The following is a 72,089-nucleotide window of genomic DNA, read 5'->3' on the forward strand; positions in this document are numbered from 1 at the left end:
ACACACACACACACACACACACGTGCGTGCACTTGCATATACATATATAATGATATTTTTGTTTCTGAGAAAGGGAGATGTAAGATGTGTGTCCCCTTTTTTAAATTATTGGTGCCATTAATATGTTGGTCATGTAGTCTGGTTTTCTGTGTACTAAACAGCTTGAAAAATCAGAAGTGATGAGAGGGGTTCAGAAAAATGTGTGAAGCAGTGAATAAAGCCTGAAATTAGAACAAAAGCCCTGGGAAGGACCATCATTCTAATAGCCCCTCATTGGCCTTGTCAGATTTGGTTCCCCTTCCTTCAACTTCATCTGTTGGAAGAGCTGTGTATTCTCGACCCATTTCCAGATCTTCTGACGCATTTGTCAGGTGCTCTTCATCCCTCTCTTCAGTCCCTGAAATTGACAGCTTGGCTGCTCCAATTCCCAAACAAAGCCAGGTTCCATAACCTCTCAAATGAAATGCAGCGTATATTGATATCTTCTCATAAGTCCTCTACTAGGAAGCTATACCTTAGCAAATGGAGAAGATTTTCTATATGGGCTTTTCAAAATGACATTGATCCCTACCAAGCCCCTATCATTACATGAAGTGAAGTCAACCACCACTGAAGATCCTTTTTGCATGTGTTTGTGATTATTATGAGATGAGACATTGGGAGCTCTTGGTAAGACCATTGAGTGAATAACAGCCATTGCAGAATCTGCATGTGCATGCGACCCAATGGTATCACTAATATTGCAGCTGCCATCATGCCTAACAATTTTAGCACTTCTGATGCTGGAGCCTTGTCTTTGGATATGATGTTGTTGATCTGCTGATGAAGTAGTAAAACTCTTTCTGCTGGAAGTCTCAAAGTGGTGGTGGTGGTATCCAATTCTGCTCCGATAATAATGATATGTTACAATGGCGACAAAGCAGATTTTTCTGAATTTATTGTAATGCCCAGATGATTGCAAAGAATATTAGCTGATGCCTGGTGGTGGCAGTGAGGAGCCAATTGTCCAAGTACGGAAACACCTGGAATCCTAAATGCCTCAGGTGAGCTGTGACCACTGCCATACATTTGGTGAACACTCTGGGGGCTGTAGTGAGACCAAAGGGCAGGGCTCGAAGCTGGTAATGATTGGCTCCCAGCCGGAAGCGCAGATAATCCCTGGATGGTTCGGCCACTTTTATATGGTAGTACACATCATGTAAATATATCGAGCACATCCAATTGTCTTTCTCTAAAAAGGGAAGTATCAACTGAAGAGTGACCATCCAGAACTTCTCTTACTTGACAGATCTGTTTAGTCTGCTCAGGTCCAAAATAGGTCTCCAGTCCCCTGTCTTTTTTGGAACTAAAAGGGATCTTGAGTAAGTTCCGGATCCTGTCTGGTCTGCTGGGACTGGTTGGATGACTCTTTTTCTTAGCAACGTTTGGACCTCTAATGTTGCTTGTTCCCTGTAACTAGGTGGAACATCCGGGATTTTTGTTGTCAATGGAGGGGGAGTGGCAAAAGGAATGAAATATCCTCTGGAAACTATACTTTGTGCCCAGTTGTCGTTTGTTATTTTGAGCCCGTTGTCTGGATACAAAGATAAGCGACCCCCGACTGCCTCCAGAGTAGGACGATCAGGCCTCCTTTCAGGAGCACTGGTAGGGCTTCCCAAAGAACTGGTCTCTGTCCCCTTGGTTTTCCAGACCCCCTCTGCCATGAGGGTGGCGTCTTCCATTATTTCCACCTCATCTGCCCCTGGAGGGGGGTTCACCACATGTGTCCAGAAAGGCTCCTTGGGCTTTTCAGAACCACATCTTTCCTCCCTTTTGACCCTTGGGGTAGAGTCTGGTAGGGGTGGAAAAATGGACTCCGACGGCAGACAGAGTCTTTCCTTCCTGCTCACACCTGGTCAAAGTTTCCTTAACTTTGGGCCCAAAAAGGGAGGAGCCATCAAAAGGGGTGTTGACAAAGGATGACTTAAAGGGCTCTGCGAAGGAGCAAAAGTGCATCCAGGAATGTCTCCTGAGAGCAATTCCTGTACCCGCTGCCCTACTTGTTCCATCAGCTGCATATGAAATGAGACGCATGGACGAGTTCACTATGGAATTGAGGGTAGCAAGCTGGGAGGTGACTTTGTCTGAAGCTCCTGCAGCTACTGTACCCTGAAGAGTAGAAGAGTGTCTCCAAGCTCTTTTAGGAGATCTCTTTGTAGTCTCGTAAAATGAGTGAGCTCAGTGAATGCATGGCAAAAGACGCTGAAGCATATGTGCACTTGCTGTATCTATCCATGATCCTAGAATCTCTGTTAGGAGGATGGATAGAATGAAGAAGTTTCTGACATCTCCTTTTTGGTGGCTGCTGCCACCACTATGGCATCAACTGGCACTCCCTTGGTGAAATACTTTTCCTGGGGGGCAGAAATAAATTTATTGGGCCTCCTAGGGACAGGTTTCATGGTGTCCGGAGACTCCAACGCCCTTCATGAGACCAGCTACATGAGCTCATCGAAAGGGGGAGACACCCAAGAGGTGGAGGGTTGAGACCTGAAAGCCTTCAGGAGAACCGACTCATCTTCAGTAAGGTTGGTGGACTTCCAGCTACCCCTCTGCCTAAGGATTTCTAATATCTCAGCAAATGAGATATACTCAGAGGGGGACCCTTCTGATTCATCCAAGACCGTATCGGATGTGAGACTCCTGTGGGGAGTCTAAGTTCTTCCTCTTACAGATTCCCTTCCTGGGAACCTCATCAGTGGGAATTTCTGGTGAGGTCTCAGAAAAGCAGGGGCCACCCAATGGGGTTTCCTGAGACTCAGGGCCTCTATGCTTAGAAAGAATCTGTGAAGCAGTAGTGGACACAGGTGCTTTTGGGGAGGAGGTAGTTGGATCTGAAGTTGTAGATGTCTTGGGAGACATCAATCTTCTCATGGCTTTGAAGGCACCTCTGCTCCAATGAGAAGGGACCACTGGATCTGAAAAAAACACCGATCCCCTCGGCACCAGCACAGTGGGCTCCAAACCAGAAGTAGGAGCCAAACTCATCCGAGCCGGGGCCCCGAGAGGCAAAGTCAGAACCGACATGTTGGTCCAACTATCCTCCCTGGACCCGATAGGAGAGTGTCGGCTCCTAGACTCCTCAATAGGCACTGAGGAAGTCCGAGTAAATGGAACCAATGGCACTGGAACAGGTGTTGCCTACGAAGACTCAACAATCATCAGGTCTGAATCCTCCGGCTGCTGAAGTAGCAACTGACCTGGTAGAATGAGCTCTAATAAGATTACAGATAGTCTTTTCACTAGAACTATATATGAAAGATATACATTGTGATAGCCAATTGGATAGTGTTACCTTAGAAACTGGTTGGCCTTTCCTAATGTCTGAATATGAGATAAAGAGCTGATCTGACTTTCTGAATTGTGATGTCTTGTGCAAATAGAAACATAATTGTCTATGAACATCTAAAAGGTGGAAAGTGTACTCTCCTTTGTTTTGAAAGTTTGGAAAGAACACTGATAATTCAATAGACTGGTTGAGGTTAGTTTCTGAAATCACCTTAGGTAAAAAGGAAGGGTTCCTTCTCAGAGAGATTCTGTCTTTATGAAAAATTATGTACAGATGCTTAGAGGATAGGGCCTTTAACTATAAAACACTTATTGCTGAAGTTATAGCTACTAAAGGAAGCGCTTTCCATTACAAGTATTTCAAATCACGTGTAGCAGTAGGTTCAAAATATGGGTAGATGAGCTTTGACAATACAAAATTCAAGTTCCAAGGTGGAATAGGGTTTTTATGGTGGATGAATTAAGGAAGTTCATCTGAGAAATGCTTTACAAAGTCTGTTTGAAATTATAGTGATACCATTACCTCCTATGTGGAAATTAGAGATCGCTGCTAATTGAATCCTAATAATAGCTGCAGCAGCTCCCTCACTGAATAATTTGGCTAAAAATTCTAGAATAGAATGCAAAGATGCTGTGAATGGATTTATGTGATTAAGAATATACCAGGCCACAAATCTTTGCCATTTACTCTTGTACAGTTTCCAAGTAGAGTTCTTGTGGGAAGAAAGCAAAATGTGTTTTACTGGAGAAAAAAGCAGAGGAAAGCAGAACAGCCAAGCTGTCAGTTTGAGACTGTGTAGGTTGGGATGAAGTTCTCCTGACTGGGTCCAGGATCCATGGTCCCTTCTGTACATGAGACCAGATAAAGGGGAATCATATCTGTTGAGGCCAATAGGAGACAATTAGGATTACTGTGGTCTCCAGTAAGCTTGCTTTCTGCAGGAATTTGGGAATCAGAGGTATTGGTGGGAAAGCATAAAGAAGTCCGGGGGCCAGTTGTGAACAAGTACATCCCTTGGTGACTCCCCCACCAGGGGGATCAGGGCAAAGTAGTTGCTGCATTTGGCATTGATGGGTGACACAAAGAGATTGCAGCAAGGCTGGCCCCATTTTCAGAAGATCTCTTCTGCCACTTTCTGACTGAGGGACCACTGGCGTGGCCAAAGAATGGCTCTGCTCAGTTTGTATGCAATCGTGTTGGATTTCCCCAGAATGTGTATTGCTATGAAAAAGCAGTTAGAGGTCTCTGCTCAGTGCCAGACCCTCAGGGCTTCTCGCCATAAGGGGTAAGATCTGGTTCCCCCTTGTTTGTTTATATACTACACCACAGACATGTTGTTTGATTGAATTGCTATTGTACCTAGAGGGAGAGAGTTCTGAAATGCTTGCAACACTAGGAGCACTGCTCTCATCTCTAGAACATTTATGTGCAAATGTTCTTGCCAAGTGCCTTGGACTGTGTTCCCCAGATAATGCCCCCCCACGCTATCTGAGATGTGTCCATGGTCATTGTAGCTTGGGGCTGAGGTTTGAGAAAGGGATGTCCTTGAGAGATTCAGGGAGAGTTGAGCCACCACTGAAGGTCTCTTTTGCAAGAGTTGGTTTGTATAATCTTGTGTGACATTGGAAGATCCCGAAAAGACCATTGTGTTGAAAGTAGCCACTGGAGAATTCTCATATGTTGTCGAGCTAGTGGTATTAGCACAACTGAAGTAGCTATTTTGCCTAGTACCTGTAGGACTAGTTTGGCAGAAGCCTTTTTCTTGTTGGTCAGCATCCTTACATAATGCCGAAGATTGTGTACTCTTTCTTGGGGAAGCTTTGCTGACATGATTATTGTGTTTATTTGTGCATCTATGAAAACCAAGGATTGACATGACTCTAGAGCAGATTTTTCGTAAAATTTATGGTGCTTTCAAGGGATACAAAGTTGAAGGGCATTGGCTTTTTGAAGAAGATGCGTGGTTGGCACGGAGATGAACCAGTCGTCCAGATATGGAAACACATGATATTCTTTGCATCTTAGGTGAGCTGCTACTACTGCCATACATTTGGTGAACACTCTGGGGGCTGTAGTGAGACCAAAGGGTAGAGCTCAAAACTGGAAGTGACTGGCTTCTAGCCAGAAGCGTAAAAAACTTCTGGATTGCCTGCTCATTAGAATGTGGTAGTATATATCCTGAAGGTCTATGGAGCACATCCAACTGTCTTTTTCCAAGAGTGGAAGTATCGACTGTAGTGTTACCATCCAGAACTTGCTTTTTTTCACAGACCTGTTTAGAATGCTGAGATCCAAGATGGGTCTCTAGTTCCCTGTTTTCCTTGGAACTAAAAAGAATCTTGAGTAAGTTCCGGATCCTTTCTGGTCTGTGAGGACTTGTTGGATGACTCTTTTGTTTAGCAATTTTTGAATTTCTAAGGTTGCCTGTTCCTTTTGACTGGGTGGAACATCCAGAAATGATGTGCTTATAGTAGCAGGACAGGCAAAGGGAATGACATATCCGCTGGATATTATACTCTGCACCCATCTGTCATTTGTGATGCTTTGCCAGGTTTCTTGGTGCAGAGACAAATGACCAGTGACTGCCTCCAGAGGTGAGCAATTGGGCACTCCTTCAGGAGTGCTGATAGGGGCCTCCAAAGAAAGATTCTCTGGAGCTCTGATTATGCAGGCCCCCTCTGCCGCAAGGGAGGCAGCTACCATTATTGTTCCCCCCTCTGCCCCTGAGGGAACTTTCACACTGTGTGTCATGGAAAGACCTATGGGATTTTCTGAAACACATTTTTCCATTGCCCGTCGGACCCTTTGGAAAAGGTTTGGTGGGCACAGAAAAATGTACTACAGTGGTAGACAAGGTTTTTCCTTCTTGTTCACACCTGGTGAGCATTTCCTTCACTTTCGGGCCAAAAAGAGAGGAGCAGTCAAAAGGGATGTTAACAAAGATAGACTTGAAGGGCTCCATGAAGTCACAAAGGTGCATCCAGGCCTATCTCCAAAGAGCAATTCATGAACCCACAGCTGTACTCATTCCATGTGCTGTATACGATATGAGCCTCATGGAAGAGTTTATTACAGAACTGAGGGTGATGAGCTGAGCATTAACTTTATCAGCTACTGCATCAGCTACAACTCAGTGGAGGAGTCTGTGAGTTCCTTTAACAGGTCCCTCTGTAGTCTAGTGAAGTGGGTAAGGTAGTTCAGAGACTGAAGGGCAAAGGTCACTGATGAAAACACTCACTTCCCATATCTATGCATAGTCCTAGAGTCTTTATTAGGAGGATGGATAGAGGGGCTGATCTCGGATAGCTTATTTTTAGTGGCCGCCGCCACGTCCATGGCATCAAATGCAACTCCTTTAGTCAGAAACCCTTTATCCTTAGGGGCAGTAATGAACTTGTTTGGCCTTCTAGGAGTAGGCTCTATGGAATCTGGGTTCTCCCAGGCCTTTCTAGAGATTAAGTCCATAAGCTCGTCAGAAGAAGTCACCCAAGAGGAGGAAGGGCAAGACCCAAAGGCCTTCAGATAAACTGACTCCTCAGCTGAAAGGGGGGTGGACTGCCAGTCACCTCTCTGTTATAATAATTCAGGGATATGTCCAAAGGAGACATCTTCAGGAGGTGACCTTGAGAACCCTTCTGCCTCATTGAGGTCAGTGTCTGATGTGATAGACTCCTGTGGGGAGTCAAGTTGCTTCCTCTTGCAGGTCCTCTTTCAAGAAACCTCCTCAGTGGGATGCTCTGGAGATGTTTCAGAAGAGGGGGGAGTCTCCTGGTGGACAACCTGAGGCCTGGGGTCTGTGCAATCCTGTGGAAGGTTTACCTGAGAGGATGAAGATAACTAGCCCATAGAGGGAGGAAGATCCAATGAAGAATGTGCCATAGATTTAGTAAGAGTCAAAACCCACCTCATAACTTCGAAGACAGACTGCCCCCATCCTGAGGACTTCCCCACATCCGACAAAGAGGTTGTTGGAGCCAAAGGCATCCACGGAACCAGCAACAGAAGCTCTGAAGCTAAGGTAGGAGCAGAACTCATCCACGCTGAAGCCCTGAGAGGCAGAGGCAGATCCAGAGACATCTGAGCTGACTCTGAGGATCCAAGCAGAGAGTCAGCTCCTAGATGGAGGGAAACATGGAGTGCAAATGTCTGCTCTGAGGAAACTGGTGGTCCTGGAGCTGACACAGACACAATATGGAGATCAGAGTCTTCTGGCTCAGAATCTGAAGGACGAATCAAAAGAGCAGTTACTAGGGAGGTGGACTGCATCTGATCTGATTCCTTTGGGCTCGGATCCATCAGAAGTTTGACCAGGGCTAGAGTCTTCAGCAATCTTTGCACAAACCTATCCACATCTTCATCAGATAAGCTCTTGGCAGACTGATTAGAAAGAGATGGGTATCTAGATTTAGCCAGTAATGGTGATGTCACTGGTTCAAGTGAAGATGATCTCTGATGTGGAGTCCCTGTCTGTGCAGAAGACATCGGAGTGAAAGGCTATGTCATCCCTGAGGCAGTCTTGGATCCAGGAATGACCATCTGCTCCAAAGATACTGGTGAAGTAGAGAGTCAAGGGGGTTTTGGTCTCGGCTCTGATGAAGCTTTTAGAGCCAAAGATGCCCTTTTTGATGTATGGTTCGGAGATTTTGAGGACTCTGAAGAAATAGCCTTTGAAAAGGTTTTTTTTTTAAATAAACCTTTTAAAATCAACTTATTCTTAGGCTCCATAAGTGCTCTCTGATTGAAACCGTGACATATGGAGCAAGTTACTTGGAGATGAAGAGGCTCCAAGCAAGAAACACAGAATGTGAGAATCACTAAGGAACATCTTCTTCCCGCATTTTTCACACTTTTTGAAACCTAATGGTTTCCCTTCCAGCTTTTGAGACATAGTAGCTGAAAACACACGCACAGCCAAACACACTGAAGCAGAAATAGAAAAAGGGAAATACTAAGAGAAAAACATTTTTTTTTTTGAAAGTACACACAAAAAATCATCCTCTAACTTAAACAGACAATTAGAGGAGGGAAGGAAAGGGAGAGAAAATCGTTCTCTAACTAAAACAGATGATGGAGTTCACCCTCTAACTTAAATGGGTGGAAACTGGGTAGGGAAAACTCACACTAGCAAAATGAAGGTAGACTAATAAAAGATAAACAACTGAGAAAACAAAGGTCTAAGAGATAATAATAGATGATAATAATTAAACAATTAGCAATATTTAGCCCAGAGCTTAGCTAACAAGAACCTCTTCGCTGTGCAGCAAACGAGATCTGCGGTTATAGAGCAGTTGCATTATGCGTAGGGGAAAAATGCCCATGAGCTTGACCGAGGACCTCGAGCTTATGTAATGACCGAGATGGATCCGACAGATCGAATCCAACCCCATCAGTGAGTTTAAAGATGAGACTGACAACATCACATCATATGTTTTCATATTTATGTAAATATCTAAATAAACATGCACTTACAGAGGAATTTTTTGTTGTGTGGAAGCTTATGTCTGATTAATAAAATTGTACTAACAATATATGTCTAGGGTGTATAATTTTCAAGATATGATTTGTTTGTGAAAGTTTAGAAAAAAAAAAGTTATGTACTCACCATTATGTTCCACGTGTGTTGTTCATCTTGCCTTCATTCTTCACTGGTTGGGTTCGGAACTGATCCTCGGTTCCGACACGGCAGTATACAAAAACTCAAGGTCTTCCACTAGCTCATGGCTGAATCCCCTATCCCATCATGCTCTAGTAAGTCTCCTCAGATCTTGTTTGCTGATACAAAAAAGGGTAGCAAATAAACCTAGAGAATACCACATAGAGTACTGAAGAAGGTCAGACCGCCTTAATTACCACTTGTACCCTCTGGGTCCTACAGGAGCCGAAGGTTGGGAGCAGGAGGCTGGAATGTAAGAATGAAGGTGAGATGAACAACACACATGGAACGTTATGGTGAGTACATAACTTCTTTATGTGTTGTTGTCCTATCTCGCCTTCATTCTTCACTGGTTGGGACAGCATCCCTAGCACAATGTTTCTTAGGTGGCTCAAGGGAGAATATTCTTCAGAACAGTGGACCCAAAGGATGCCCTGTTCCTGGAGGCCAAATCCACTTTGTAATGAGCGATAAAGGTATGTGGCATTGCCCACATAGCTGAAGCACAAATAGTGTCAATTGGTAGTCTAGCTCGGAAGGCCGAAGAAGTTGCTATGGCTCATGTAGAATGACCTCTGACTCTAAAACACAAGCCTTTGTTATGAGATTTCTATGTAAAAATAATACAGTCTGATAGCCATTTTGAGAGTGTGACCTTTGATACAGGACCTTTTTTAGAGTCTGAAAATGAAACAAACAATAGGTCAGATTTTCTAAAGTCCTCTGTCCTATGTAAGTAGAATCGAAATTGCCTATGCACATCCAGCTGGTGCAGCATGTATTCTGCCTTGTTAACATAAGTAGGGAAAAAGACTGGTAATTCTATGGATTGATTCAAATTAGACTCCGAACAAACTTTTGGTAGGAAGGATGGGTTCGTTCGAAGGGATACTCTGTGGAAAATCATGTAGGGGGCTTTATCGATTTGCTCATGTATAGTTTCCTGGTTGAGGCCTTATGAGAAGAGATCAAAATATGTTTCGCTGATGGGAAAATGTCAGGTAACCTGGCTATGTGCGGAATTGGAGCAACCAAGCTGTCAACTTGAAGGTTTGAAGAGATGGATGAAGCATCCCTGACGAATGAGTCAGGAGGTCTGGAACTGGGTCCAGAATCCACGGCTCCTCCTGGAGATGAGGCCAAAGAAAGGGGAATCATATTTGAAGAGGTCAGTACGGGGTGACTAGTATTAAGCTCTTTCCCAATGAGTTGGCTTTCTGAAGGACTTTGGGTATCAACGGAAAAGGGAGGAAGGTGTAGAGAAGGCCCAGGGGCCAATCGTGTACAAGTGTATCCCTTGGTGACTCCCCCTGAGGGGGGATCAGGGCAAAGTAGCTGCTGCATTTGGCATTCATGGACATGGCAAAAAGGTCACAGCAAGGCTGGCCCTATTTGTGGAAAATCTGATCCACCACTTCCTGTTTTAGAGACCACTCATGAAACATCAGAATTGCTCTGCTCAGTCTGTCTGCTATGACGTTGGATTTCCCCGGGATATGCGTTGCTATCAGAAAATGTTGGGAAGAAGTTGCCCACTGACATACTCTCAGGGCCTCCTGACAGAGGGGGTAAGACTTAGTTCCTCCTTGATTGTTTATGTACTATACAACTGACATGTTGTCTGTTTGAATTGCAATAGTTCCTAGAGGAAGAGAGTCTTGGAATACTTGCAATGCCAGAAGCACCGCTCTCATTTATAGGACATTGATGTGCAAATTGGCCTTGTGGTTCTGCGAAGTACCCTGGACTGTCCTTCCCAGATAATGCCCCCCATCCTATCTGGGAAGCATCCGTGGACACTGGGAATAGCGGTTGTGGTAGAAAAAATGGTCGACCTAGAGTCACATGTGTGGAATGAAGCCACCAGCAAAGGTCTTTCTTGCAAGATTCTGTTATTATGATTTGATGAGACATGGATAGGTCCTGCATAGACCACTGAGTGAACAGCAGACACTGCAAAATTCTCATGTGAAGCTGCCCCAATGGTATCAAGGTTATTGCTGCTGCCATGGTACCCAAGACTTTCAAGATGATTCTCGCTTGAACTTTTTTCTTGGAAAGTAGACTTCTGACCTGTTGTCGAAGGACTTGAACCCTTTCGGGGGGAAGCTTTGCCATCATTTGTTTTGTATCTAGATCTGCTCCTATAAAAATGATACGCTGAGATGGCAACAAGGCAGATTTTTCGTAATTTATTGTGATCCCCAGGTGAAAACAAAGCTGTATGGTAGTGTCTCTCGCTTGTGTTAGTAGATGCTTGGTGGTGGCAGTTAGGAGCCAGTCGTCTAGATACAGAAACACTCAAAATCATAGATGTCTCAAGTGAGCCATGACTACTGCCATACACTTGATGAACACTCTGGGGGCTGCAGTGAAACCAAAGGGCAGAGCCTGAAATTGGTAGTGACTGGCTCCCAGCCAAAAGTGCAGATGACTCCTGGATGGCCTGTCTATTTTTATGTGGTAGTATGCATCCTGGAGGTCTATAGAGCACATACAGTTTTCTTATCCAAGAAACAGAAATATTGACTGCAGTGTCACCATCCGGAACTTTGTTTTTCTCACAGATCTGTTTAATCTGTTGAGATCCACTACGGGTCTCCAGTCCCCTGTTCTCTTTGACACTAAAAAGAATATTGAGTAAGTTCCAGATCTTATTGGGTCTGCAGGGACTGTTTGGATGACTCCTTTGTCTAGCAACTTTTGAATTTCCAGAGTTGCCTGTTCCCTTTGACTGGGTGGAACATCTGGGATGTTTTTTATGTTTGTGACGGGGAAGGAAAAGGGTATAGAGTAACCTCTGGATATGATGCTTTGTACCCATTTGTCCTTTGTTATCTTTAGCCAAGGTGTCTGGGTACAAAGACACGCAACCCCTGACTGCATCCAGAGAGGGACAGGTGGGCCTCCTTTCAGGAGCACTGAAAGGGCTTACAACAGAATGACTCCCTGTTGCCCTGATTCTGTGGACCCCCTCTGCCACATGGTTAGTATCTTCCATTACTGCTTCCCCCTCTGCCCCTGGGGGAAGAATCACCATGTGTGTCTTGAAAAATTCTCTGGGATTTTAAGAACCACATTTTTCCTCCCTTTTGACCTTTTGGGTAAGGTCTGGAAGGTAGAGAAAAATGAACCCCTACGGCGGAGAGAGTTTTTCCTTCTTGCTCACACCTGGTAAGTGTGTCCTTAACCTTTGGCCTGAACAAGAACGAGCCATCAAAGGGGTTATTAATAAAGGAAGATTTAAAGGGTTCCACAAAGTCACACAGGCACATCCAGGAATGTCACCTTAGGGAAATTCCTGAACCAGCTGCTCTGCTCACTCCATCTGCTGCATAAGAAATGAGCCTCATGGAGGATGGAGTTTAAGGTGGAGAGCTGAGAGGAAACATTATCTGATACTCCTGCAGCTACTGAACCTTGGAGCGTATCTCCTAGCTCCTTCAGGAGATCTCTTTGTAGCCTTGTAAAGAGTGTCAAATAATTCAGTGATCTGACTGCAAATGTCGCTGAAGAGAATGTGCACTTTCCATATCTCTCCATCGTGCGAGAATCCTTGTTCTGCATTTGAACAAATGAGAACATCTCCGAAAGTTTCTTTTTGGTGGCTGCTGCCACCAACATAGCATCCACTGGAATGCTCTTGGTGAGGAAATCCTTGCCTGATGGTGCTGTAATTAACTTGTTTGGCCTCCGAGGAACAGGTTGCACTGCATCCGGAGACTCCCACGCCTTTCGACTAACTAAATCCATATGTTTGTTGAAAGGCAGAGACACCCAAGTGGCAGAAGGGTGAGACCCAAAGGCTTTCAGGTACACAGACTCCTCCTCAGAAGGGTCGATGAGCTTCCAGCTGCCTCTCTGCCTAAGAATTTCCGGGATGTCTGCAAAGGAGACATCCTCAAGGGGCGACCATGGGAACCCTTCTGACTCATCAAAGTCTGTATCAGAAGTGACTGACTCCTCTGGGGAGTCTAAATGCTTCCTCTTGCAAAGTCTGTTAAGAGGGGACCTCTTCAGAAGGATATTCTGGAGAGGTTTTGGAAGAGAGGGGTTCACTCGATGGGGTATCCTGAGGCCTAGGTTCTCCATGTGTTTGTGGATGGTGTGTTGCTGAGACAGATGCCTGTACTTTACGGGGAAGAATGACAGGATCTGAGAGTGGAGCTGTCTGAGGAGACAGCACTCTCCTCATCACCTCAAAAGCCCCCTGTCCCTGATCTGAGGAAATCCCCGTCTCTGAAGAACTGGAAGGCATCTCCGGGACCATAAGGGTTGGGTCAGAAGCTGATGTAGGAGCCGTGCTCACCCACGCCGAAGCCCCAAGAGGCAAGTTTGGATCCAACAGCCATCTGATCCGACTACCCTCCCTGGATCCAACTGGAGAGTGTTGGCTCCTAGACTCCTCGAGTTCAGACAGGACCAAGGATGTCGGAGCAGACGTTGGGTCCGAAGATCCCAGGATATGTCTCGGCACCGATGGTTCCACTAGAATCTATTCCAGACATTCTGGCTTCGAGGTCCCAGGTCGTCTCAGAGGAGGAATCGATGTCGACAGGGAAGTCTTGGCCAGCTCCAAATCCCTCTGGGTTGCAGCCAAAAGGTGTTTGGCCAGCACCGGTGTCCTTAAAAGTCTATGCACCACCCGATCCACATCATCATCTGAAAGACTCCTGGAGGACCGGGAGGAGGGAGTAGGAGATCTAGTTACTTGCAGTATAGGGGACTTTAGAACAGGAGTAACCAATTCCAGTTCTGGGGACTAGCTCCATTGTTTAAACTCCATTGGCACCGACACAGCCGGTGCCGATGAAGGATATTTTGCAGGCCCAGTAGTCTTTGGAACCAGTGATACCACTTAGTTTTTTTGCTGGTTCCGATTGCCCCGAAGAGGGAGATGATCTTTTTTTCTGGATTTGTCAGATTTTGCAGATAGAGATTTCACTGATTTTGAAGTGCCTGGACCTTCTTCCAGTGCTTCTGTGAAGAAGGACTTCAGTAAACCTCTCACTATCAACTTATTTTTTTCTTTCAAGCAGTACTCTCGAGCTGAAAGAATGCCAGATTGAACATGACTCCTGTAGATGCACTGCTCCCAGGCAGTAGACACAAACAGTATGGGCATCTGTTAAAAATATCTTTTGGCTGCGTTTACCATATTTTTTGAAGAAGGCTTAGTTTCCTTATGCTCCTTGGACATATTCAAAAATTATAGTCAACCACACAAAACTGCAAAATAACAACAACAAACTTAGCAGACTAGCTAGTGAAAATACAGATATCACTGCAAAAGGTAAAATATATTTTATATATATATATATATATATATATATATATATATATATATATATATATATATATATATATATATATATATATATATATATATATATATATATATATATATATATATATATATATATATATATATATTATATTATATTATATATTTATATATTTTATATATATGTATATATATATATATATATATATATATATATATATACATATATATATATATATATATATATATATATATATATATATATATATTTTTTTTAAACAAGGGCAGTTCTCTAAGTTAAACAAAGCTGCCTATAGATAAGGGGAAGGGAAAGAAACTAGGCAGCCCTCTAATTCAAACAGGGAGCAGCACCCCTCTAACTTAAACAAGCTTTTTTTTAAAGGTAGGAGGATTAAACTACTTATAAACTTATAAAAACCAACAAGAAAACACAGCAGGAAGCCCTCTAACTAAAACAGGCTTGTGGAATAGAAATTTAAGCCGTAATAGGGAAGGGAACAAAGGCCTAGCAGTAAAATGACGGTCTGAAGCAAAAAACACAACAACAAACTTTCTAAAGCTAACCAGAATGGTATTAAACACTAATCACTAAATTTACAATAAGAGAAAAGAAGAAAATGTTAATAATGAATAAAAAGTTTTCTCACTTAGCCAGAGCCAATACTAGAGCATGATGGGATAGGGGATTCAGCCACGAGCTAGTGGAAGACCTCAAGCTTTTGTATAAGACTGAGTCAGAACCGAGGATCGGTTCCGAACCCAGCCAGTAAAGAATAAAGGTGAGATAGGACAACAACACATATATAATTATGGGTTTATGTACATTATAATATATTACAGTATTTATGGAAAAGACTATGAATGTACCGACTATTATCACTGTAAGGAATACTTATTGATAACATTGTTATTTGTGCAGTTTTAATATTTTTTATTGCTAGCTTTTATTGCTCACAAAATAATTAAATTTGTTTATTTTATGCTTCTTTTTAAGTTTATTTTTCAGAAAATGCTCTAGAATACAAGATGTGTCTAGGCTGCTAGAGTTGTGACATTCTACACCACACCACATATGTGTTAATAATTAAAGTAGGAGACCCACCATGAAGTAGCACCATCCCGAGTAGAGAAATGACTGGGCAGACACACATTTGAGATTTTTAAACAGAAGAGAACATTAAAACTGATACAACTTTAACCTCATCCATTACTATTATTAATTACAGTGAACTTTCCCTACCAATTTCCACTGGAGGGAGTAGGACAAAAGAGAGGAAGGAATCCATTATACCATACACAAAACAAATAAAACAAAAAAATCGCCTGTGCAGTACTAAGTCATCTAAATAAACTTCAGTCAGTCCAGCTTCGTCCATAGAAGACAATAGTCTTTACAGTCATTTGTCATTCCATCTTCAGACCACTTTGGCTGTTGAAACTTTTCTCGCTGCCCCTCGACTTCTTGTTGCTGTAACGTGCTGGAATCTGGAGTTCACTGTCTGGTAGATCAATCTGCTACCTTTGATGAGATGATATTTTTTTTTCTCTCTCATCTAGTTATTAAAAACTGACTGGTATTTCCTATTTACAGCCACAGCAAAACTGCAGCTAGTTCATCTGGCATCCTGTGCATATCCCAAAAGCGGCACCCACTCAACTCAAAGTTGAGGACAAAAAAGAAACAAAGAAAAAAACACTTTTCAAACTACAATAAGAACTTCAGTGTTTCAGACAAGCCATACATTCAGTATCTACATTCATTCATGAAGTACTGATATTCTTGCTGCTTCATAAAACTATGCTGGTACTACACTGCCACACTGTTGGCACCTGACAATTGTACCCTGTGACTGTTTGTGACCAGGGTAGCTGACCCCTTAACCCTGCCTTCATTATGGTTGTATCCCAAAGTTTTTCATGATGCAGTATTATTGCCTTAATTTGCTTTGTACATAGTAGCTTTATGAAATCTTAGGTTCATAGGTTCATAGGTTCATACTAGGCTATCTGCCCTGGGGCAATTATAAGCCTAGCCCGATTCTGTATGGCTTACGCCACCCCTTGATTTGAGTATACTGTGCCCTTTTTAAGGTTTAGTTTACTGTGCCTCTGTCTAATAGTGACGCGGGAGTAATCCCTGGGACAAACCTACGATCCCCCATCCACTTATCGAGATTCTTCTTGAAGAGATTCAGTGAGGTGCTCTGCCTCACATGAACTGGAATTCTATTCCAGAGCGAAGGGAGCCTCTGGGTTATGAACCTGTCCCTCCAGCAAGTTCTATTTATTTCTGTGCTGAGGTTCAAGTCCCTCGAGCGTGTGGCTCTAAGGGATTTAGATTTACTGAGGTGGAGCATGTCCATTAATTCTGGATTTGACATAGCTTTGTATGTCAGGCATAGATCGCCTCGAAGTAGGCGGTATGCAACTGAGTAGTGCTGGAGTTTTTTTAACCAAGCAGCATATGGCATCTGTTTGAGACCCTTGATCCTCTTGGTGAGATACTTTTGGGGTCTTTCTAATTGCTGCAGGTGTCGGGTAAGGTACATCCCAAAAGGGGCATTGTATTCTATGATGGGCCTGATGAGGGATGAATAAAGGGGCACAATTACCTCTCTTGATCTAGATGTGAAACCCTTCGTGATGAGGTGGGCTATGTAGTAGATCTTTCTAACCACTTTGGCAATGTGGTTTTCAAAGGAGAGATTGCTATCAACTTGGGTCCCCAGGTCCCTAATAACTTTCTCTGTACTTAATGGGTTTCCGCCTATGTGGTAATTTGTGGGCACATTGTTTTTGCCAAAGGGTATGACTATACATTTTTTGGCATTTAGCTTTAAACCATGGCGCTGGCACCAGTTATCTGTCTCTGAGACCTTTTTGAAGGATGTTTGTGTCAGCTGGAGAGTTGATTATGGCACCCAGTTTGCAGTCATCTGCGAACTTGGTGAGCCATAGTCCTCCCATGTTTGCCTGTACTTCGGAAAAGTATATACCAAACAAGAGTGGTCCCAGGACAGAACCCTGTGGGACGCCACTTGTGACCGGTTTCGAGTCTGACATGGCTCCAGCAACTCTCACTCTGTGGGTTCTGTCTTTGAGCCAGTTTGCGACCCATCTTTTGACATAGGGGTTTATATTTAAGCTGGATAGCTTATCTATGATGCCCGAGTGGGGTATTGTGTCAAATGCCTTTGCAAGGTCCAGATAGGCTGTGTGGACTACCTTCCCTTCATCTATGGCTTTGGTGACTGTTTCAAAGAAGTCAACCAGGTTCAAAAGGCAGGATCTGCCCTTGACAAAGCTGAACTGGGTAGGATCTAGTGTCTGTAGGTCCCCAATGTCTTTGTTTATGAGCTCCATGATGATCCTCTCCATAGCCTTGCAGACTAAGCTAGTCAGGCTTATGGGGCGATAGTTTCCAGGGTCCATAGAGGCTCCACCTTTGTGGAGTGGGACCACTGTTGCTGTACGCCATTCTGTGGGCACATATCCTGTAGTGAGGCTGAGATTGTATAGCTGTTTTATTTGAGGGATTAGTTCCTCTTGTAGTTCATTTGGACGCAACCTGGGATACCATCTGGTCCCATTGAAGCAGTGTTTTTTGCTTTGGAGAAGGCAGCCTTCACCTGAGCATCTGAGATGTTTGGGAGGCAGCCCTCTGCCGGGATAGATACTTGCTCTTTTGGGGGAGAGGGGGTGGAGAAGTTTGCACTGAACCTGTCTGCCAGGATATTGGCGATGTCTGTGGGTTCAATGTATTTTTTGTCGTTTAGAATCAACTCAGAACAAGTCTGGGAGTTGCATCCCAGGTTTCTAACATAACTGAAAAAAGCCTTATGATTGTCTTTGGTGTCCTGTGCAATTTTTCTCTCAAAGCTGGCCTTGGAGGATTTTATGAGGGATCGTAATTTTTTGCTAGTACTGATCAGAGATGCCTTCCCTATTAGGGATTTTGCTCTATCATGTAGTAGCTTCCTCCTTCTGTTGTACAGTTTATTTATGGCAGGGGTCCACCAGACTGGACGCCTGCCTTTGGATGATTGGGTCTTGGTTTTGTTTGGGATAGCATGATCCATGCATTCCTGGAGATGTCCATAGAATACATTTATATAGGATTCTGCAGTTTGGGCTGTAGTTTCCACTGGCTATGGGACCTTGAAGGATTCCACTTCGGTTTTGAGAAGTGAGAAGTTCACTTTTGAGAAGTTTTTCACTGTGGTTTTCTGGGCTGGGGGTGGGGTCGGGATGTGGACATCCAGTGAAATTAATTTATGGTCTGATCTTACCAATGAGGGATATACTTCTGGTGTGGAGCATAGAGTCCCCATGTTGGTAATATTCAGGTCTAGTATGTTGTCCCCTCTTGTGGGAGTGGTGACTAGTTGTTCCATAGCATTTGAGTTTATAATTTCCAGGAATCTTTGGGCTAAGGTGCTGGGGCTTGAGTAGTGCTCCCAGTCAATGTTTGGGTAGTTGAAGTCACCCAATATAATGGTGTTCGGAGAGATCTTCATGTTCTCCAATGTTTTCAGGAAGGCCGAATGGGATTCCTGACTTTGAGAGGGTGGTCTGTAGGATGCTATAAACTGAAAAGCAGTCTTGCCCACTGTTAGTTGCACATGGATGGTCTCCGATACTTCGTGCAATGCCACTAACCTGGAGGTGTGGATATCCTTGATAAATATGGAAACTCCCCCTCCTTTTGTGGTTCAGTCTGGGTTTTGGGGCCGAAAAGCATGATACGAGGTATAGCCTGGTAGTGCTGGGGTGCTCTCTGGAGCCATGAACCAGGTTTCTGTCACTGCACAGATATCGATGTTCTCCATACTGAGGAGAGCTTTGAGTGCGTGCATCTTGAGGTTAAGACTTCTGGCATTTAGCAGCATTACCCTTAGTTTCTTGTTCCTTGTGCTGTCTATGGGGGTGGGTTTGACTTTTGAGCCTTGCCTAAAAAAGGCACTATGGGGGTGGCAAGAGCCTTTGCCAATATCTGAAAGCCCAGTGGTGACAGGTGCAAGCCGTCCCTAGTGAAGCAACGTGGCTTGTCTTGTTTATGTTCATCTCATGCCCAGCAACTGAACAGAACAATCCACAGCAAAGTGAATAATTAGGATCTTATACTTAACTGGTATTAGTTTTAATATTCACTTCTGTTCAAAAATCTCAAAAAAATAACATTGTAATGGATCCAGGATTATTTATCCGGTCTTTAGACAGGTTGCAAAGCATTCTATGCCTTGTCAATTTGCAGCCACTCAAAATCAGGGTTCTTGAGTTCACATGGGAGATCAAAAAATTGTTTAGATTATCTCACTCCTGATTCTGAAGGAGGCTGTGTTTTCTGAAATCTCAGTGTCTGGCCTGATTTCTTGACTATCAAGCCTGGAGCTCTGTGTTTTGAATTGGGAAGAGCTCGTAACAGCATCTCTGTACTCTCACTGAGCTCTAACCTGTTTTCCATCCCTCACAGACTTGTTCTGTGAACGAATCATCCTAGCTACTCAGGATAGTGTTACTGTTGCCTAACAAGGTTTCAGACAGTTTCCTGGTTAGGCCCTATGTGGATATCATACTGTTGTACCAGTGTCTTTATCACTCAGTGGTGTTACCTGACTTCAGTTGGCTGCAGTGGTGCAGCAGTTATTGTCGCCTCATAGAACGAGGTTCTCCGGTTCGATTCTCAGCTAGAATGCCTTCTGTGCAGAGTCTGCATGTCCTTCCTGCAGTCGAGTGAGTTTTAAAGACATGCAGGTAGGTGCATGTGTGCCTTCTGTGAAGGTTGGGCACCGGGCTGGCAACTTGACACCATAAAAACTCCACTGCCATTCAATCTGCAGACCACAGATCCACTGTGGTGACCCCCTAACCTGGAAAAGCAGAAAGAGACCATGTAGATCTTTATATTGATTCTGCACCATCAAAGTCCACTGATGAGACCTCCAAGTCAGTTAATTGCAATAGTCTTCATGAATCCTACAGGATCTGTTAAATAATTCATTGTACAGTGGTGCAATACAATAATTGTTTGTTTCAACTCCTGAGTAGCTGCAGTAAGTCCCTACAAGTCCACAGATGGTTGAACAGCAGACTGCAATAGCACCAAAGCAGACCAGGCAATTTTGTATATGGTTTAAGCTGCAAAGTGACCTGGTCCAACAAGTTAGAAATTTGTAGAAGAGCTTGTATTTTCTTCATGGTCATAGCTTAATGGTCTGTTCATGGTTACAATCTATAATCACTGACCATGGAAATTAAAGCAAGTTTCCTTTTACACAGGAAATGTCTCTCTCTTTCTCTGTCTCTCTTTCTCCTTTTTTGGGCAACTGATACAAAGCTTCCTAGTGCCTGCTACCAGAGTCAACACATGCCCAGAAATTTCATATTTGGTAAAGCTTATTAATCAGTTCAGTGAACTGAACAAATCTCCAGAAGTAAGTATCCACCCATAAAACTAATATGACAAGTCCTTTTATTTTAGGGTAGGCATAATTCTTAACCTCTTAGCACAAGAATTCTAGGAAAAAAAATAATTGGAAGACAAAGACCTAGAATCAGGGACAAATTTTAAAATATTGCTCTTAGTAACTTATAAAGTTGCTAGAATAAAAGATTTTACATTATCATTAATTTTCTGAAGAATATGAACTCTGAAACCCAAATGTCTGCTATTATTGAATGGTTTTGATCTTCAGTGGTCTGCTATCCAAAGACATATATATGTATGTGTATATATATATATATATATATATATATATATATATATATATATATATATATATATATAAAATCAGTTTATAATGAATAATTAATGCCAATTAGTTTGTGTTTGATCGAAATGCAAAACATAAAACAAACTCATCGGTGATTGCCATTAATTGCCACTAAAATAAATGAAAAGTGTAATTGCAAATGTAAACCAATAGGTTACAGTTGTGATTACCAAAGGTAAAACAAAAAACTATTACTTGGGGGGGGTCATTGCCACAACCCCGGAAATTAAATAAACTAATTCCAGGGTTGCACAAGTGCAAAAGAAAAGGCAAAAGCACTTGTATTATGTAATGGCTGATCTAATGAGCTTTGTTACATAATTCAACTAATTACACCACTGATGAAAAACACCAGCATTTCAGCACATGATGAAATGCATGCAGACATAAATCACATAACATCTATCTATCTATCTATCTATCTATCTATCTATCTATCTATCTATAAAAATAAGAGACAGAAATCTGAATATTCTGCAAATTTCTAGACAGATGAGAGGCTCTGGGGTAGGACTACCAGCTATCTCTTCAGCCATAGAACTATCTGTCTTAGTTTCTCTGTTACATAACATGCAGTTTAGATATCTAATTCCCACATGTACAGTATCTGAAGAGTGATGTTATCAGGCCTACACTTTTGATAACCAGAATAACTGTTTTTTTTTTTTTTGCTCTGTATTGTACAATATGATGCCTTCTTGGTAGGCACTACTGTCAGCATAAGTTCTCTGTTGGAGTTCACTGAATATTCTAATTAAAAGAGACCGAAACTGACCGAATCTATATGGAGTGACCATTTCAGTGTCTCTAACTTCTTATGAAGAGCAGCAGGAATGTATCTATCATTGGAGGTGAGTAGTGATGATATTTTAAATACATCTTAGAAATCTTTTCCTCACGTGACAAAGTTGATTAATCATGGTTACATTCATAAATGTTTAATAAAATATGGGAAAAATATGTCTTTTTATTTACAATCCACCATTAATACTATGGTACACGTTTCATGTTTTGCATTTCCCTAACCACATTTATTGTTAGGCATTCTAGCCACTTTTTTATCTGAGTTTTATTTTTTTAACTTTATCTATAGCACAATGGTGCCTTTCACTCAACTTGGACATGTGACAAAGTTAAATGCCTTTAACGAGAAAAGAATTCTTGTGGTCTGTTTATAATCTAAGAAAACATTCACCTTTACAGCATCAGTAGTTACAGATTGTTTGAAGCAGTTCTGATCTGCACTTTACAGTACAACTGACAAAATAGCTTGGGACATGTTTTCAACCAATTTCTTAGGCAGGGTGAAAAGAATATATTGGAGGCCATTTTTCTCTCTCAGGTCTTAAATTCTAAGTAAATGGAATCACTGTCTAAAGATATCATACAATTATTTTAACAGCTTACCTTTCATATTGGGGAAAGCAGCAAGATCTTTCTATTAGCTTAAAATCTGTTCATTTGTTTCTATCATAGCAGATTTTCTGCTTGCTCTGAGATTGTCACCAAGTACTATGAACAATTGTAATGTAACCAGTTTTCTGAACAGGCAGTTTCTAAATAGGTGCACTTTCCTTTGCCATATTTCTTTTAATAAGTATGGTGACTTTTTAGATTGTTTGTTCGGCATCATTTTAAACAAAGGCAATGCTGACTCTTGAAATGGTCTTTAAGAAAATACATAGGCAAAACAGGCATTGGTCACACTGTTTCCCCTTCTGTTTTCTTAATCATTTTAAACCCGCCTCTCTGGAAGATCTTTCTGGAGTGAGATGAGTACTGAAATGCACTACTAGCATTGTTACTACTGTAAATGCTCTCCTATATACAAGTTTTATTACTTGTAAATGTACTTTTTATCATATTTAGTGAAACTGTAAATGCATATGTAATTTACTACAGCTTCTGTAGAAAATGGGTCTTGCCCAGTAGGACATTTTCCTGTTAAAAAATAAAGACATTAAAATAAATAAATAACTAAACTGTTCTTAGTGATACTCTGTCCTTGTGAAGTGCTAAGTACAGAGGAGGACAGGGCTTGTCACTTTGAAATTCTTTTAGCTAAAATGATGGTTACCAAAAGTAATGTCTTCTAGAACAGAAATTTTGGGTCTGCAGAAGATTTTGGCTCAAAGGGGGCTGTGATTATTGATTCCACTGTGAAGGTGAGATCCCAAGGAGGTGTAGGGTCTTTTATAGGAGACCTAAAAGGACTCTGCCTTTCAAAAAAGCTTTGCATAGTTTGCAGGCTGTTACAGAACTGTGGTGAAAACCTTTGTGGAAATTAGAAATGGATGCTTAGTGTACCTTGAATGTAGAATAACAAACATCAAATAAATTTGAAAGGAATTGGAGAACCGCTGGTATGGGAGATGAAAAAATGATCTGTACCTTATTGGTTAGCCCACATGGAGTAGAACTCCCACTTCATTTTGAAGAACTTAGAAGTGGATTATTTTTGAGAAGCCGACAAAATACAAACAACACTCTGGGATAAAATAAGATATTTGGCTATTAATAGGACTGGTGGAATGATGCAGTCAACTTGAGGTTCTCTAAGTCTGGGTGAAGCTGCGTGGATGGATGGATGGATGTGAAAGAAGGTCTGGCTGGGGATCTAGATGCTATCAGTGCTTCATTACGTGAGGGAAACCATTTTGCCAGGGCCAGAATGGGGAAATGAGTATTACTGTGGATTTTCATGCTGAAGCTTTCTTTAAGAACTTGGTGATTAAGATAACATGAGGAGAAATACACCTGGCGGGGGGGAGGGGGGGACTATCAAGCTAGAGTGTCTCTTGATGACTACCCCTTAGGAGGGAGCAGGGTGAAATAGCTGTTGTATTTGACAATGGATGGGGAAGGAATAATGTCACAGCAAGGCTGACACCAGTAGCTGAAAATCTGGTGTGCTACTGTGGGTTTGAGAGACCACTTGTGAGGCATTATAATGGACATACTGAGCATGTCCAATAGTCATTTGGCTTTCTCCGGCATGTGCATTGCTATCAGAAAGTGGTGCAAAGCTATCTCCCCTTGCCATTACCTCATTGCATCTTCACAAAGGGGATAAGATTTGGTTCCTCTTTACTTGTTTACGTACCATACAATTAATATATTGTCTGACTCTATGGATATCACACCCAGAGGAAGGAAACTCTGAAATTCCTGCAGTATGAGGAGAACTGCTTTCACCTCTGGAATATTGATTCGAAAGTTGGTCTCAGGTTTTGTCCATGTCCCTTGGACTATTCTCCCCTCATAATGTACTCCTACCCCAGAGAGCAGGCATTCATGGTGACTGTTGCTGATGGTGATGGATGGGTAATTGTCCTCCCCATTACTATTATGGAGATGTCAATCATCAATACAGATGGCATTTGCAGAGTTGACTTATGCATACAGGAGCTGAGACTGGATCTGATAGTTGGAACTACCGAATGCTGAACATCCACTAGAGAATTCTCATGTAGAAAAGTGCATGAAAAACCTTCATCATGTTAAAGCCATCAGTCCAAGAACTCTTTAGGACCAAGGAAGCAGGAGGGAAGTGATGCAGGCTCTGAGTTGTGGTTCTGAGAGAAAGGGTCCTGTCAGAAGAAAGGCTCAGAATGCAATCTATTGTGTCTAGATGGCAACCTATGATGAAAATGGACTGAGTACATTGAAGATGTGATTTGTCATAGCTGACAGAAATACCATAAGACAGGTAGACAATGGTGTAGCAAGTAATTTCTGGCTGTTATGAGAGACTCATTGGCTGTGGCAGCAAGGAGGCAATATTTTTAAGCATGAGAATAATTGCATCTGTTTTAGTCTCAGATGGGCTTAGACCACCACTATGCACTTGGTGGACAGCAGGGGGGGGGGGTGCTGTGTTGAGACTAAAGAGCAAGGCACCAAACTGAAAGCTATTGGCTCCCAGTCAGAAGCATAGAAACCTCCTGGATGCTTTGGCAATTTTGACATGGAAGTAGACATCCTGGAGGCTACTGAACATAGCCAGTCTTTTGCCTTCAGGCAGGGCAAATTTACTTGCACCGCAACACTACTGAATAGTGTCTTCCTGATGTAACGATTTAGGCCACTGAGATCCAGAAATGGCCTGCAGCCCTTGCTTTACATTAAGGACTAAAAAGAATCTTGAACAGATTCTTGATTCGCACTGGTCTGGTGGAACCTATTGGGTGGCTATTTTATTTTTTCAAGAGAGAGAATGATGATCTCTCTTTTTGCCACTTTTCACTGATGGAGTGGGATGTCTAGGAGTGGCTGGGACTGATAATGAGGAGGTTGAGAAAAGAGTATTCTATAGCCTTTAAATATGATCTGTCAATCAGTTATCCAAACTGATGGCCATCCATGCAGTCATGTAGAGGAATAATTAGATCTGACTGCTTCTAGAGAAGAACAGCTTGGTAAGCTTTCAGGGACAGTGGGATATCTTGCTTTGAAAAAGGACATTAAATCTCTGTTTTCTATGGACCTTTTCCACCTCTTGGTTGATGTCTATTGGAGGAACCATCTCTGCCATGGGCACCTCTGTCAGAGGAGGAGTAAAAAGTCTGCTGTTAGGGGTTTTGAAGACATAGGGACTAAGAACCCCTTCTGATTCATACTGTAGGATCTTTGAAGTCTCAGATCAGATGCCTGTGGCAGACATTGTCTTCCCTTTTTGCTCACATGTCAAAAGTTTGTCTTTCACCATAGGTCCAAATAAGAAGGACCTATCACAAGGGATGTTGGTGAACGATGCCTTGAAATTGTCCAAACAAATCACATAGATGGAGCTAGGCATGATACCTCAGTGTAATTCCTGTCCTCGTCACTCTGGCTGCTCCATAAACTTCATTTATGCAACAGCTGCATGAACAGATTGGAAATGTTAACAGAGTACTCATGTGAGTCTCAGTCTGTTTCCGAGAGTCATCTGTGGATGGTTTTCACAAAGAGTCTGTCCGCTAGCAGTTAATAAGTGCACACAATCATTTTCAGTGGTTCTCTCTAAAACTATTAACGATATTGCTTGTAGAATACCAGTCCTCTCTGTCAGCAATTTATGTATTTGTTGTTAGAGGCATTACTTTAGACATAATATAACCTGAAAATGTTACAGTGTATCTGACTGATGCAAAGAAAAATGTTAACTTTAGAGGACAAAGAGTATGCCTAGCTGCACTCTTGCAAGGGGGAAGTACAATCAGTGATTAGAGCTCAGGAGGGCTTTATTATGCTAGAAGATGTATTTTAAAGTAAGAAACAAGTTATTAGAGTCAGAAATTCACTGTGTCTGGGTCAACAGGTAGAAGAAGGGGGGCGGGATAAAGGGTGACAATACCAGACAAAGCAGATTCTGTAGAATAATAAGCACATGAGAAGGAAGGGGAATGGCAAGATTAAAATGAGGATAACTTAAAAATGTAAGAATAAATGAAGGAATTGCAAAGATTTAGTATTCTAACTTTAAACATTCACAGTCTTGTCACTGTTAAAACAATAAAGGAAGAATATAATCTGTTTATGAGACGGGTACTTTGATTAGGTTCATATGTTCATACTAGGCTATCTGCCCTAGGGCATTTATAAGCCTAGCCAGAGTTGTGTGGCTTTCACCACCCCTTAGGTTGAAGAATACTATACCCATTAGTTTGCCGTGCCTCTGTCCAGCAGTGATACAGAGATGATCCCCGGGGTAAACCTACGATCTCCCATCCACTGGTCAAGATTCCTCTTGAACAGAGCCAGCGAGGTGCTCTGTCTCACATGGACCGGGATTCTGTTCCACAGCATAGGGAGTCTCTGGGTGATGAATCTGTCCCTCCAGCACGTCCTATTTATATCCGTGTTGAGGTTTAAGTCTCTTGCTCTTGTGGCTCTGGTGGATTTGGATTTTTTGAGGTGGAGCATGTCCATTAATTCCGGGTTGGACATGGCCTTGTATGTCAGGCACAGGTCACCTCTGAGCAGACAGTATGTGACAGAATAGAGCTGGAGTTTCTTCAGTCGGGCAGCATATGGCATATTTTTGAGCCCCTTTATCCTTTTGGTGAGGAACTTTTGGGGTCTTTCCAATTGCTGCAGGTGTCGGGTAAGATACATTCCGAATGGGGCATTGTACTCAATCATTGGTCTGATAAGTGAAGAGTACAGGGGAACAATGACCTCCCTTGATCTGGATGTGAATCCCTTCATAATCAGGTGGGCAATGTAGAAGGTCCTCCTAACCACTTTGGCAATGTGAGCGTCAAAAGAAAGGTTACTGTCAACTTGGGTCCCCAGGTCCCTGATAACCTCTTCTGTGCTTAATGGATTGCCACCTATGTGGTAACTTGGGGTTACCTTGTTTTTACCAAAGGGTATGACTATACATTTTTTGGCGTTTAGCTTAAGACCATGGCTCTGGCACCAGTTATCCGTTTCTATGAGACCTCTCTGAAGGATATCTGTGTCTGATGGATTTTCATCTATGGCACCCAGTTTGCAGTCATCTGCAATCTTTGTCAGCCACAATCCTCCTATGTTTGCCTGCACTTCTGAAAAGTAGATGCCGAACAAGAGGGGGCCCAGGACTGAGCCCTGTGGGACACCGCTTGTGACTGGCTTGGAGTCTGACATGGCACCAGCAACTCTAACCCTGTGGGTTCTGTCCTTGAGCCAGTTTGCAACCCATCTTGTGACATATGGGTTTACATTTAAGCTGGTGAGCTTTTCTATGATACCCGAGTGGGGTATTGTGTCGAAAGCTTTTGCAAGGTCAAGGTAGGCTGTGTGAACTGCCTTACCCTCATCAATGGCCTTGGTGACTGTTTCAAAAAAGTCGACCAAGTTCTAGAGGCATGATCAGCCCTTGACAAAGCCGAATTGGGTAGGATCCAATGTCTGTAGGTCCCCTATGTCTTTATTTATGAGTTCCATTATGATCCTCTCCATAGCTTTGCAGACCAGGCTTGTTAAGCTTATGGGGCGGTAATTACCAGGGTCCGTAGAAGCACCGCCTTTGTGGAGTGGGACCACAGTTGCCGTACGCCACTCTTTGAGTACGTATCCTGTGGTAAGGCTAAGATTAAACAGCAGCCTTATGTGTGGGTTTAGTTCCTCATTGAGTTCGTGTAGCACACAGCCAGGGACACCATCCGGTCCCATTGATGCTGTGTTTTTAGCTTTAGAGAGAGCAGCTCTCACCTGGGCATTTGAGATGATTGGGAGGCTACACTCTGCTGGGATAGATATTTCTCCTTTTGGGGGGGAGGGAGAAATTTTCACTGAACCTGTCTGCCAGTATGTTTGCAATGTCTGTGGGTTCAGTGATTTTTGTATCATTTTGGACTAATTCTGAGCATATCTGGGAGTTTCCACCCAGATTTCTAACATAGCTAAAGAAGGCCTTATGATTGTCTTTTGAGTCCTTGGTGATTTTTCTCTCAAAGTTGGGCTTGGATGATTTTATGAGTGATCGTAGTTTTTTACTGGAATTGATCAGAGATGTCTTCCCTTTTAGGGATTTTGCTCTATCTTGTAGTAGCTTTTTCCTCTTGTTGTAAAGTTTGTTTATGGCTGGGGTCCACCAGATCAGGCGCTTGCCTTTGGTGGAAAGGGTCTTGATTTTATTTGGGATTGCTTGATCCATGCAATCCTGGAGGTGCTCGTAGAAAGCATTTGTAAGGGATTCAGCAGCGTGGGTTGTGGTTTCCAATGGCTCAGGGGCCTTGAAGGATACCACACCAGTCTTAAGAAGTGTGAAGTTGGCTTTTGAGAAGTTCTTCACTGTGGTCTTTTTTGTTGGGGGTGGGGGCGGGATGTGGATCTCCAGTGAGATTAGTTTATGGTCTGATCTCACCAATGAGGGATATACTTCCGGTGTGGAGCATTTTGTCCCCATGTTTGTGATGATCAGGTCTAGTATATTTTCACCTCTTGTGGGAATGGTGACAAGTTGTTCCATAGCATTTGAGTTTATGAACTCCAGGAACCTTTGGGCTAGGGTATTGGGGCTTGAGTAATGTTCCCAGTCTATGTTTGGGTAGTTGAAGTCACCCAATATGATGGTGTTTGGAGAGACATTCATACTCTCCAGTGTCTTCAGGAAGGCTGTGTGGGGTTCCTGAGTTTCAGTGGGTGGCCTGTAACATGCTACAAACTGTAGAGCAGTTTTGCCTATGGTTAATTGCACCTGAATGGTCTTTGATGCTTCGTGAGTTGCCACCAGCCTGGAGGTGTGGGTATCCTTGATGAATATGGATACACCCCCTCCTTTTGTGGTACGGTCCGGGTTTTGGGGCCGGAACGCATGATATGAGGTAAAACCTGATAGTGCCGGGGTGCTCTCAGGAGCCTTGAACCAGGTTTCAGTCACAGCACAGACATCGATGTTCTCCATACTGAGGAGGGCTTTGAGGGCGTGCATCTTGAGATTTATACTTCTGGCATTGAGCAGCATTACCCTTAGTTTTTTTCCATTATTGTTTTCTAGGGCGGTAGGTTTAAAATTTGAGCCTTGTCTAAAAAAGGCACTATGGGGGTGGCAAGAGCCTTTGTCAATATCCGGAAACCCAGGGGTGACAGGTGCAAGCCGTCCCTTGCGAAGCAGCGTGGCTTGTCAAGCATGTCATTCCAGGCAGACAGACATTGGATCCCCTTAGAATGACACCAGAAATTAAGCCAATTATTAAAACTGATCATTTTGTCTCTGTATTGTGGCATCATTCTTGGTGAAGGTAGGATACTGCTCAGGGTCAGGGTCATACCAGCCTGGGCTACATAATCTGAGAGCTCCTTTATGTCTCTTTTCATGTAATCCAGGGAGGTACGTCTCAGGTCATTCACACCGGCATGGACAATGACTGAGTCATACTTGCACTTGCTGTGGAGTGACCTGAGTGCTTGTGTTATGTGGCGGATTCTAGCGCCTGACAGGCAGCTTACTGTGACCCTCTCCTTGTTCAGTCTGGTGAGTGGGACGTCAGTGTGTCTGACTATGGAGTCACCTATGACAAGTGTGTCTGGCATTGTGTTTGGCCTTAAGGGCTGTGACTGATTTGCACACTGACTTTGTGATCTATGTGTTGCTTGTGTTATGTCGTGAGGTGGCAGTTGTTTGGGTGTCTGCTTTGGAGGCCTCTGCTGTTTTGGTAGATTTTGATCAGTGCCTCTGAGTATGTCTTTGTGTGTTTATGTGTTTGATTTGTAGTTGTGATAGTTCTATGTGAGACTGGGTTTATGGTGTGTGTGGTTACCTTCTCCTCCTGTCTGGTTTTGCCAGTCCTGAGTTGAGAGAGCTCAGCCTCCAGTTTGGCTATATAGTTGCATCTCTCGCATGTATTTGTGTTTTGTGGGAGGAGGAGAGGGTTGTCTGTGTACATGAGGCAATTGTAACATTGCCTCAATATTCCCAGATTCACCAGCTGAGCAGGAGAGGACGCTAGCAATTGACCCTTTGACATGCTAGAAGAAATGAAAAAGTTTGCTGTGTAACTGAGTCAGAAAGGACCTATAGGGAAGTGGGTACTCAAGGGGGTTTTAAGCTAGTGAAGTACTTTGTATAATATAGAAGTGCTTTACCTGACTAAAAAATGCTTTAGGAACAAGTGCTGAGCTTCACAGATAGAGAATAGACTGTTTAGATTACAAGTAGAGCAGTTCTAAGGGAAAAAATGAAGAGCAGACTTTACGGAGCCAGAAATAGTTTAACCTTGTTTAACCGGCACTGCCCGATGGTGCTCTAGTGGCAACTCCGCGCTAAATGCAGAAAAGGCAATAAGTCAGTAGTACAGGCTAGCACACTTTAGTGGCCAGCCAAACAATTAAATTAAACAGCAAACAAACACTTTTCGACTTGAATTAGATTAATTTCGACTTAAATGTACTTTTACGTGCAGATAATAAAAAATGCAGCAAATAACTATGAAAACAGTTAAAGCTTGCTCTAGGTAAGCAGTAGAAGGTAAAACAAATATAAAAAACAGCAGGATACTTAATCAGGAAAGCAGTCGCTTTTTTCAGTTCTCTGTAGCCAGGAAGACTCAACAGGACCACGTGGAGCTGTGTCTGAGCAATATGGCTTCAAAAAAATGCCAGAGGCAGATTTTAACCAGGGAACTTCAAAAGAGCTAGAAATGGTCCAAAATAACCAATTACTACAGCTTCTTGTGCTGAGGTCACTTCCCTCAAGGACAGGTAGGCTATTCAAGGCTCCCCACTCCCACTGGTGAGCTAAGAAACTTCCTTCTATCCAAGTAAGGCAATGGACAACACAGGAACTACAACACAGCCCAGGATACAGCAAGGCCTGTAAACTGGTCTAACTAGTTTAGGAGAGGCAGGAAAACAAGGAATATTTTTTTTTTTTGTTTTTAAATAGAAACACACAGAAATGCAGAAAAGGCAATAAGTCAGTAGTAGAGGCTAGCACACTTTGGTGGGCAGCCAAACAATTAAATTAAACAGCAAACAAACACTTTTCGACTTGAATTAGACTAATTTCGACTAAAATGTACTTTTAAGTGCAGATAATAAAAAATGCAATAAATAACTATGAAAACAGTTAAAGCTTGCTCTAGGTAAGCAGTAGAAGGTAAAACAAATATAAAAAACAGCAGGATACTTAATCAGGAAAGCAGTCGCTTTTTTCAGTTCTCTGTAGCCAGGAAGACTCAACAGGACCACGTGGAGCTGTGTCTGAGCAATATGGCTTCAAAAAAATGCCAGAGGCAGATTTTAACCAGGGAACTTCAAAAGAGCTAGAAATGGTCCAAAATGACCAATTACTGCAGCTTCTTGTGCTGAGGTCACTTCCCTCAAGGACAGGTAGGCTATTCAAGGCTCCCCACTCCCACTGGTGAGCTAAGAAACTTTCTTCTATCCAAGTAAGGCAATGGGCAACACAGGAACTACAACATAGCCCAGGATACAGCAAGGCCTGTAAACTGGTCTAACTAGTTTAGGAGAGGCAGGAAAACAAGGAATTTTTTTTGTTTTTTTTTTTAAATAGAAACACACAGAAATGCAGAAAAGGCAATAAGTCAGTAGTACAGGCTAGCACAATTTAGTGGGCAGCCAAACAATTAAATTAAACAGCAAACAAACACTTTTCGACTTGAATTAGACTAATTTCGACTAAAATGTACTTTTAAGTGCAGATAATAAAAAATGCAGTAAATAACTATGAAAACAGTTAAAGCTTGCTCTAGGTAAGCAGTAGAAGGTAAAACAAATATAAAAAATCAGCAGGATACTTAATCAGGAAAGCAGTCGCTTTTTTTCAGTTCTCTGTAGCCAGGAAGACTCAACAGGACCACGTGGAGCTGTGTCTGAGCAATATGGCTTCAAAAAAATGCCAGAGGCAGATGAGTGAGAATTTAAAGAAAATTTAGGAGGTAAAGTTTTCTGTTCTTTAGGCTTTGAGGAGTGTTCAAGGGTAGCACTATAGCTAGTTCAGGAAGTGACATACTGGTTCTCAATAGAAAAGTTGTGGAGGTAGTGAAAATTTCAGTTTGTGACTTTTGGATTCGGAATAAACATGATTGATTAGTGTTGTATCAGCACCTTTTCAAGAAAAGAAAAGGAAAGACTAAATTTATGGCAGATGTTACAACTCTGTTTGCTAGCTAATTCAGATTTAATAAGGATAGAGACTAATATAAGGATGAAAGGCTGGAAGATGTAGAGTAGGAAAGAGAGGAGGGATATAAGGAAGTTAAAGGAAATAATAGAAAACGCTAATATAAAAATGATGGAGAATAGAGTACACTTACAAGAGATGGGCTACAGACACAATAGTTGATTTTTGTTTTTACAACATGTGTTTTAGGAGTTCTGTAGGAGTTTGTTTACTAGGACTATCTGACTTTAGAGCTATGTTTGATGTTTTGAGAATTAGAAGGGGGAAGTACAGAAAGAATGAAAGTTTATGGTTTGACACAAACATTTAAAAAATAAAGAGGTATATGATGAATTAGATTAGCTATGGGATTACTGTGCATGGAAGAGGACTGAATGGATGACCACATTTAAGAAACAGTAGGCGCGCACTTACCATAATGCTGGATCCTTTCATCTCCATCTGTCCACTATGACTGTTGAGTCTTCAAGCCACTTGTCAGTTCTGACTCTGCCTGAAGTTCTTTAAATCTATTCCTCCCATAATGCATTTGGTTGTAAAACTTCTTCAGACAGAGTTTGCCCGATTCCACAACAGGATCTTACAGTGGCTGTTCAGAGCACAATGGTCACAACTGCAGAGCTCACTGTCATCGTCTATCTAAGGTACGGAGCATCCTACTATGTGTTTCTAAGGGAAATATGCCCTCCAGGTCCTTGACAACTAGACACAAGAAAGGGGATGGAGGGAAGGATGTCATATTGGATGGATGAAAAAGAAAGGATCCAGCATTATGGTCAATGCACAACTCTGGTATCCTATTCATCTTATCTATCAGATCCAACAATTTTGTCAAAATTCTCAGCTATTTATCTTTTGGCTGATATCATGACAGAAGCCTTTTGAAAACTGTGGCTCCAAAGGATGTTCTACATATAAAAATTAACTCAAGCTTATAATGGTTACCAGGGGTGTGCAAGGAAGTCTATGCAGCAGCTGAACAAATCTCATACACAGAAGTATTCCTACAGAAGAAGGCGGCAGACTTGACCTCTGACCTTATAGAATATGCTTTTGGTTTTAGTGGTAAAGGTTGGCTGCTCAAACCATAGACCAAACTTATGCAATCTAAAACCCATCTGGACAAAGCAGTCTTGTTGGGTTTACCATCACAATTTCGAAAATGTTTTGTGCAAGTAATAACTTACACGGAAAACATTGTCAAAGTTTACATTAATGAATGAACACAGGAACAAGTCAAAACAATGTCAACAATTCAAATTCAAACTGTTGACATTTTTTTGAACTCACCTCAACATCCGGTGCCATTCAAAATATGTTTTGAATGGGGCAAGCCCCCTTGCACCCCCATACCCCCACTAAATATATATACCAAGACTGCACTACAGTGAAGGAATGGATACATGTCCCAATCCCTACTGTAGTGCAATCTCCACTCAGAATGCTGAACTCACAAAAGTATGAATGCACACTGGCATTTACTCTTTTGTGTCTTTGGCATCTTTTGGTTTGCTAATATGAACCACTGAAAACATCCTTTCACACATCTGCCATCACAGCTATGGACCTCGACAATGTGATGGTAAACCATCTTGGAGACCTTGGAACCCACTCTGTTAGGAGCAAAGGAAACAAACAATTTGTGGCCCCTTTTAAAGAGCTAGGTTCTATGCAGATAGAATCACAATTGCCTGTGAAAGGCCAAGGTCTGAAGCAAGTAATGTCCTCTGTTGGATTGTTTGGAAAAAAACATTGGCAAATAAATGGGTTGCTTTAGGTTAGATTTGTTTTCTACCTTAGGAAGAAATGAAGTGTTGGTGTGTAAACATACTCTTGTCTTTGCAAATAAGTGAATAAAGTGGGGAAGATGACAATGCATGTAACTCAGGAATTCTCCTTGCTGATGTTATTGCCAGAAGGAATAAAGTTTTCTTAAGATAGGAATTTAAAGAAGTGGAAGAAGTTTGCTCAAAGGAATTTGTTGCTTCCAGCACATAATTGAGATTCCATTAAGGGACTGGTTCCCTGATTTTTGGACAAAGCAGGAACATACCTCAAAGAAAGATCTTCCAAGAAGTATGGCAGGCCAACAAACAAGAATCCAAACCTTGATAAAAATTAGAGGTTGTAACTAGGTCTACCTTGGTAGATAAGTATCAGGAAACCAGAAAAATGCATTCAAAAAGAAAATGATGAATGGGTGCACTGAAGGGATTTATCCCCTGAGCAGATGCCCAAGCAGCAAAATGTGCTCATTTGCTCTTGCCAACCCTATGAGTTGAGTCTTTCTGGGAGGCAGAAAAATATGAACAACCTCTTGTGACAATGAAGGGTCTCTGTCTATTATTGGAACTGGAGAAGCCATGCAGTTAATATAAGGCTAAGGAGACCTAGGTGAGGTGACTCCAGTGGGTGGGAGAGAAGACTCTTGATTGGGACCAAATTTCTTGGGATTTCCTGATGTGATGCCTGAGAAGAGGGAACTAGATTTGCCTGGGTCAGTAAGGCGTGAAGAGGATCACTATGGCTTTACATCTGGTTGCTTTCTGGATAAATCTAGACATTAGGGGAAGAGAGAAAAGCATAAAGGAGACTAGATAGCCACTGTCCAACCAGAGAATCTCTTTGGGACTCCCCTTTGGGGAATCAGAGCAAAGTAATTGCTACACTTGGTCTGTGCTGAGGAGGCAAAAAGGGCACAGTAAGGATAGCCCCAGTGATGGAAGCTGTGATGCACCACCTGTGGACTGAGACACCACTCATGAGACAAGCGAATGGATCAGCTGAGTCTTTTGGTGAGAGAGCTGGCTTTGCTAGGAATGCGCATTTTTCTACCCAGAAATTATTCAAAGTGATTGCATATTGCCATAGTCTCATGGCTTTATGGCATAAGGACTAGAATCTGATTCCTTCTTGTTTGTTGATGTACCAAACCACTGTCATGTTGTCTGTTTGGATGGAAATCACCCTGAAGACAAGTAGTGCTGCAGTTACCACATTGTTAGGAGGACCGTTGTCATTTCCACATAAATGTGAAGATTGGCTTCCTGATCTGACCATGTACCTTGGACCATTCTCTCCTGATAATGTACCCCCCACCAAAAGGAGGAAGTGTTTGTGGCAACTATGGCTGAAGATGGGGGTAAAGGGAAGGTCTCCCTTGTAACAACAGCAGGGAGGTTAACCACCATTGAAGCTGATTTCTACAGAGATTTGTGATTCAGATGGGTGAAAATAGTGAGTCCGGAAGTTTCAGACACTGCGCTCTAAGTAGCCACTGCAAGATCCTCATGTGGAATAGGGCTTGGTACATCATTAGAATAGTAGAGGCATAGAACTTGCAGAACAAGAATTGCTGGAGAAGATGAAAATTGGGGAAGGTCCCAGACTGCAAGTCGTAATGATTGGACGTTGTCTTAAGGAAGAAATATTGTAGAGTACCTAGTGCTCAGGTGGCATCTGATACACTGAACTGATTGTGTTGGTTTAGGCTGGGAGTTTTCATAGTTGACAGAAATTCCCAAGGAGAGGCAGAGTTGGAGCAAACGGTCCCTGGTTTTGAGAAGAGATTACTTTGATGTGACAGCAAAAACCCAGTTGTCCAGATACTGGAAAACTCTATTCCCAGGCTGCCTCAAGTTCGTTGTTACCACAACCATGCACTTGGTGAATACTCAGGGGACTGTAGTGAGACTGAAGGGCAGGACTCTGAACTGAAGATGACTGGCTACTAAACAGAAGTGTAGAAACCTTCTGGACACTCTTACAATCTTGCTGTGGAGTTAAGTGTCCTGGTGGTTGATTGAGCATAACTAATTACCAGCCTGTAAATAACACAAAATTGCTTGCACCATGACCATCCTAAATCAGGTCTTTTTCACACGTTGCTTGAGTTTGCTTAGGATCGAGATGGGCCTGAGGTGCTTGCTTTTATTCAGAACCCTAAACAAACCTGGAATAATACTGTGACCAGGTCTGGTGGGACCTCTTTGATGGCTCTTATCTGAAGTAGAGAGAAAAAAGATTACTCTTTTGGCCTCTTCTCACTAGTAGGGCATTACATCTGGGAGCAGCTTTATTATAGGATGAGGATATGGGAAAATGGCATGTAATAGCCTCTGGATATTATCCTTCTGACTAGGAATCCTGAATGATGGAGATCCAGACAAGTAAGTAGAGGAATAAGCAGCCCCCAACTGTCTCCAGAGGGGGTGCAGTCAGGCTGCCTTTCAGGGATGGTTAGGCTGCCTGGCAGAGAGAGGCCTCTTTGGTTCTACAGACCTCCAAGACCTCTATATCTGCTTCCAGCCCCTGTCAGATGTGTACCTAAAGGGTTGATGACAGGATTTCCTAAACCATAGGAACTTGGACCCCTCTTGATTTCTGCTATAAGATCAGTGGGGTTCTCAAATTTAATATCTATGGAAGACAGCATCTTCCCATCTTATTTGCACCTCTGCATTCTCACTTTGACTGGTGGACCAAGCAAGGAATGTCCATTGTAAGGGGTGTTTGTAAGGAATGCTTTGCAATTGTTTGCAAAATCACAGAGAAGAAGTCAGGCCTGTCACCTCTTGGTAACTCATGTTACTGCTGCTCTCACTACTCCATCAGCTTCATTATGTAACAGCCATACCAATAAATTGATAATATTAAACAAAGTGCCCAGCTTGGCTTCTATCTACTTTCTAGAGTCAGCAGTGGGTGGCCTTTTCTGAGAGGATAATGCTTGCTTTGCCAGATCTTTATGAAACCAGGTCATGTGAGTGGCATAGATTAAAACCCACAAAGCAAATGTGGCTGAAGCATACACCCACTTTTCCATTTTGTCCATTGCCCTAGACTCCTTATTGGGCAGATGGACAGTGGCTGAGTACCTGTCACCTCCTTCTTGGTAGCTACTGCCACAATGATGACATTTACCAAAGGATACTTGGAAACAAAGGTTCTGTCTTTGGAGGGGTGGGGGAAGAAGAATCTTGTCAGGTTTTCTTGGTATGTTCTCTGAAGAACTGGGTTCTGGTCATGTCCTTCTAGCAGCCAACTGTCCACCAAGAAGTAGCTGGGGCCAAAATGTATTCATAAAACAGGGCCTGTTCATCCTGAGAGGTTGACTCTGTAGGCCAGGTTTCCTTCTTGTACATGAGTTCCAACATCTCATTGAAGGTGAGGATCCTCTGAGGTAATTGCGAGGCTCCATCTCTATCCTCTGAGTCAGCATGTGAAGTGACTGACTCATCTGTACAGTCAGTGTGTCTCTTCTTACATGTCCTCTTCTTAGGACCCTCAGGTAGTGGTGAATCTGAGTTATTAGAGAACTGGTCCTGTGCTCAGGCAGTTCTTTTGAGAACACTGGTTCAACTTTGACCCTGGGACATATGAGAGGATCAAGACAAAGATTTAAAGGTGTTTGAGGCAGGAACCAATGTTGATGAAGCCTCTGCTATAGCTCTGGGAGGAGAGGCTACAATCCTCCCCATAATCTCAAAGGCCAAACCAACATGTGCCTTTTCCAAGGAGCCCCTGTAAAGTGCTGGTGCTACCCCTTCTATAGAAGAGATAGGTGGTCTCAACAATGGTACCCCCAAAGCCAACACTGAAGATTGATCCAAGAAGGGGGACTGGTACTGTAGCTTCAAAGGATGACCACTCCAGTACCAAAAATGGCACTGTGTGAGATGGATCAGTGGATGGCACTGAATTGTCAACATTGAGGCATCCATCCGAGGACCCACTTGAATCTGAAGGTTTCATAGTTGAGTGGTTTGGATCAGAAGGCCTTGGAGCTGAAGACAAAGGTGCAGTCATTGTTGAAGAGATGGGCTCTGCACAGGGCATCTTCCCCAGTGCCGATGGATCTGAGGGTCAAAGTAGAAAAGAGACCAGTAAGGGGGATAAAGGACTAACCCATCCCCCCTGGAAACATATCAATCTATGTGTTGATGGCCATCATGGCATATGGGATGCAGTTACAAATCCAAGGTACTTGTGAAGGATTTGATGGATGATTAAGATGAATGGCAAGAAGGCAGTCTTGAGAGTTTTTTCTCAGAAGAGATGCCTCAAACTATATGCTGAGAAGGTTTATCCTTGGTGACAATTGGCACAATGGGTGGGATTTGGTTCCTCCTTGTTTATGTACCAAACTACTGACATGTTAACCATTTAAATTGCAACTGTCCCCGAGGGAAGAGCATCTTGGAAGGCCTACAACACTAAAAGCACTGCACTCATCTCTAGGATGTTGAACTGCAAATTGGCCTCAACTCAGGACCAAGTGCCTTGAACTATCATCCTCAGACAATGCCCCCCCACCCCAACTGGAAAGCGGCCGTGGTCACTGTGGCCACGGGCTGAGGGGGAATGAAAGAGCACCCCTGCAAAATTTGATCCGATTGATTTCACCACATAAGATCTCTTTTGCAGATACTGGTGATTATAATTGGAATTGACAATGGTTGATAAAGAATGGACCATTGTGTTGCAAGCAGCCATTGTAAAATTCTCATGTAAAATCTGGCCAAGGGAACAAGTGTTATCAATGCTGCCATGGACCCCACTGCCTGGAGAACTAATCTTACTGGTACTTTGTTGCTGTTGATTATTCTCCTGACTTGAAATCAGATTCTCTCCAGTCTTTGTGGGGGAAGGGAAGCAATTGATGTCTTTGTGTTTAAGGAAGCCCCTATGAAATCCAGTGTTTGTGTTGGTTCTAGGTGAGATTTTTCATAATTTATGGCTATGCCCAGGAAAGAACATGATTGGAGAACTTTGTCTCTTTCCTCTAGCACTTGTTGTCTAGTTGTGGTGGTAATGAGCCAGTTGTCCAAATGTGGAAACACCCGGAATCCTTGCAGTCTCAAGTGAGCTGCTACTACTGCCATGCACTGGGTGAACAGCCTTGTGGCTGTGGTGAGGCCAAAGGGCACTACTCTGAATAGGTAGTGACTGGCTCCTAGCCACAAGTGCAAGAACCTTCTGGATCATCTGTGCATCTTTTGTTGTAGTACATATCATGAAGATCTATTGAGCACATCCAGTCACCCTGTTCCAAAAAAACAGAATGGAGTGAACCATGACCATCCAGAATTTGGTTCGCTGAAGTGATTTGTTTAGATTGCTGAGATCCAAAATTGGTCTCCAGTCCCCTGTCGTTCCTGGCACTAAAAACAACCTTGAGTAAATCCTGGATTCTGTCTTGTCTAATGGGACCTCCTTGATGACATTTTTTTCTAGCAGCTTTAGTATTTGTAGTGTTGCTTGTTCCTTTTGACTGCGTGGAATATCTGGGATTCTTTTGTAAGTGGACAGAGGAAGGGAAAATAGTATAATATAACCTGTGGATATTATAACCTGTGGATATTATCCTCTGCACCCATGTTTTGGAAGTTATATGTAGACAGGCTGTCTGATGTAGGGAGCAGTGACTCCCAACTGTCTCCAGGGGAGGACAATCAGGCCTCCTATCAGGAAAGCTGAAAGGGTTTACCAAAGAAAGAATCTCTGTATCCTTGGTTATGCAGGCCCCCTCTGCCACAAGACCAGTGTCTCCCATTAGAGTTCCCCCCCTCTGCCCCTGAGGGAACCACCACCACATGTGCCCTGAGAAGACCCTTGGGATTTCCTGAACCATATTTTTCAACTGCTATGTTGATTCCTTGAGAAGATCTTTGCAGAGTGGAAACACATACACCCACAGCAGAATGACTTTTCCCATCTTTCTTACACCTGGTCAATGTGACTTTAACTTTAGGACCAAATAATGATGTGCCATCAAAAGGAGCATTGACAAATAAAGACTTAAAGGGCTTTGCAAAATCACACAAGCACATCCAAGCATGTCTCCTTATGGCAACGCCTGAACCTCCTGCTCTGGTCATTCCTTCAGCTACATATGAAATGAGCTCATGAAAGAATTAAAATCTGAATTTAGGGTGGCCATCTAAGAGGTAACAGACTCCTGAACCTCTTTGGCTCAATGGAATCAGGGGCCTTCCATGCCTGCCGAGAGATCAACTCAATGAGCTCATTGGCAGGCAGAGTTACTCAGGAATAGACAAGTGGGTACCAAAGGCCTACAGGTACACAGATTCCTCAGACAAAGGATTGGTGGACTTCCAATCGTCTCTCTACTTAAGGATTTCTAGGATGTCTTCAAATGAGACGTTATCAGGAGGTAACCTTGAGGATCCTTCACCCTCGTCAAAATCCATGTCTTCTGTGATAGATTCTTCTGGAGAATCCAAGTGCTTCCTCTTGCACTTCTTATTCCTTGGGACCTCCTCAGTGAGGTGTTCTGGGGAGGTATCTGAAGAAGACAGGGCACCCTACTGGGAAACTGAGGCTTTGGTACTTCTTGTCCTGGTGGAGGCAATGGTTGAGGTTCTGAACAGAAATGTGACAAAGTTGGCTGTTCCGAGAGGGTAGGAATGGACTGACTGACTGACTGACTGACAAAGACATGGCTCTCTCCATAGCCTCAGAAGCAGATCCCCCCAGAGAAGGAAAAGATCCCAAATCTGAGAGGGCAGACCTTGGAGCCATGGTGCCTCCCTATCCCGAGGAGATCCCTCTCAAGGCAGAAGCCAGAGCCAAGCTGATCCATGCTGAAGCCCAGAGGTGCAGAGATTGTTCTAGCCCCTCAGAGCCAACAGGACAGGTATGACTTTGAGAGGTCTCTGGTTCCAACTGAACCAAACAACTCAGAGCAATCATTAGATTTGGAGGCGAGGATGTCTTCGGATCTGAAATTTTTAGTACCAGACAGCTTGAAACCATGGTCTCTGAAACTTCCAGTGAAGTTAGAGGAGGAATTAAATGAGGGGTAGTTGAAGACTCTGAAGTCCCTGATCCATGGGGGTAGGAACCGAGGTGGTCCCTGTCACACCTTGCACCCACAGAATTTTCCTCACAAATCTCTCCATATTGACTTCAGTAAGACTTCTGGAAGAACAGGTGGACATGACAGCTAGAGAACTGGGTCTTTCCAAGAAAGGAGATGGAAGTCTGTCTGGAAATTGGGAAACTTGTAGTTGAATATCAAGTCCTATGTATGAAAAATTTAGTGGAACATGAAGCTTTAATTTGAGGTGTCGGCTCTGAAGAACTTGGCACCAAAACATGTCTTTTTTTTCCTTGACGTATCAGAAATGAAGACAAAGTTGGATCAGAAGCCTAACTGGTAGCAGTCTTTGGTTCAGACAATTCTGTCAGAGCCGAAGGCTTGGACAATTTATTTCTTGGATCCCAAGGAGAAGACAGAATTGAAACTCTTGCCTTCTTCAAGCTAAGAACTAATGGAAAAGTTGGAGTCAAAGAGCTTCTCTTCTTAGCCTTCTCTGAAACCTTAGAGGAGGAAGAAGAGGCAGGACTAGATACATCAGATTTAACTTTTTGTTTTTCTTTAGGTAAAGAAGTTCCAGATATGGCCTCCCCAAAAGAGGAAGGAAGAAGTCCTTTTAGAATCAATTTGTTCTTTCTATCTATGAGAGTACGATGGCTGAAGGAGTGGCAAATGGAGCAGACTTCCTGAAGTTGGAGAGGCCCCAAACAATATAGGCATAGAGAATGTGAGTCAGAGTAGGGGATTTTGTAACTACATTTCTGACAGCACTTAAAGCCCACCAGGCCTTTTTCTTTATCTGCCATTGAAGAAGGAACTACACACAGAGACACACATGCTCTCACAACAGGTTTAGCAGAAATAGAAAAACAGTGAAACAGTAAAATTATTAGTTATATACTTAGCATAACTTGGTATCTGTGTTGTCCTCTCATTCTGCTTCACTGATGGGTTGTGGATCCAAGCCTCGGATCCGACTCAGCCACCTTCTACAAACTTTAGCTTCCAGGCTTGAGCTCCTCCCTTACTCATAATCCTCTGTCCCTAGCTCTACCACCTCAGATAAAGTTTGCTGCATCTAACAGAAAGCAGACAGAGGAAGAAGAAAGGAGCCAAGGCTCAACCTGAAATGTAGGTTCCAACAAAGGCTTTTTCAGAGCCTCCAAAAACCAGACTTTTTGGAGGGGGTGGCTGGGTGGGAAGGTGAAGTAGAATGAGAGAAGGACAACACAGATACCAAGTTATGGTAAGTACATAAATAATAAATCTGATGTTGTCCCTCTCATTCTGCTTCACTGATGGGTCAGAGTCCCCAGCTACATGATTTCCTGGGCGGCCTCAAGAAAGGATGGCTGGAGCACAAATGAGCCAAAAGATGTCATGCTCTTGGAGACCATGTGGGTCACAAAGGTATGAGACTTAGACCAGGTTGCTGCAGCACAAATGTCATCAACTGGAACTCTAGATTAAAAGGCCGCTGACACAGCTATGGATCTTGTTGAGTGGGCTTTTGGAAGACTAGGCAATTTTAAACCATTTTTTTCTCATAAATAAATGAACTGGTTATCCACTTTGCTATTGTCATTTTAGAAACTGCTCAACCCTTACAGTTAAACAAGAAAGAAACAAATAACTGCTCAAATTTTCTGAATTTTACTGTTCTATGTAGATAGAAATGTAACTGTCTGTGAACATCCAAGGAATGTAACATATATTCTCCTTTGTTAGAATAGTTAGGAAAGAACACTGGTAATTGAATGCATTGATTTATGTTAGACTCTGTGGCCACTTTTGGTATATGAAGGATTGATTAGCAAATGGAAAAACTATATCATTGCGAAAAATAATATACGGAGGTTTAGATGAAAGTGCCTGCAATTCAGAAGCTCTTTTTGCTGAGGTAATGGCCACAAGAACAGCAAAATTCCAGCACAAAAATTTCAAGTCACAATCATTAGTTGGTTCAAAGGATGTTTGGGTCAACCCTTGCAGAATGACAGGCAGATCCCATGGAGGAGTAGGCTCTTTGATTGGAAGCTTGAGAAGAAAATCATTTCAAAAAGAGTTTACATAACCTGGTTGAAGCGATATATTTCAAAGGTAATCCTAAATGAAAATGGGAAATGGCCATTAACTGCAGCTTAATAGTCATAAAACTGGAACATTCTTTAAATAAAGACTCAAAAAAGGAAACGACTGAAGAAACAGTCATTGAAAAAGGATCAGTGTGATGATTAGCAGCCCAAATAGTAAACTTTTCCACTTGCTTTTATATACTTTCTTGGTGGATGCTTTCTGGGAAGCCAGAATGATAGCTTTGACTGGCAAGGAAAACTTGGACCCTCTAGCAATCACGGGAACTAGAGAGACCAAGCAGTTAACTTGAATGTGGAGAGATCTGGGTGCAGTCCTAGAAAGGGGTGATAGAAGAGGTCTGGTTTGGATTCCAGTATCCATGGAGGATATCTCAGGTGAGACCAGAGGAAGGGGAACTAAATCTGATGATGTCAACACTGGGCAATTAGGATCACAGTACTCTTCAACCATTTGGCTTTCTGAAGAAATTTTGAGATGAGCGGAAGAGGAGGGTAAGCATAAAAAAAGTTTGGGAAGTCAGTCATGGACTACAGCGTCCCTTGTGGAACTCCCTGAAAGAGAGATCAGAGCAAAATAACTGCTGCACTTGTGAGGGGATGCAAACAGATCACAGCAGGGGTGACCCCAGTGATCTAATATCTTGTTTGCTACTGTTTGACTGAGGGACGACTTGTGAGGCATTAGAATGGACCTGCTGAGCTTGTCTGCCAATATGTTGACTTTCCCCAGTACATGTGTTGCAAGTAGAAAGTGGTGTGAAGAGATTGCCCATTCCCAAACCCTCATGGCCTCTTTGCACAGTGAGTATGAATGGGTTCCTCCGTGCTTGTTGATATACCAGACAACCGACATGTTGTCCATGTGAATAGCAATGGTCCCCAGAGGGAGAATGTCCTGAAAAGCTTGCAATGATAGGAGGACAGCTGTCATCTCCAGGTCATTTATATGCAATCTGGTCTCTAGGGGAGTCCACTTGCCTTGGACCATCTTCCTCTCAAAATGGTGGGAAGTGTCCATGGTCACTGTGGCTATTGGAGGGGGAAGGATGAAGGGTCTGCCTACTGGCAGAATGGAGTGAATTCACCATTGTAAATGACTTTTGCAAATATTGGTCAACCTGAGAGGAACAGATAGGGACTGATGTAGAACTGACCATTGAACAGCCAGTGTCCATTGTAGAAAGTGCATATAGTATCTGGTTAGAGGTAGCAAGATTATAGCAGCTGGCACAGACCCCAGGGCCCATAGAATCAATCTGGCAGGAGGAGAGGGGTGAGATAATATAGCCTGGACCTGAAGAGTCAAAGTGCTGATGTGGTGTTGGGGCAAGGAATTTACCTGCATAATGGTGTTCAGCTGAACCCCGATGAATACCAACATTTGTACCAGCAATGGTTGTAACTTGTCTAGATTTATGGTGATGCCTAGGACATGGGAAAGGTAGAGATAGTCCCTGGCTGAGAAAGTTGATGCAGGGTTGGGGCAGTTAGAAGCCAATTGTCTAGATATGGGAATACCTGAAACCCTTGCAGTTGGAGATGAGCTGCAACCACTGCCATGTATTTGGTAAACACCCGGGGGGCTGTGGTGAGACCAAAGGGCAGGGCTCTGAATTTGGAAGTGATGTCTCCCATGCAGAAGTGTAGGTGACTTCTGGAGCACCTGTGTATTTTTATGGGATAGTACATGTGCTTCAAGTCCACAGAGCACATTCAATCATCTTTACTTAGTAACGGAAGGAAAAGAGTAAACTGTCACCATCCAGAACTTCTCTTTCTTTTCATATAAATTGAGTTTGTTTAGGTCTAGATTAGGCCTCAGGTCCCCTGTTTTCTTTGGCACCAAAAGAAATGGGAGTAAGTTCCTGATCCTCTCTGTTCAGCTGGGACCTCTTGGATGACTATCTTTTGCAGTAATCTTTTGATATCTAGAACTACCAACTCCCTCTGGCTGGGTGGAATGTCATGGAGCTCCTTTTGAAATTTTGGAGGGGAGAGAGAAAAGGGAATGTACTAGCCTCTGAATATAATGCTTTGCACCCAATCATTTGATATTATTTGGTCCCAGGCACCTGGGTGCAAGGAAAAATGGCCCCTGACTGCCTCCAGAGCCAGACAGTCAGGAAGTGCTCCAGTAGTGCTGAAAGAGCTTGTCAAAAAATAGTTCCCTAAAACTCTGGTTTTGTGGGCCCCCTCTGCCTTTAGTGCAGTGTCACCCATTAAAGCCTCCTCATCTGTCTCTGGAGGAGTACTCTCTGCTTTGATCAGGAAAAGAACTTTGTGATTTTCGGAACCAAGTCATTTTAGCCCCTCTTTGATTACCTGAATAGGTTCATTGAGGGGTGAAAACCTTGAGCCCGATGGCAAACAAGGTCTTGTCTTCTTGCTTGCTGCAGGTCAGGGTGTTTAACTGATGATCCAAACAAGGAAGAGCCATCAAAAGGGGCACTGAAAAAAGATGCCTTAAAGGGCTCAGCGAAATCACAAAGCCTCATCCATGCATGTCTGCATATCACAATGTTGGTGCCATCTGCCTTTGAGGATCTTTCCGCTGAATGGGAAACAAGCCTCATGGAAGAATTTGCCAGGGAAGTAAAAGTGGTCAGCTTTGGAGAAACCTTATCCAGCTCCTCCTTAGGCAAGCACTCTGCCAAGGACTCGGAGAGTTCCTTAACCAGGATTCTCTGTAACCGAATAAAATGTGCCAAGTAATTAAGTGCTCTAAGTGAAAAAGTCACCAAGGCAAAGGTGCGCTTCCCGAACCTGTCCAGTACAGTGGACTTCCTGTTTGGTGGGTGGACAGTTGAGCTTTGTTGTGTGAGCTCTTCCTTTGTAGCTGCTGCCACCACCATAGAGTCAATGGGAATGCCCTAGCTCCAAAATGCTTGATCCTCGGGGGAGAAATGATTTTATCTGGGCACTTTAGAACAGGCTCTATGGTGTCCTGCTCTTTCCAGGCAGAACAAGCAACAAGATCTATAAGAGTGTCTGCTGGGGGGACTAACCAAGATGTAGTTGGGCCTGCCCCAAAGGCCTGCAGAAAGATGGACTCCTCCAAAGAAGGATTTTTGGATGTCCAGCCACCTCTTTGCTTTAAAATTTCTAAGATGTCTGCACAGGAGACATTATCTGTTGGCGATTTGGGAGATCCTTCTCCCTTATCATAGTCAGTATCCTCAGTAAGGGACTCCGTAGAGTAGTCCAAGTGCCTCCTCTTGCACTGCATTTTCTGTTGAACCTCCTCTGTGGGATATTCAGGTGAGGAGTTGGAAGAGGAAGGGGCCACCTCAGGTGGAAGGGTCTGGAGGTCCTTAGAGTCGGGCTGACCCCGGACAGAAATTGAAGGTTCAAGGCCCAAATCTGATGCAGGAACATGGGGAGTAGCTGAAGTCAAAGGGTCCAGTGTTCTGTCCACAGTGAAGGCCTTTTCTAAAACTCAGAAAGCTGAAGGTCCCAGGGATATCCTCCTCCACTCCCTGAGAGCCAAAGTCCCCAAGGAAGAAGGAAGGAGCACTCCAGAACCTTAACTCCCAGATAGAACTGGGCATGCACTGTCGGGGGCTGAAGCTCCAAGGGGGAGGGAAAGGTCTGATAAAACTGGAGCTGAACCTCAATCCTCTGATCTGGCCATGACATCACAGATCCAGGACTCACTCCAATCTGAGGATCTTAGAGCAGATGTTGTCAAGGTCATGGTCAGCATCGAGGAAGCAAAGTCTTCTGATCTGACCCTTAATCCTTGGAAGACTGCTGTCTTGGGGCTCTGAAACTGCTACTTGGATTGGAGAAAGAGAAAAAGAAGTGGCAGGAACTCTGTCTGATTCATGAGGGGAACGGAGCTAGAAGTACCCCCATCTGGATCTGAGCCTTTATATTCAACCTAACTATCTTGTCCACATCATCATATAGGCTTCTATAGGATCTGGAAGAAGTCACTGAAGAAGGTCTTGAGTGTCTAGGGGTTTGGAGTATCTTAGTCAGTACTGTGGCAGACAAGGATCTAATGGACCTCCCAGGTAACCAAATGCTGGTCCCCTGATCTGGGGATTTATGGAGCTGAGGAGCTGTCTGAATGTTCAGATCTGAACTAATAGGATCTGAAGACGTAGTTGGTTTGAAAAATTCCAGACCAGAAGAAGGTTCACTTAGAGCCATCAAGTCTATCGGATCTGAGGAAGCCGACATAGATCTTGGCGCTGACATTCTTGGATCTGACACTTTGATAATTTTAGCAGGAGGCTCTGAGGATGCCCTGGAGTCCTTATGGCAGTGTTTCTTAGCCTCGGAGCCCTGTGAGTCTTTAGAGGTGGGTTCAGCCCCTGGTGAAGATAAAGGAGTGGGCTGAAGGCCCTTCAAAATTAACTTATTCTTCCTCTCTTAGACAGCCCGAGGATTGAAACCCTCACAAATATTGCAAGAGGAATCCAAATCGGCCACCCCTAAACTGTAAACACATTTATCACGTGTGCCTGAGTGCGGCATTTTTCTATCACACTCAGTATACCTCTTAAATCCAGTTCATTTATCCATCCTGAAAAGTAAAGTTAAATATCAATACAAAGTTAAATATAAAGAGAACTATTAAAAAGTTTTCTTTTTTTTTTTTTAAGATAAGAGGAGCCAAGGCCCAAAGCGATAGGAAAGGTGGAGGGAGAAGAACCTAATGCCCTTGTACACTTAAAAGGAAAGGGAGAAAAATTAGGAGAATTATAAAATTATAAAATTAAATATATATATCCAGACTAAGAAAACACATCTGCTCGGAGCATTAGAAATTGCATCTGTATGCACTGGTGGAAATTAGATCTGGGGAAGTAGAGCTAAGGGCAGAGGATTGTGGGTAAGGGAGGAGCTCTAACCTGGAAGCTAAAGTGTGTAGAAGATGGCTGAGTCAGATCAGAGGATTGGATTCATAACTCATCAGTGAAGCAGAATGACAGGAACAACATCAGATCAGTTTTTTTTTTTTAAGGGAAAATATCACATATGATATTTTAAGGCTATACAAAGTGTAGAGGAGCCAGAAAAGGGAAGAAATATCAATGATAATATTTTAAGGTTACACAAAGTATAGAGGAGACAGAAAAGGGAAGAGATATCAGTGATGATATTCAAGAGCTACAAAAAGGTGCAGAAGAAATGAAAAGATAGGTTTAGAAAGGGGGATACTAGCAATAGTATCAGACAGAGTACAACTGTAAGAGAATAAGGAAAATTAAAGCTTATGATCGAAGGAAAATAAATAAATTACTTACCTGGTTTGAGAGGAAATGACACCACATCTAGCTTGCAAAGCAACAAATGAGATGTATGGTAATTAGGATAGGTGCATTGTAGGTAAGGGATGAGCTCAAGAGTATTTGGTTCCCACGAGCCATTGTAACAGCCGAGTCAGTTCCAAGAATTGGAACCAAATCCACAGGTTGAGGACAGAATGAAAATTAACAACATTAGATGCTCAGGTTTAAGGGAAAAAAGATGATGAAAGTATGGTTAAGAAAGCAGAAGTATGTAGATCAGGAATGGAAGAAGGCAATGTCTCATTTATTAATTGTAAAAAAACAGAGAAAAATGAAAATAAGACAAAAGATTTATGAGAGAAGAGGCTGATTAAGACTAATCAAATGGAACTGTTGAAAGTAGTTGGGAAAGAGACACACTTAGGTAGGCTTTTGGCATTAAAAGGGATGAAGTATATAAGGTGTGGGTGGTTAAACAGTTGGAGGAAGATGCTAAATGGACAGAGGAGGAAATTGCCATGACTGAACTGGTATCAGTGTTAAAGATGGCTAAAACAGCTGCAGTGCTAAAGAAAGCTGGGATACAGTGTGTTTTTGTAGTCCAAGAAGAGGAATTTTTAATTATTTGTAGAGGTCTTTCACAAATTGCTAAGGAAAGTGATTCGATATACTAAGGACCTATACCTGAGTGTTCTAAGATGTATTTAGAATAAAAATAAAATCAAAGTTATACTAGTAATTGGAGACCTTAAACTTTGTTTTTTTTTCTGTCTATACAATGGTGTTAAAGGTATTAGAGTTGAGTTATGAAATATTACAGGGTGATTGGTAGAAGAAGTGCAGCTTTTTGTGTGGGGAATTATAACTAACTGGCTTATTGTTAATTATGAGGACAGTTGTGGAGGAAATTATTCTGTGAATGGCAAGTAGGATGGTGCCATGTACCATTACCAAGGAATCTGATAATATAGGCCAAGTTCAGCTGAATTTCTTACTTAGTGTTTAGAGTTTTGGTAAGACATTTTAGAGTTTAACAAAGTAGGCATATGACAATGCTTTCATTAAACAACGAGTTATTGGAAAAGTGAGTAGGACAATGCAGATGAGCAAGAGGACAAGGCAAGGTTATCACCTTGGTCCTCATTTATTCAGTCTGGTTATAAGTGTTGTTATTAAGGACATAAAAAAGGCATGGATGATAATGATGATGAAATATCCACGAAAAACTGAAGTTAAGCTTTTGTTTATTTATGCTGATTACTTGATTTTAGAGATTATGGAAAGTAGGTCTTTATTTTATAGAATAAGTAGACAGCATTAATTTAGAACATTGTACTTCAGCAGTGCATTTGTATAGGTCTTAGAATGTTATGGCGATAGTGTAGCTTGAAAAACATTGCTGTAGCATTCTAACAAATTCTGGTGGACCTTTTGGTTAATGTAATTTATAATGGGACTGCTAGCCCCCCTTAAACCCGCCCTTGTCCATATTAATACAAAAAGATAGGTTCATAAAAAGATAAGTCATTAAGGGATCAGGGAAGTGGCAGTACCCCTTACAAATGGAACTATTAGAATGACCTGATACTTTCCCTGTACTCACCATTTTTATGCTGGGGGCCCCTAAACTCTCAGTCTAGCAGCAACAGCAGTACAGCACAGGAAATGATGTTTGCAGAAACATTAGATCTCGCACAGTGACATCACTTGTATTCTGGACCTGCTGTTATACAAGGTCCAATTTCCAACATAATTGCCAAGTAGACTGTGTGAGATTTTAAGGTAAGCTGATTTGGCATAAAATAAAGAGAAGTAAAACAAGTTATAATGTTGGAAGCATAATGGTGTATTTATTTTATGGAAAAACATACATTTGAAAGTTATTAGGAAAAAATGAAGGAGACTGCTAGAAAAAATGGGGAATATCAGAGATTTATGGACACTTTATGGTAAATCATTCAGGAAGAAAGCATATTTAATTAAGACAGTGTTATTGGGTATTGGGATTTTTCTTATTCTGTTTATCCCTTGCTACAAGGTTTGGAAATTGAAATAGTAGGTAGCTTTTTCTCAGCCATATGGGTATACAAATGAATCTAGTTAATATGATTAAGTTTTATTTAGGTTGGAATAAAAAGGGAGATAGCAATGATTAATCCTGCCTTTTACTTTTCATCACTTAATTTATTTTGTATTAAAAATAAGGGAATATATTTGTTAGTATCCAATATTTTGTATAAAAGTATATTATAGTGATAGAGTTAGAGGATAAAAAAAAGAAAAGATTCAATAAACTATAATGTAGAACTTTGACTGGAAAATGGTTTTATATAATGGAGAATCAAGCAATATGGAGAGGAAAGAAAGAAAGAATGGTAGAGATGTAATGGGAAAGTTTTATTTGGATCCAGGTTGGGATACATTAATATCACAGGGGCTATACAGTGTTGAAGATACAATACTGTACTTATTAAGAAACAAGAGTGTGGGATTTTATGTGGGGTTGCTACATAAAAAGAGCTTACAGTAATGACTAAATGTGATATAAATCTTTGGAGGAGAGGGAATGTTTATTTAAATGTTGAACAATGAGGAAGAAATATTTTGACTTTTTTATTATGATCATTATTAAATAAAAGGTTTTAGAAGACGATATCAAGGAAACAAAAGTTTGCTTGATTAGAGTATTTAACAATGAAAAATACAGTTTTGGGCTGTAAGAAAGAATTTCTAGCTATGTTGTGAAAAATAGGAATACTGTTGGTGGTATTTGGGAGGTAGCAATGTAGACATATGCAACTTTTTATTTTAAAAATGGGATATGGCACATTATACAAAATATAAAATAGTTATATATTAGAGGCGTGCTGCATAACAATAAAAGTATGATGTCAGACTGCTAGATTTCAAATTAAGATTTTGTTTTACAGTGAGATGAGAATTTGGTTGTAATATTTCTGCTTTTATGATACCATTTTTATCTTGAAATCGGAATTTGGTTGTGATATTTGGAAGAAAAAAATAAAAGAAACTGTGTTGATCCACTAACAGAAAACACAAAAATACTGGAACACAGATGTGATGCAATACCTTTTATTGGACCAAAACAGGTTTCGCAATTGCTCAAGTTTTTGAGCTAGCATGAGCCTTTTGTCAAGCGTTATTAAGTTCAATAACTTAATTCTTGAAAAAGAGTTCATACCAGCTCGAAAGCTCAAGTAATTGCAAAATGTATGCTGGTCCAGTAAAAGTCACATCACAACTGAGTTGCAGGATTTGTATTTTTATGCCTATTTGAAAAACAACCCCTTGTCTTTTTTTCCAATAGTGTCACGGTAGTTTTTGCGCCCACCTCGGTAACTACCATCTCAGGCAGATACATATTGGTTTGGTAGCCCCTGCCTTAAGCTACACTACATTATCAGTAATGCAGCATTAATCCATGCACTTGATATGGGAGTACAATTCTTAGGGCCCAATTCCAAAGGACTTGCTTTCAGTGTAAGTCACCACTTACACTGAGAGCATTTTTTTAATGTGGCCCCTAGTATAACCTGGTAGACGGGCCTTACATCGAAGTTAACTACTTACCCTCAGAGCAAGTCTTTTGGAAACAGGGCAGACACACTGAGAGCAACTATTTTAGAATCTGACCCATAGCTTTCTGATCTTCAGGACCTTAACAGTAAGACTGCTACCTTGTGACTCAGTGACACTGATAACTTGCAACCAGTATGCTTCCATGTGTTTAAAGCAGGTTGAAGTGGAAGCATGTAGATATCTCAGTGGCCCTTTTATACTGTGCTATAACACCATTTCAGAAACTACAGTTAGTATAGCATCAAAGCTTGCAGCAATACTAACTTCCAGGTTACTGAACCTTGGGATTAGGAGAGAATCCTGGAAGCAAAGCAGTAGTCACTTACCCCTAAAACTGAGCAATCTGAGATTTTCCTCTATTCAGAATGACATGGGTTTGGGAGAGCAAGGATTTTTCCTCCTCCAATAATGGTTTTCTAAAAATGCATATTAGTGTAAAACTGATTTGTTACTTGTTAGTAGGGACAGTGTTGATATATTCACTGTATTGACATGAATCCTATTTAAAAAGGAGATATTATACACACACACACACACACACACACACACACACACACACACACACACACACATGCACGCACAAACACACACAAACATATATATATATATATATATATATATATATATATATATATATCATACCTTTCCATCTGGAAACATCAAAAATCTGGTCAAAGGCCAGTGAAAAGTAGGTACAACTGCCCCAAAAATCTAGGTGCTGATTAACATAAAATTTGCATACATAATTATGTAACCCCACCCACCCCAATGGAATTGTGAGATACCAAAATTCAAATGCAAATTGGAGAACAGACAAAATATTAAATACAATATATAACCAGAACAATAGTGTTTTATTTATATTTGAGCTTCAAACTCTGAACGTGTATAAAATTAAAATGCAATTTTTTTTTTATAAAAATAAAATTAACTGATAGTAACCTGTTATTCTAGCAACATTCTAAGTTTATAAGAACAATATTTTAGATCTGTCCCTCCCTATTTTTGGATCTCCCCCCATTATTTAAGGCTTTATCCAGATCCAGATTTCTTGTGCTAGGAAGTTGAAAGGCATGACGCAGGGCAGTAGCAATTCAGACTGACAAACTAGCTAATCTGTGTGATGTTGGTGGATAACAATGCTATATAATGTACTACAGTATGATACATGTAGTATAAATGTCTGCATTAAAGCTCTGAATAGAAGGTAACACCTTTAGAAAAAGCAGTCAGATGCTAATGCTTTATGTTCTCCTTTACTGTTCTTTGAGATGTGACAGTCTTGCTTAGCATTACTTGTTTTCACATCTTTTGGCTGCTTTATCTGTATAAAAGGTACTATCTTATGACACACACCCTTAATCTTCTTCCTCTTAATTTATCAACAATTCCCCTTTTCTCTCTCAATGTACTGCTTTCTAGTTATGTTTATAGGTTCATAATAGGTTAGTACTAGGCTATCGGCCCTAGGGCCTATACAAGCCTAGCCATAACAATTCCCTGGATATTTATTCCCACAAATAATAATAATATTTACTTATGTCCTTTCCAGTGCTACTCTACTGCAAATGCATTCTAACTCTTGTCATAATACTGTCTCATTATTTTTTCTTTTTGCTATTTTGTCTTTTTCTCTCATGATATACCTACCAAACCATATATTCTGTGTTTTTGTAACTATTGCTACTAGTTGTCATCTAACTCAAGTCTTATGTTGCCGTTACCAGTTATTTGCAGTATCATATGTCATCTTTGCTAAACAGTTGTCATTATGCCCTTTCAGAAAATTGTTGAACTCCTTGCATCATGCTATTTATTACTTATTTGCTTATCAGGCTCCCAACATGTACCTGAAAGTGGACATCTGTGGTCCAGAGAACTTAAACTGAAAAAAAAACCTGTTAGGGCTTATGTTATTCTCCTCAGAATTTATTAGTGTGTGTGTGTGTGTGTGTGTGTGTGTGTGTGTGTGTGTGTGTGTGTGTGTGTGTGTGTGTGTGTGTGTGTGTGTGTGGCATCATAACAATGTTTTTCTAAATGCTGTGACTATTTGCACTCAGATCACAGAGAACCCGGTCTAATCATTGTCTATTATTAAATAGTATAAGCTAAGCTACAAATGTACAGAGAGGAACATAAATAATATCTATGCAAATATCTTTAGCCAAGAATAATAGAATGTGTGCAGGGGTTGTTAAAATATATTGAAGGAAGGGAAGGGGTACACTGAAACATTAAAGTATAAAAAAATCAGCTCCATGCAAAGTAGACCCTAATCAAAATATAAATAAATGTCCCTCTAATAGGTACAAGAAATATCCTCCAGAAATTCAGAGACATAACTTAAGAGAGAATGGCAAGGGAGAGCAACCAGATAGAATAAGTGTGCAAATTAACAAGATGAACAGCGATTTGGGCTTTTAATAGAAAAGATGCTTTGCGTCCCATGTAACCTATTCAGAAATGACACTCTACAACTTGTTAAAAATTGTCAGAGTCTGAGTAAGCAGTTTCTGAGACATCAAATCTGGTCCAGGCAGTGTGGGAACAGGAAATCTACCTATATGTAGCATCAATGCTGTAGGTTACCTGCAGCCAAATGGAATCATACTTCATAAAGGGGATCCCCAATCAGAAGATTTCTATGGAGAAATTATATGATTAACGTCACTTCAGAGCTGTATCACAGGACTCATTACAATGTAGCAGTGAATTCCAGCAAATGGCTACAAACACAGTGTCCACCCTGTGCAAGTAAAAGAAAGCAATTCAATTTAAACCAAGTGTATCATACTGTGATAGATTAGCAGGCAACTTTGGAAACTGGTCCATTGATTTTACTTGAAAAAAGGCACGTCGTGCACCCTACCCTTATACAGTGAAGAAGATCTGAAGTAATCCTGCAGCTGTTCTATCAGTCAAAACACAGAAAGCCAGAAATAACAGTCTATCCTAGTAATGGGTAGGTGTCTAGGGTACAATAAAAAAATGCAGTTATTTTCAATAGAGGAGCACACCGAACATCAGCATGACTTACTGTTTTGTTTTGGATCCGTGTAATAGGCCTGTCTTAGTTACCATAGCCAGCTGCAATCACTGCCTTTGGCCACTCATTGAGGGAAATGGTTGGGAAGAATTCTTGATCCCTGATTTTTTCACATATTTAGGACTGTCCCTCATAAGTTTTTTTTTTTTTTTCAGTATTACAGTTAGCTGACGATGTCAAATATTAGACTGCTATGCATTGGGTTCCTATTAAATCAGCGAACGCTTAACTTAGTGGACGCTGTTTAATCGACTCTTTTTATTCAAAATGGTGAAATCCCAAAAGCACGAAACAGCAATTTTTTTCCTATGGAAAAAAATAGCTAGATCATTTTCAGGACTTTGCCATTTCCTCCTGTGTGGTCTGGAGTTGGAGTAGGTATGGTATATTTGTGTGGGGTGTGGGCCCCAGCCCCCACTTTGTTTTTTTTTTTTAATGGAGCAGTGATTTTTTTCCCCTGGGAAAAAAAAATCACTGTTCTGTGTGTTTGGCCTTTTGGTGTTTCAACATATTTGGGTTGATTATACAGCATTTGCTAAGTTAAGCGTTCACTGATATAATATAGACCCTATACTTCCTAGTGTTCAGAGACTGCACGTTGATGAAAACATTTTGTTTCATTAACTTTTAAGTAAATTACAGTAATATTTAAAACGTGTCCCAGAACACAGGCAGTAAAGCACTGACTCACAAAGCTGATGTCATCACACATTCCCTGCACATTGATGACATTGCAGGATATGCTGGTGATGATGTGATGATGTCAGCTGTACTTTAAAATTGTAAATAAAATAGAAAAAGAAGTCAAGAATTGAAGGGGCCATTTGGCAATTCATGGCACCCCATTATTTTCCCTCAAAACTTGTAAATTCTGAGGAATTTGGTACAGTTGACAAGTATGCCAAGGATAGTTTGCACCTCTCTCCATGGAGTTTTCCTACTTGCTAAAGTTTTCCATCCCCATACTGTGTTTCTTTTTGGTGGAGTCCATCTCAGTCATTTCAGATGAGGAGGGAAGGGAAGGGAAGATGACAAATTCTAATTCAGACTTGTAACGCCACATTAGGTGTGCTCAATGCTAAGAGTCTGAACAAAATGGTTCCCAAGCCTGTGGTTCTCCTGATACTCATTTACCTTCATATCTGCATAGTTACTGAAACATGGTTTTAATGTATTGATAGCACTACCTGGATTAGTGAATTTACTATGAATAATTACATCTCATTAATTCTACATGTAATTAAGCAAACATAAAATGTCTGAAAGCTTGGAAAGTAACAACACAAAACCATGACATTTCCAAGGTCAAAAGACACACACAAAAACATTTTTGCAGGGAGACAGACCCATAAAACCCCAGGGCATGGAGGCTAGCCCCATATCCCCAAATTATATAACTATGAACTCCAAGACTGAACAAACATGGAGAGAAAGGTGAAAGTGAGAAAAATCATAAAACTCACATTCTATCACTTATCCAGCTCCTACTTCAATTAAACCAGTCCAGTGACCTGCTAGACAACATCCTGGGTGCCATTCAACTGGAGGTTGACAAACAGTAGAGTTCTTAGATTTAATGCCTATCATTTCTTCAGACCACTGGAATTACAGGGGGAGTGTCCATGTTTATCTGGATTCCCATTATCTCAAAACAGTGTAAGAAACTTCTCTGTGTGGAAGATTTTCAATCCATATATATCTAGTTGATCACTGTATATTAATCAGATCAGACAATGGTAGTAGAACTAGCCGAACTTAAACTCGTCCTAAGTCAGAAAAATAAGAAAAAATATATAATATATCATTTGAATTATTGTACAGAATTATTAAGTATTTGAAAGTAATCCAAGCAGGGTAGGCAGTCTGTTTCCAGTTGAAAATCCTTTATTACGTACATGGAAAAGTGATCGATGTAAAACAAAAAGAATAATAGTTTCCTCAAAAGTTTTCTAACAATATATATACTTTTTATCAGGCAAGGGAGTGGTTTATTGTGCTGTAAAACAAAGTTTTATTTATACATGTTAAATTCACATCCCTTCCCCCATCAGTGTGACATTTGAGCTGCTCCTGCCCTACTTAGTAGCTGTCATATAATATAACCCTTATGTACTTTAAATAAAATTAATAATGATGTGGTACCTGTAATTTAACCAGATTATTAAGGAGATTATTAAGTCTGTGATTTTATACAAGACAATATACTACTTGGCTAGAAATATATAAACCTTAGACCATTGGCAATCAAAAAAAAAAAAAAAAAAAAAAAAAATATATATATATATATATATATATATATATATATATATATATAAATGTATACATATACACTTTGCATGCAAAAAATCCATTGTTAAAATCATATTCTATTTTCATAACCTATTGTTAACAAAGATCACTTTCATCCATCTAGACTTCTTCAGGTCTGTGTACAAGAACCCTAAAAACTATCTACAAAAATATTATTGTATAATTAGTCAGTATTGTTATTACACATCATTTTGAATAAAGTGGGAAAAAGAACAAGAAAAAGAAAAAAAATGTATGATGATTTAACATGGTATTTAACATGGTATTTAAAACCAGCTGGAAGAATAAAATAAAATAAAATTAGTCTTATAAACAATGTAGCAATTTTCTAAGTTCCAGTACACTTTTAAGTGAAATGTAGTAGTTTAGTCTACATATATATGGATTGAAAATCTACACAGAGAGGTTTCTTACACTGTTTTGAGACAAAGGCAAGTTGAAAAGAAGAAAAAAAGGAAGAGTGGGGTTGTAAGTATGGGTTGAGATGAAGCAGACGGTTTATAGGTGTGTGTGTGTGTGTGTGTGTGTGTGTGTGAGTAAGGTGTTTTTCAGGGTTAGAGTATGAATATTTGCATGGGTTGGGTAAGCATTATTAGGCTATATCGTGGGTGGAATGAGATTTGCATTTGGCTTCAGTGTACAAGTGGTGTGTGTATAATTCCTTCCAGAATTTATGAATGAATTATATTTTGGGGATCTGCTGGAGTTGCTTATCAGATTTTGGATGCCATTATGAAGAAGCTGTGTTTGGTAGAGTGAATTTTATTTTGGGGAGTGGAGATATTTAAGGAGCTAAGAAATCTGAGATTGTAATTAGCTGTTTTTATGATGAGTCGACTGACAAAGAAGAGGAATTTGCATTGTGCATTAGTCTGTATGTGAGAGAGCCTAGCAGAAGTATACACCATTGTTTAATTTGGAGTCATTTAACTGAACAATGGTGTTGTTTTGGAGTGCTAATGTACTGAAACTGCATATTTTATTAGCAGATTGCTGTGGTTTTCAGGAAAGAAAGTTTTTTCTTAGAAGCATTTGCAATGATAGGGAGCTTGCATTCAAGTTGAGCAGGTAGGACTCATTCCCCTATGTAATTTCTACCTTCCAGAAAAGAAAGTGGGAATTTTTGCCCATGTGATGTTGCGATATTGGAAACTGAGGGTTTGGGCCAACCAGATGCCTGGATATTTAAAGTGAAGTACAGTTTCAGTGGTTTTCTGTTTGTTGCTTGTCATAGTCTGGTTATAGGGAATGGTGGTAAATTTTTGGTTTGGTGTCAAATATCATGGGTTTGATTTTCTTTGTATTAAGAATTAAATTGTTATTAGCCAATCGAAAAGACAAGGCAAGTCTTTTTCAAGCTGTCTTTTAATGGTGTTTCGTGAAGGGTGGGATCTATAGATAGCCACATTGTCAGCATATAGGATTTGAGGTGGGCTGGGAGTTTGTTTAAGGAGTGGGAGAAGAGTACTTTCACTTTCAATTTCTCACCTCATCTGTTGTTTTCAGAAGGCTGTCCCAGTCTCCTCCAATTACAGTAGAAAATTTAAGAGCAAACCATTATGGTGTAACTTTTGCATTAACAAATTTTATAATAAAAGGTAGAAACTGTTTATCTGCTATAATAAGGCTCTACCTCTATTCCACAAAAAGCCCTGAGATAGGTTAACAAGAACAACAATGTACTATTAGAAAGTCTAACAATGAATATGAACTTAGTGTGGATACCATCATTAAAGGCAGCTATGAAATCTGCCTCAACTATGTTAGGACATTTAGAAGTAATATCCAGGAATGCTCCAAGCTTATTTATAACAATACCATGTCTTTTGATCTCAGATCAGTTCCATTTCTCATACTCCTTCACTCTCTCTTCACATTCATCATACTGAGCAACACTGCCTATCAACCACTTTTCTCTTCACTTATTTACTCTTACACTACTTTTCTTACTGTCCCTCTTTTCTTACATCAACACTTAACAGCTCTTATCCCCCTATCCTACTATAACTCTACTAGGATTACGTGACACTTTTTTGCTACCACTGTTGTTTTTCCAGTGTGTTAACGCATCTATTTGTGAATATGTACTAATGTTTCTTATCTTTTTAACATATATATATATATATATATATATATATATATATATATATATATATGTGTGTGTGTGTGTGTGTGTGTGTGTGTGTGTATTATTTAACTGAATATGTACTAATGTTTTTCTTATTTTTTTAACTGAATGTCCACTGTAAACTGTAAATTTTTATACTATGTAATACCTTCGTTCTTCACCAGTATTACAAAATGTGAATGCATTGTTTACATTGTATACTGTTGTCATGGAGCTTTTCTCCCCGGGACTCCATTGAAAACAGGCTCTTCTTGGTCGAATGGACTATCCGGTAAACAAACTATAAAAAAAATAAAATGAATCAATCTGCAATATTCTATCAGATAAATTTAGATGTAGCTTCATACTATTTTCTTAGTTGTTCCTCCTACTCCCTAATTATGCCCCCTCAACAAAATTACCCTTGATCAAATCGTATTTGCTCTATCCATAATGAAAAGCACTACTTCTCTGGGTCCTAATAGCACATCAGGATATCTCCTTATCTGCATCAAATACTGCCTTTTGAACATCTACTTAGCTTTTTTTAAAATTCAGCCTCTCTACAGGATATATCCATGATATATGGGCAGTTGTAACAGTGATACCACTGTATAAGGACAAGCCCACCTCGCAAGTATCACATGTAAGGTTATGGAGTATACCATCTGAATTCTTTATTGCAGACATAGGCAATCTACTGGCTTTAAACCCTTATCAATTTGGCTTTCTCAAAGGTAGTTTCGGTCTTCTAAACAGACAGCGTGGATGCTGCCAACATCAAGACTGAACCAAAAAGGTCACTGAATCCATGGACAATCGACATTCCATCCACACAGCCTATCATAACTTATCCAAAGCCTTTGATACAACCCACATGCTGGTATCATTGATAAGCTAATATAACCCAACTCAACATAAACCATTACTTTGTCTATTGGATAGCCAGTAGGCTATCAGGAAGCATTCATAGGTTCAGAGGTTCATAAGTAGGTACTAGGCTTCGGCCCAAGGGCCTAAGTAAGGCTAGCCAACAAAGTTCCCTGGCTTTCGCCAATCCAAGAAAGTTAATTTCCTGTGCTCCTGTCGAGCAGAGTCACAGAAGTGATCCCTGGGGTGTATTTCCTATTTCCCATCCACTCATCAAGATTTTTCTTGAAGAGTGTTAATGAGGAACTTTGCTTGACATAGATGGGTAGCTTGTTTCAGAGTATGGGAAGTCTCTGGGACAGGAATCTATCCCTCCAGCAAGTCCTGTTTATTGTGGTGACAAGGTTTAGGTCCTTAGAGCATGTAGCTTGGAGGGATTGGGATTTTGTTAGATGTAGCATGTCCAACAGATCTGGGTTTGACATAGCTTTATATGTTATGCAGAGATCACCTCGAAGTAGGCGATATGCACAGAGGAAAGCTGGAGCTTTTTGAGATGATCAGCGTAGGGCATCTGTTTGAGGCCAGTAATTCTCTTTGTGAAGTACTTCTATGGCCTTTCCAGCTGCTGCAGATGTCTTGTGAGGTACATTCCAAAAGGGGCATTGTACTCTATAATGGGTCTAATGAGTGTTGAGTAGAGGGGAACAATAACCTCTTTTTCCTGGATGAGAACCTTTTTGTGATGAGTTGCTATGTAGAAGGATTTCCTGACTACTGTGGCAATGTGATTATCAAAGGAGAGACTACTGTCCACCTGGGTCCCAAGGTCTCTTATCATACATTTGGTGTTAAGAAGACTGCCACCTGTGTGGTAGTTTATGGGTACAGAGTTTTTACCAAAGGGGATAACAATGCACTTTTTAGCATTAAGCTTGAGGCCATGGCTCTGACACCAGGCATCTGTCTCAGTGAGACCCTTCTGTAGGATGTCCACATTATTTGGGGACTTGACTATAGCTCCTAGTTTGCAGTCATCTGTGAACTTCATTAGCCAGAGGTCTTCTGTGTTAGCCTGTACTTCAGAGAAGTAGATACCAAACAGGTGAGGTCCCAGGACTGAACCCTGTGGTACTCCACTTGTCACTGGTTTGAAGTCAGATTTGGAGTCTGCAACTTTTACAGTGTGGGTTCTGTCAGTGAGCCAGTTGGCAACCCATCCTGTGACATAGGGATTTATACCTAGTTTAGGGAGTTTAGCTATAATTCCAGAATGGGGGATGGTGTTGAAAGCCTTGGCGAGGTCAAGATAGGCTGTGTGAACCACCTTACCCTTGTCTACGGCTTTGGTGACTGCCTCACAGAAGTCGACCAGGTTCAGGAGGCAAGATCTGCTTTTCACAAACCTGAACTGGGTGTGGTCCAGAGTTTGGAGGTTACCAATGTCTTTGTTTATGAATTCCATGATGATACGTTCCATGGCCTTGCAGACCAGGCTCTTCAGGCTAATGGGGCAATAGTTCCCAGGATCAGTGGTGGCTCCCCTTTTGTGGAGTGGGAAAACTGTTGTTGTTGTGCACCATTCAGTGGGCACAAAGCCTGACATGAGGCTATGGTTGAACATGGTGCTTAGGTGTGGAGCCAGTTCATTCTGAAGTTCGTGTCAAATGCATCCTGGGATGTTGTCCAGTCCCATGGATGCTATGTTTTGGCTTTAGAGAGTGCTGGTTTTACCTGTGAAGTTGTGATTACAGGGACTCTGCATTCTTCCTGTATAGATATGGGCCCTTTAGGGGGTGAGAGGGGGGGTAAAGTTAGCACTGAACCTATCTGCCAGGATGTTGACAATATCAGTTGGTTCTGTAATTTTTGTGCCATTGTGCTGTAACTCAGAGCAGATCTGGGTGTTGCCATTGAGATTCTTGACATAGCTATAGAATGCTTTGTGGTTGTCCTTAGAATCAGTGGCAATTTTGTTTTCATAGCTAGCTTTGGAGGATCTTACAAGGGATCTCAGCTTCTTACTGAGGCTGACAAGAGAGCTCCTGCACTCATGGGATTTTACTCTATTTTGCAACAATTTCTTCCTTCTGTTGTAGAGTTTGTTTATGGCAGGGGACCACCAGATTGGCTTCCTTTTTTTGGAGGATAGCGTGTTGGTTCTGTTTGGGATAGCATGATCCATGCACTCATGTAAGTGCTTATAGAGTGCATTTGTGTAGGATTCAGCAGTTGTAACTGTATTGTCCATCTGCATGGGTTTCATGAAGTTCACCACTTCTGTCTTAAGAAGCATGAAGTTGGCTTTGGAGAATTTTTTTACCATGGTTTCCTTACTGGGGGGTGGGGGCGGGATGTGGATATCTAGGGTGATTAGCTTATGGTCAGATCTGACCAACGAGGAGTTGACTTCAAGTGTGGAACACCTGTCACTCATGTTGGTAATGACTAGGTCTAGGATATTGTTGCCCCTGGTGGGGGTGTGGATAAGTTGATCCAGGGCAATGGAATTTATGAATTCCAGAAAGCGCTGAGTGAAGGAGTTGGTACATGAGTCGTTTTCCCAGTTAATGGTGGGGTAGTTGAACTTGCCCAATATTAGGGTGTTTTCTTGAACCCTAATATTTTCCAGTATATCAAGAAAAGAGGAGTGGGAATCCTGGGGCATGGTGGGGGATCTGTAGCAAGCTACAATTTGGATTGCAGTTTTGCCCAGAGTTAGTTGCACTTGGATTCATAGAGTAATGGTAGCTGGCGTTTCTTCTGAACATTCAGATGTTACTACAAGATTCTCATCTATTTGGCATCTAATCTTCCAACACTCAAGCCCAGGTCCAAGGCTGATGACTTCAACAGAGAGAAATTGCTACATTTCATGCAAATACTTAGACAATCTAATAGGTACTTGATTATGCTAGGTCCTGGTCTGCTGACCATATTGTCAAACTAAATATTAAGAAAAGCAGTAAGATTCTATTTTTGAGACAGAAATTCCTAGGCTAAGGTCACATAATTTTTTTTCCAAACACCTTTATTGAATTATCACTTGTGACATAGGCAAATTTGCATTCATATAAAAGTAATCAAACTATATTAGCAAAATAAACATTATACTTCACATATATTGCTATATCTCATATAACCTAAGCAATATTACATACATTATTCAATGCCTGCTTTTTTAAACAAGAAACATCTTCATTAAACCATCACTTACTACATAGGCAGTCATACATTTATATAAATGAAAACAAACCACACCGACACAATCCTAGTCGCAAGCATTTTACATCACAAACCATATATACCAGTTGCAAACATTATACATCACTTATAATCTACCCAATCTTTCTCACTCAAACATTACATAGCTCATTTAAGTCCTGTTGCCTTTTAGGCCTTATTCTTCCCTTCTATGTATTGTTCCCACAATTCCCATGTTTTCTATGTAGTTTGCTCCTAGACTTCTCTAAAGATCTCAATTTCAGTTGTTTTATCTTTGCTACTATATTCACTACTTCTAGTATAGTTGGTTTAGATTTTGATTTCTCTTTTCTAGTAATTGCTTTTTTGGCAGCCACCATTATTAGACGCAGCAAGGCCTTACCATAACTAGGCAATTCCAATTCTGTATTATTGCTCAGAAAAATCATTTCCCTCGTCAGACCAATCTGCCTACCCCACATCTCTGACAGTGCATTCCACAGGGAATCCTTAAAGTCCACCAACCCACTATACTCCCAGAAAACATGTGTCTAACTATCTCTTTCTTCCCCTTCACACTTCCAACATTTACTGTGTACCTGAGGAAAAATCCTTTGGAGTCTACTTTGGGTATAAAAATATCTATGTAAACATTTCCGGGCAAAAATCCTAAATCTTCTAGATTTTGTTGCATATTTGGGAGACATACATACACACACACACACATATATATATATATATATATATATATATATATATATATATATATATATATATATATATATATCTTTATATATATCCTCCCATTGTTTCTTTGTGAATTGCTTATCTAATCTCTCTTCCCAATCCTTTCTAACTGCCTCTGATTGATTCTTATAGTTATTGTACAATATTTTATATGTTCTACTAATTATTCCCTTTTTAATGGCAGCTTCTGTTCTAGATTCTATTAAAAACTCTCCAGTGCTGGTCTTTCATTTAGGACCACCCTATTTCTTTCCCTTTGCCTATACTCTGATATCAGTCCCTGACAGGGAAGGCAGTCTCTAACCTGCAGTCCAAATAAATTCTTGATATCTTCCCATGCTATCATCTTTCCCTCTCTAGTTATTTGCTCCCAATACCTTGGTTCCTTTTCCAGGTTTCTCCAATAAATTCTGTCCACCCCCCTTGCATATTGTCTGTGTCACTAATTGCAGTCATCCCTATCTACAGAATCTCCTTTCTCCATTCCCATGTTGGTTTAGTTCGTAGAATACTGTCTGCTACTTTATGGATATAACATTCTGCATGATCATTGTTTTTCTCCTTAAAGGCCTGCATCCAAAATCCCAGTCTCTCCTTGTTTCTTGAGCTTCCCCCATGTTTCATTATCATCCCTTTCCACTATGAATTATAGTTTTCTGCTTGTGCTATGTATAAGAGTCTTAACTGTGTAGCTCTGAAATACCCATTCAAATTGGGTAATCTCAATCTGCCCTGTTCTACTGGAAGAATCTGCTTATCCCACTTGATTTTTGCCATCTTCCCCTCCCAGATAAAGTCCTTCAGCTCTTTATTAACTTCTATCCACAGCTTCTCCTGTGGGTGATAAAAATATGCCTGACTAACTAAACTACTAAAAATTTTAATTGCTTGTATCTTACTGTCCATATCCATATAACAAAGCTTCCATTTTCTCAGTTTTTGTATTATCTTTTCTTCAATCTCTTTCAACATAGCCTTAGTTGCCACACTAGAATTATGTTTAATTCATACTCCTAAATAATTTATTTTATTATGTCCCCATAAATATGGGTATTCCTGAACCAGTTCATGTATAGGTACATAATTTACTGCTATTGCCTTTGTTTTAGCTTCATTAATTTTGTATCCCAAAAAGATCTGAACCTGTCTCAAAATGTTCCACAACACTGTAATGTCTTTTTCAGGTTTTGTCAAGTACAAACTAATATCATCTGCAAATAAAGTCAGCTTTTCTTGAGCTAAGATCACATCATTAACACCCTTCCAGACCAAAATATTTATCACAAATATGGGCACTTAGATTGACAATATACTACCATTTGACTATCATGTCTCTGCCATAGCTCACAAGTCATTCTATTTAGCCCAGCTTATCTCCAAAGGCATTTCTTCCAATCAAAAGAAGTAATAGTCCATCTCAATCCATTCTTTTCAGACCCATGAATGTATATGGTCCCTTTAGCTTATACCTCTCTAAGCAGTTTACCCAGCATGAGAGACCCCAAAGATTGCTGAAAAAAAGTAAAATTTAAATCCCTCAGCTAGCCTGGCAGACTATCTGCCCCCTGCACTCAGTCTCCTACAGACTCCTTTGTGGTGACCTATGCTTATCCTGTTGTACAATAAAAAACACTTCTCTCTCTGTTCAGTTTCCTTCAACTTACTAAATACAATGTCTCCTCAGATAACTGCACTAAGGACCTTAATCTTCATCAGCAAGTAAACAGAAATCAATGGTGAGACAAGTTCTTACCACAATGCACAGCATTCCTCAGCATTGAAACAAGCTTCACTCACATGTCAAACAAATTAGTACCCTATCTACTTTAAAAGACAATCTGGAAGACTGGAAATGTTTTCATAAATTTACTCTAGGGATAGCCTGTGCAGAATTTCTTGAAAAGGCAGCAAGCATAACTTAAAATATATCAAACTCAAGGGTAATGTACATTGACTAAGTTTCCTATATTCTCTTCAGGATTACTTGCATAGTGTCTATCTATGAGCGTATGAAGCTATTCCATATCTAAAATTTTGTCAAGAAACAAATTATGACAAACTTTAATTGAATAACAAACTGCTTGGTATATTTCAAAGCTAGAGATGACAGTACAGAACATTTTCTGCTATAACTAGCAAAGATGAGTATGAGAAGCCACATTTGGCAACAACCATAAGATAGTGTAGTATATTGGCCATAAGTCAGTATGTACAAAAGTGGATGTAACAAAAAATTGGCAAAGAAAAAATAAAACAAAAAAATACATGGAGAGTTAGAACTAGTATGACTGCCATGGGGAAAGAAATATATTAATTATGCAATCTAGGAAGAGTAAATAGCAAATTGGTAATGGTAATGGACAAGTGAAGGTTTCCATTGCTGCAGACCAGTGTTCTTAGGGGGCTTGGCTTTTAATTTAAATGATGGGAAAAAAGTTGCAAGGAAACATTGAGGGAAAGTCTCATAACAAGGGCTTTAAAGATGCAGTGCTTTGAGAATCACAGCATCAACACTCATGGGTTTTGCAGAGAAAAAGTAACAGACCTCTAGTTTACAGGGGTTTCAGCAAGTTAAAGCAAATATACAGGAGGGTGAATGTGTATAAGCAGAAGAAATATGTCAAGCCATAAAGTATAAATAATATGTAGATCAAATATGGTAGGCCGAGAAGAGTAACACAAACATGGATGATGAAAAAATAAGTATTTATTGAAATAACTTTCCATTTTTGCCTGTTTACTCAAGCAAAAACTATTTATCTTGGAACACAGTTATGTGTCCTGTTGAGGTGATCGTGACTAGACAAGACTTTGAAGTTTTTCTTTAGGGCTTGACTTGAGACAGCCAAAAATCACATGAAAGGTTCCAGAAGAATGCAATAGGACAGTTGATACTTTTTCTGCTGTAAAGCGAAAAGTAGCAATGATGCCAGAGTCCCTTGTCATTCATCTGAGGAAAATTATCTTCACAAGGTGAAGGTTTTATAACTCTCATGCTGGATCACCAAGCCCTGGTCATTCATTAGAAGAATATTATAATGGCAAAATTATGTAGAGCTGGAGTGCTAGTTCACTAAGGACTTGCGATGTCTGCATAAGTATTGAAAATGCATTAAAAAGTTACAAGGAATAAGCGAGGCAGGGTCATAGCGATGGCTTTAAATAAACAGTGTTTTGATAATAAGAGCATTACTACTCATTCCTTTCATATAGGAGAGGTGAAAAACATCTAGTTTATGGAGACATGAGAAACCAAACATAGAGGAAAGCTGACTTTGGACAGGTGCAAAAAGTATGTCAAAACATAAAAAAAAATAAATAATATACAGATCATAGGCAATAAGAAGGGAAGGATTATGCAATAATCACCAATATGAAAGTATTTTTGGAAATACTTTTCCATTTTCCTCTGTAGGCCAGCAGAAAGTCCTCATCATGAGGCACAGTTATGTGCCCTGTGGATCTGCATTAGCTAAAACCAGATCAGAAAGTTTCTCAGTAGGCTTTGACCCAAGACCATTAAAAATCACATGAAATGTTGCAAAGGAATACATTTGGCCCATTGGTGCCATCTATGTTATAATACGAAAATCAGCAAGGGATGACAAATATTCTGTCATTCATCTGGGAAAATTATCTGAGGGTACTCTGCAAAGCATAACATGCAGCCTGCCAAGTTGTGGTGTGAAGAACAACAAACTGGAGCAGCTGAGTTAGCAGGGTATGGGACCTACCACTTATTGGACTGATCGGGCATGTGACCTCCCCCTATGTGGATTGACAGTACATAGGACTTGCAGAAGAATGGCTTGTGCATAGGATCTGCTGACAGCAAAGGTCTAGTTGGGCAAAGGTTGGGAGGCTACTAGGCATGGAACTTGTCAAAAGGTTAAAGCCTAACTAAAAGGGAGACAAGGCCTAACAAAGAAGGTTATGGGTTTGGCAAGGTGAGAAAAATAACTCACAGCACTGGAATCATTCATTTGCTAGGGAATGAGCAGAGCTGGATCATGTTCAAATGGGGCCCTAGGAGGGTAATGGATCTGACCCCCCCCCCCCCCCCGCAGCCATTCAGTGTCCAATTACTTAGTTATCTTTCTCCATTTACAAAAAAACATTGTTCCAGTCTGTCAGTGGGCAAACTATTTTCTTCATTACTTCTACAATGATTATAGATATTTGAATTTAATTTAAAACTTTATTTCAAATGTTATAGTATAAACACTGATTACTATTTGCTAAACAAAACAATACAGTAAACTTCTCTGCCCTTGAAATTTGCAGTCATTGAAACTACATTGAAATCTACATTCACTGAAAATGGCCAGTTGGGGATTAAGTGTAACTTTGGGCTGTTTTGAAACCATGGGCCCTCCACACACATTTTTAGGACCATGCATATATTCATGCGTTCTTTGATTCACCTTCCTTATTGTATTAAATATATTTTTAGTTTAATACAACAGTACATTGGAATGTTTTTTTTTAATTTGTGGTTTTACACATTTTTTCCAGTAAGCAGTGAAATAAAATGCATGCACCAATAATGACAAAACTATGCATTTCAGAACATTTTAACCATAAAAAGCCACTGAAACTGCTGTCATTATAACCTGCCAATATTAGTCAATATGCACAATCTCTGCAGAAGTAAGTCATCTGAACAATTTCATATGAGAGAACTATTTCTAATGCCAAGATTGCTTCTGGCAAACAGCTTTGTGTTTCAGTGCTTCATCTAAAAATGCAGTGCCTGTTGCCCTTGAAGAATAAATTGCCTATGTTACATTTTAAAAAAGAGATGTGCTGGTGATATGCAATATGAAATGGCCAGCAGACCGACAACAGGCTCATAGTTAATAGGCATCTTATCTGAAGGATGAAACAATCAGGAGTGGAGCACCCTTACAGTGCAGTGGAGTGTCAGCTATCAGTCTACTTGAAATGGCTATAGAACCTACAGCCGACTGCACCAGAAGCGAGCATGCTACCTGTTGGACCACTGGCACTGAATGCAAGCAACACAACTATGAAACTCTATGACTGACATTGACAGACTGTAACCCTCAGTAATTTACAAAAAAAAAAACTTAAATTAAAGGAGACCTGGCAGTTGGTGCAGATGTTTAAGGCACTTGCATATCAATAATTAAGATTCAGGATTTGACTCTGAGCAAAGTCACTTAACTAGACAGCGCCCGTAACTGGTGCGCTCCACATGCGCACACACACACACACACACACACACACACACACACACACATGCACCTCCTGTGCACTCACCGTAGGGATCCATTGTTCTTGCTTAATTCTCTGGACAGTTCTGTAAATGAATGCAAGTCTCCCATGGACCAATGAACATTGCATTTTTAATGCAATTTCTCTGCTTGTTTCTTCCGAGAAACTATGTTGGCACACTGTAAATACAATCCTGTAGCTGTAAATCTCTAGCGGATATATGATGATTTTTACATTTTATTAGCGACTTCAGGTCCCCCCAGCAAACATGAGCCCTAGGCAGCTGCCTAGATTGCCTAGTGCTGGATCTGTCTCTGGTAATGGCATTACTGATGAGGATTGGCAGGGTATTGAACCTAGTGACATGAAGGCAAGCTGGGCAGAACAGGTTGGGAATTGGGTGTAGAAAAGGTTAAACACTAGCCAGAAGGGAAACTGGGCCTGAAGGAATATGTGTCATGGAAAAAACTGCTGTTTGTCTGTGTCCATTTGATCATCTGCTAATAACATCATCACTGAATGGTCAATGGCTTCTTGTAATTGCCATTAGACAAGAGTGAGAAGGTGCATGTTGCATTTTTATATCTGTCTCCCTCTCCTCTTACTTTTTGTGATATCAGAGTTGGTATATATTGATTATGGGGGTGTGCGGCTTGTCCCCACATGGGAGATATATGGAAGACTGTCGCTGTTCTGAGTTGTGAAATCTCAATGTTTTAGATGTTTTGATGTTGAATAATCATGTGTTGAATAAACAAGATATAATAAATTCATACTAAAAGCATTTCTTGGGCTTGCAGGCAGGAGGTCTTTAGGAAAATACAAAGGTGACTAAAATCAGGAAGTTATAAAGGCAAAATATATAAATTATTTAGGCTGCAATAAAGATGTGGGCATTATAATTATGATGTGAACGTTAAACTACTGCAGATAGAAAATTTAGTATTTATACTCTGAAACAGTAACTGTAAAGCCAATGAATTTCATTTAGTGTTGGCCTTGTTATTTGAAGGGGGGGGGGGTTCAGTGGGAACAAAGACATAAACAGGTATAGGATAAAACTGCTTCATTGCCTTTAAAACTACAAGTACTTGTTGCGTATAATATATACCTGATTATCTAAGTATGTTGTCCTAGAAATGTTAGTAGAACATATCAAAATATTTTAGAAATATGGCCATTAGTAGGAGGGAAATCTAAGTCAAAATGGCCAATAGAAATTCACAAATTGCAACATTTCCAAAATATTCAGCTTTCAGTAAAAGTGCACCTAGTAATTTAGGTCATGTAACATATAAAAGTTACCAAAGTATAAAAGTACATTGCTGCTACAACATCAGTCCTAAATTAATATATATTTATACATGAGCATGTGACTTTTATTGTTTTAAATACTGCCAAAGAAAAAAATCACATAAAAATAAAATTCTGCATACTAAAATTCAAGTTGCAACTGTTTCATTGCATTTAAATTTATACACACATTATAAAGATATCTATAAATAAGTGTCAAAGTAGCTGTCCCTGACATTTTTATTATAATATGTTAAACCATTTTGAAGTTGCACTCCTTTACTGACATTAGAATATGGCCAAAACTGGTCAGTAATCAGGCACAACATTCTGGAAAATGGTCAGTACTAAATGTGCAAATATAAAAAAGATTATTAAATGCCTGTAGGATATCAGTGAATTTGCTTGTAGACAAATCAGCAAGAATGGAGGAAAACTAAATAAAAGTGACTTCATTTTCATGAACATTTACAACTAAATAAAGACTGAGTGAATATATAAGGAAGTATGGTTTATTTTAAAACAAAGGATTATGAAATATGTTGTTCGTGTGTTTTCCATTGACATTGGACTTTTTTAAAAGCTTAGAGATAATTTCTTAAAATGACCTTTGAATCTAGTTCTTGGTCTCTGTTGAATTCAGATGCCAATAATTCAGCCCGAAAAGGGTTAATACACTCCCAGACTTGCTTAAAAAAACACACACAGCATCAATGAATTGTTATCAGATATTTGCTGGCTTGCACTGTAATTCTATGTTCTCTCCTCCTTTTTTGATTACCTAACGAAATAAATATCAGAGGAAGTAGGTACAGATTGT

Source organism: Protopterus annectens, chromosome 13.part0, assembly GCF_019279795.1.
Source record: "Protopterus annectens isolate FY-2018-M chromosome 13.part0, PAN1.0, whole genome shotgun sequence".
Taxonomy (NCBI): domain Eukaryota; kingdom Metazoa; phylum Chordata; order Ceratodontiformes; family Protopteridae; genus Protopterus; species Protopterus annectens.